We start from the raw sequence: 69,495 nt of genomic DNA on the forward strand, positions 1-69,495 counted from the left end.
GAGTATTACGTACACAGCAACAAAAATTTTTTTTAGTGGAAGTGTATCCCAAACATTGCCTGGGATATACTTATACTAAACGAGTATTTGTGGAAATTCAAGTTTATCTGGGTATCGTGTAGTTTATCTGGCAACTCTCCCCTCCCACAACTCCTGAGCCCAGCCTCAGGAGAGAAGAGGGTGCACGGACGTGCTCCTAGGGTGCATCTAGGACCCTCTGTAACCAGCAGGGGACAGGACTAGCCTTTGACGATGGGGGAGTAAGCGTGGGATCAACATCTTTCTCTCTCACTGCTTCTTTCCATGTAAGTAGTGGGTGATAAAATGTAGGCTGAGGGTCGCCATGATTTGAGGGGTCCCAATTAATTTGAGAAAGATTTCACTCTCAAACGTGGCGTTAATGGAGGCACCGGCAGGGGTGCGTAAGAGTCAGTGTCGCCTCATTCACTGTACTCTGTTTGGTACTGAAGTGGGTGGACTTCTCAGCCCAGGGTATCCTGCTGTTATTTGGACATTTAGGAGCCTGAACGTTTTGTAATATTTCAAGCTGGTGGCCCACAAGCTGAGTTCGGGACCTGGATCGGGAACTTCGCCCATGTGCGCAGACCCCGTGGGTTAAAATGTCAGTCGAAGGATGTGCTCTCGTCTTTGGCTTTCCGTCCACACAGGAGAAGGCTGGGCTACCACACCTACTTTCTAACAACGTTGTGTGAGTCCAGGAGTAAGGGGGTCCAGGGCAGAGCCCTTCAAGCAGGCTTTGGTCACCCCTTCTTCTAACTCGGGGGGAAGGTTTTCTTGCTTAAGTGGACAGCCAGGGCAGGACAGTGCCCCTGTCACACATTCAGCATGAGGCATTGGGGCAAACATTTGTCCTAGAAAGTAAGTCCTATGGGCTGGGCTTACTGTTTGCTCTGTTCACTGCTCTGTTCCCGGGCCTAACTACAGGTGCCTGGCACACAGCAGGCGTTCAGTAGGGCTCTGAGGGAGCAGGGAGTACGTGTGTCCCAACAGCCCTGTGTGTAGCCAAGAAATAGTTGCCCACATGCTTTAATAGAAGTACTTGTCCAGAGTCTATCTCCCCTGGGAGTCTGTGAGCCCCGTGGCATGAGACCCACGTTCATCAGGTTCTCGACTTCGCTCAGAATCTTCCAGAATGTCTGACCTAATATAAAACGTTCGATTCCGGAAGCTCTTCCTTTAACATCTCTGACTTGCGTGCCCCCAGGAAAATTAGTCACTTACTTCCGCAGGAGCCAATTCCACAGTTGGAGAGAGTTTTGGCAGATCTTCAAGCGTTTGAAGGTAGCTAGTACTCAATGTCTAGTTCAAAGCAACAGAAAGATATGGCGTGTGTTAGATTGCCCAGGGCATGGGGTGGGCTCTCTGGGATTCCTTCCTTTCTAATAAGAGAAGTCGTGTCCACAGGACCAATAGGCAGGGAGTGTAGGGTGGGGAGGTGCCGAGGGCCACAGGGGTCTGGCTGGGACAGGGGACTAGTGTGCCGGTGGTCTGTCAGAGGAGGGATATGGGCCAGGACAGGGCGTGTGGTCGGGTGGACCCCGGTGTGGCATCTTCCCTGCCGGCCCCCACCCTGGCCTCGCCACCCTGGGTCTTATCTAGACTCAGCTCTCAGATGATTTTCTCAGTTACACTTTGTCCGCATCCGCATCTGCTCGCTGGCCCACAGCTATTCCCCACCGTCTGCAGGACGAAGTCCACGCTTCTTATCTGGCATCTAAAGCCTCCAACCTTGGACGCCAAATACCTCTCCGGCATTACCTTCCACTGTCACCCTACGTGAACTTTCTATTACTGCAAAACTGGGTCTCTCTCTCTCTCTTTTTTTTCAGAGCATACCCTTCCCTTCCTTTCTCCTTTACCCATAGAGGGTCTCCACCCTCCCCCAGACTGTCTTACCTTCTTACCTTTTATTTGTGGTTTACCTGGTTTTCAGGATCCAACTCAAGTCTGACCTTCTTAGGGTGTGGATAGGAGTATTTCTTCCAGTGACACTTGTTGCGATGACTCCTTCCTAGATGTGACCCACCTGCAGCTACCCTCTAGGTCTTGGTACCAACTTCACTATGGGGATGAGTATTGTCACATGCGTGGCACATACGTGCAGCTAGGTTGACATCCTTTGGGTTCCCCCAGTAGATTCAGACAGATGCCTCCCTGAGACTGGAGGGGCACTTGTGGCAGTGGAGGGAGCCCCCAACCACTAAAGAGGCTGCATTGCAACTGGTTATGGCTCCCCAGTGCATCCCACAGACCACGTTTGTGCCCACCCGGCCATGTTGACCCTCGCACTTTCTTTCATCTTGCCCTTGGGCATTTGACCTCCCATGCTGCATTGGCCCATTATTGCACTGGCCATCCCCACCCCGTCCCCCTTCTTTTCACAGAGCGTGATTTGGAGCCCCTGCCCTGGCCCCAGTCTCCTCTGAAAGTGATCTCGTCCCTGACACCGGGGCCCTGACATTTCAGGACGGCCTCACTTGGCTGTAGAGCCGAGGTCAGCCACCGTGAAGGGAGAAAGCTCTTCATTCCTCCTGATGTCCTTTGTGCCTTTTCCTGGGACCCTCAGGAAAGACCCGCTGTGATGGAAGGGGTGGTGGGCATCTCCCATGGTGGGGGGATGGGCACGGCTTGAGCCGTTTTCATTTTTGACCATCCAATCACGGTCTATCCTGGGTTCCACGAGATCATAAGACATACGGCTCAAGGCTGCTCTGCACGCTGACCTTCCCTTGTAAACATTGCACCTCAATGTTCACAAAACCCAAGGTCGACTTTATTGGGATCTTTGCACACTGAGTAACTGCTCCTCATGGCAGCCCACGGTGCAGGCTGCCCATCTGCCGGCCTTCCTGATTGTTCCGGGGCAGACAAACCGCCACCCGGCCTCCCACTACGGTCACCCTGCAGCCGGGGTGACGACTTTCCCCAGGAAGAGCAAACTCTGAGTGGTCACCTCCCAAAAGAGCACCAGGAAAGGCCTGTTGAAACGTGCCTGTGGGGCCCAAGTTGTGTTCAGAGCCTGAGGCTGAGAGAGCAGGCCCGAGGCAGCCGCTGCCCTGGTTCCCCACACGTTCATGTCCACTGCCGCCTCGTGTGACACCTGGAGGGGGAGAAGGGGACAGGGACAGCATCAGCCCCGGGCGCTTTCAGGGGACAGATCCCACCTGGTGTGGTTCTAGGGAGATGGAGGTAGAGTCACCCCCTCGGGCGCCTTCCAAGGAGGCAACTGCAGCCTTCGTTTTTCTTGCTTCTTCCCTCTTCCACATCCCGGGGGCTGGCCTTGAAGGTGCTGTTTGCTCTCTGGCAGAAGACAGATGGGCTTGAGCCGGGCCGAGCATGAACCTGGCCGCAAACTCCCAACGGCAAGTTCTGGGAGCATGACAGAAGCATCTGGGCACAGGCGACACGGGCTGAGGGCCATTTTCCGCTCCGAGCTGCACGCACATTCCCTAAGCCTCGGTCGCCTCTTCTCTATAACGACTTGCTCAGCCTAAATCAGTGGTTTTTAACATGAGCTCCGGGAACCGGGTTGTCTGATGTGCCAAACCTTCTATCCTCCTCTGTGAGAAGATTCCTTTTTTTTTTTTTTTTTAACCCTCATTGTCACACAGTTTCTTCGGAAGAAAGGATTCTGAGGCTTTAAAAAAAAGTTGAAAAATTTTGGCCTTGACAATCCCTTTCACTTCTAAAAAGTTCTATGAAGGGATACACTGAAAAATAAGTTCTTTAAAAAGCCAAGTTATTTCTTTTCCTTCTTGTTCACACACATGCACGTACACACTCCCGTGCACACACACACTCCCGTGCACACACTCCCTATTGCCTTGTTTTACGTTCCTGATCTCAGCTGATCTTTCCCAAGCAAAAGACAGAATGCTTTCCTTATGAAGTTTGTGGCAAAGGGTGCCTGGGTGTCGTTAAGCCTCTGACTTCAGCTCGGGTCATAATCTCACGGTTCGTGAGTTCGAGTCCCACATCAGGTGAGTACAAGCCCAGCTTTGGGTAAGCCCTGCTTCTCTCTCGCTCCCTCTGCCCTTCCTGGGATTCTCTCTTTCTCTGCCCCTCACTCACTTCCGTCTTTTCTCTCTCTCTCTCTCTCAAAAAAAAAATTATAGCAAAGACTCAAGCGACAATTAATGACTCTCTCCTAAACCATAAAAGATAGAGCAGGGAAGGAAAATTGCATGGTTATCCCCAGTGGTTAACTCTGTCTTCCTATTAGAGAGTCATGGATCCCCACCCACGCCTTGTGACTACCAATGGCCTCCTTCTGGAAGAGAACACAGACCCACCCCACTGATGGCCATCTTGACTACGGGACTTGCTTTGGCCAGCAGCACGTGAGGGGCCTTGACACAGGCCACAGTGAAGAGAAACGCGGAGAGCGATCACACAGTTTCTCTTGCTTTTTTCCCATCACCGTGGGAATGGCATGTCCCATACAGGGACTTCTCCTTTCTCCTGCATCCTGGAAGGGAGACGCAGTGTGAAGTAAGTCTACAGGCCTGTGGTAGTAACATACCTCTGACATGTACCGTAGACAGGAAATAGGCCACTGTCACCATAATGCACTGAGATTTGGGGCTTACGGGTCTCTGCAGCAAGGCTGATGGATACATTTTTGTATTCATGCCCCACTACTCTCTCTAACTATAACAAAGACAGATGGAGTTTCAATGCCTGCCCTTGGGGAAGTATGGGGAATGAAGGCAAAGCTTTTCCCACACCTGGGAAAATTCTGGCACTGTGGATGACCCCTAGCGCGTGTCTCTTCAGGACTCGGTGTCCCTGCTCCGAAGGATAGAGAGGAGAGGTGGAAAGAGCGCTGCCCCTGAAAATAAGCCTTGTAGATGGCGATCAAGACCCAGAATAGGAAAAGAAAAGGGAAACTTGACTTTCAAACGCACACTTCAAAGGAGAAAAGACTGTCCCCTCCATCCATATTTACCACCTTACCCGGGAGATGGTTTTGTTGAGCTGCTCAGTGATTCCTGATAAGTCAGCTTCTAGGTTGAAGATGTTGGTGAGACCAATGTGGGGAAGTATTTCTTCAAGGTGGTATGTTCCAGAAATGGAAAACCTTGGCAGGTGTAAATCCAACAGGCTGGAGGGAGAATCAGACAGAGAGGAGGTGTGGTCTCATTAACTGTGCTGCTCCCGCCCGGTCTGTAGGCCGTCCCCAGCTTTGGGAGGGAGAAGCGTTTCCCAGGGTGAGGGGGAGCCAGTCCTACCATAATACTCCCTGCTGTGTGAGAACATTCCACCCCCCCACCCCCCACCCCCCTGCAGCTCCCTCCTCTTCGGACCTTTCCAGACCTCTTGTGACCTCCTCAGCCCTCCTGTGTTTGGATCTGAGAAGACTCCCAGCATGGCCATGTGTCCTCATCTCGGGCACGTTTTTGGAGGACTTTCTACATCGGGCAAGGGATTTCACAAGGCTTAACTGATCGAATGCAAATAACAGCCACGCAAGGTAAATACTGCTAACATTCTCCCGCCTCTGCATCCAATTAATCATCAGGTTCTGCTGGCCCCGCTTCAGAACTGAATCCTGAATCTGTCTGCTGGCAACCCCCTAATATAAGCCACTGTCAGCTCTTCCTGTCTGGGCCTCGGGCCATCGTGAGGATCTTACGACCGAAAGCGTGTGTAGAATGTGGGCCAATCTCTGCCCCACGACTGGCCTTTGCCATCAGATCAGCACCCTGCCCGTGGTAAAGTCACAAGTCTCCTTTGACACTAAGTCTGTCCTTCCATTCTTGGGATTCTTCTTCTCGATTATTGCTTGACTGTTGCCAGAGCAGGGCACCTGCAAGCTGGGCTAGGTAAGAACCGGCTTGGAAACCTTTGCTTCTGATGAATTCAGACCCTAAAGCTGCTGATCACGTCCTTGCCAGTTAACTGCTGGGGCAATAGGAGTGTCCAGATGCCCAGTGGAAGTACGAGGCAGTTGGAAGTCAAGGGTTGAACAGCGAAGAGCTGGGGAAGGTCGTGGGAAACAGAAAACAAGGCTGTCTCGGCCCACTCGGCGAACTGTCCGCAGGGAGCCCTGAGGGCAGGCCCAAGCCATGAAGGGGTCTGAGTCGAGTCTAACAGAGGCGTGTCTGGCTGAGAGCCCAACACACAGCAGGTGTTCGACCCACATCAATGAGGAATGAACAGGTGCCAGTGAGCCCGAGTCCCCTGGGCAAGCGAACCTTCCTCACAGCTGAACGGAGGGAGGCCTGGCAGTCTGAACTATTCGTGTCGGAAAGCCGCCCAGTGTTGCTGTGGTATCATAACTTTCTGGCGCGAGGACCAGGAACAGGGGACGTCTGAGGCTTAGAAAAATAACTTCAGCTGGTCTTGCTTCGTGAAAGTCAGAGCGAGAGGTCAAAACAGACCTTCTGGAGGGAAAATCTGTTGGTCTAGAAGATGCTATGGTATTTCCTTCTGTGCTGGGGGGAAGGGACAGGCTCACCCCAGGGGGGCTTGAGAATATGGGGCTGGAATCAGAAACCAGCCACAGTTATGTGGATTCATAGACAACAGGGCTGTTCTCTTCTCGTCCTCTCAAGGGCAGAGGTCCTTGACCTCTGTCTCTCTTACTTAGTACTTGAATCTCTGCCCAAACACAAACACCTTTTCCTACCCCTCAGTGCGGTTGGGGAGCTGAGGGGAGGCTCCTGTGGGCACAAGGGCGGCTGGTACCTAGCAAGTGATGGTGTATTAGAACTTCAAGTCGGCCATCAGGAGTTTTGGTATATGCACCCTCCCCCCACACCAGGGTGGGCTCCGTGACTGCTCCGGCCGAAAGAATATGACAGAAGAGACACTTTGGAGCCCAGATCTTCAAAGAGGAGGAATTTTCGCTGCCTGTCTTTGGGAACACCCCTTCCCGGAGACCTAAGCTGCCATATAACAACATCAGCTGCACCAAGCTGCCGTGCAGGAGCCCAAGCTAGTCTCCTGGAGATGCTGCACGGAGAGAGAGACACCTGCTCAGCCCTTATCTGAGGAGACAGCTAGCCCAGGAGACACCTGAGGCTTCAATGCTCTAGCCCCAGCCAGCATCTGACTCTAGTGCAGGAAAGCCCCAAGTGAGAACCACTCGGCCGAGCCCAGTCCACCCACCGAATTGAGAGAGAGAACAGATATTCTCTTTCCTTTTCTTTTTTAAGTTTGTCTATTTTGAGAGACAGAGAGTGAGGGTGGGGGAGGGACAGAGAGAGAGGAAAACAGAATCCCTCACTCCTGTTCATTCAGCATTACACCACCCAGGAGGTGCACTAGCAGATTGGGCACCTAAATAAAACCTACCCTGTTCATGGAGATTCTCGCAACTGTGTCACAGGTAGTGGTGTCTCTTTCTTCTACGTTTTGGTCAAACGAATTTTTAAGTAAACTAAAAAAAAGTAGGAGCTCTTTTGAGAAATATACACTGTTCCGTGGGAGTCATAAGTATTCTTCATAATTGTCCTTCATCTGATTTTTTTTTTGCCTACACTTCGCTACATTCTGGTGGTAAATCATTCGGGGAAAAGGGAGAAACCAGAGGAAGGACAGTTGGCCAGAGAAACCCTCGGGAAGGGATACGCATGATGCATGCCTGCTGAGCACTTATCGTGACCAGTCTCAGGACTTTATATGTATTAACTTGATCAATCTTCCAAGCAACCCGGTGGGGGCAGTTATTATGACCTCATTTTACATTTGAGGCGATTGGAGACCCAAAAGTCAAGAAAATTGCCCCAAACCCACATAGGTTAGTTGACGGGCAGAATAATGAGCCAAACCTAAGGGTTGGGCTTTTGCAGTTGGCATTGATCAAGGCCGGCCTGGATTCTCGAATCAAGTCTGCTGGGGTCCTTCTGCTCTGACACTTACCTGGGCAGAAGCCGTCGATCCCATTTTCTCAGGGTCTCTGGCTCCAGAGCTGCCTCCACCTGCTCCATTTTCCCTGGGTCGGGGAGGATCAGCAGGGCCAGGGCGTTTCCACTGTATTCTATCTGCAGGACGGTGCAAGCCATTTCCTGGTCATAGAGGAATCTGTGCATTTCCTTCTGGTGCATCATGGGGATGCGGAGGGAGGTCTGCTCGTCCACAAAGAAGCTTTCTTGCTTCTGGGTCTGGTAGCGATCGAAAGGATGCTTCCACTTAGCTTAGGACACAAAATCCGTAAAACTATGAGAACACACTCCAAGAGAGCAACTGTGGGCAGACACGTACTAAGCCGCACTGGTTTGGTGATTCCCTCTTGGGGTGTATATAAATATAAGGCAGAGAAGTGGCGTGGATACAGAATCAGGGGGCCAGAATTTAGGGCCGGCTCAGCCGCCAGAGTGAGCCCCCCAGAACTTAAGCTCCAATGGTCTACGATTTCGTTCCATTTCAGAGCAATGTAACTTTCAAGAAGCTGAAAGGTTCTTCTATCTATTAACCACCTTCCACGGGCAAGGCATTATCTCTTTACATCTGCATGAACATTAATATTAAACAAGTATTAGGATCTCCATGTCAGCAACGAGAAGCTGAGTCCCTGGGAATTTATAGAAGCATACCCAATTTGCAGAGCCATTAGGTGGTAGGACAGGGACTGGAGCTTGACCGGCTCCCCAGCTCATTTTCTTTGCACACACTGACTTGACCCTTCACTGCCACGCTAAACAATCTCCTACAGAGAAGGTCAAGAGCCCCCTCCCACCCCCCACCACCTCTGAACTTCCTAATACTCAGGTTGAAAAAGGAGAAAGATTTCAGTTAATAAAATGTTACGTATCATGCCAAAAAGCTCATTAAGACACAAGAAATGTGGCATCTGTGGGTCACAGCCTTGTCCACGTGTGCAGTATCCTCTCTTTCTCCTTACGGTCTCCACGCACCACAGCCTCCAGACTTGGCCTCCTGAGAGCCCTGGTCTTGGTGATGGGAAGCTGGCTCATCCTGTCCCTCTTGCCCACATCCCATCAGTGGCCAAGTATTGCCGATTCCACCTCCGAGGCTGCAACTTTATCCAAAGCGGCCACCTTCCTTACTTTGGAGCCCTTCGAGAACCTCCTGACTAGTCTCTGTTCTCCCACCCTTCCTCTCCTCCAAACCATTTTCCAGATTGTAGCCAGACTGATCGTTTTAAAACAGATGTGATCATGCCACGCCACTGCTTCAAACTTCTTGGTAATTCTGGTATCCTGCAGGTAAATCCTAGAATTCTCCACACAGTTCCTGCTTATCCTTTAATCGCAACTCTTGATACTGTCCCCCAGGCACTGCGCCCTTGTGTTCTGTGTTCTAGTCCGACTAGATTCATTTCAGTTCCTTGAAAGTGCCATAGTTTTTTCTTTTCCTTGGACCTCTGCACGCACTGGGCTTTCAACCTGAACCCTCTTTTCCCCACCTCTCTTACGGCCTCTTGGCTTGAGTAAATCCAACTCACTCTTCATGTCTGGGCTTAGATGCCTTCTCTTCCAGGAAGCCTTCCCTCACTCCCCAAGTCTGGAAAGCTGTATCTTTCAAGAGCTCCATGGCACCCATGCCGACTCAAGCAGAACTTACTGTCCCATTGAGTTGCAATGGCCTTTTTACTTATTTGCAGCTCTCCTGGGACTATGAGCTACATAACGGTAGGAAAACTCTATCTTATTCATAAAGTTCCCCAAGACACTAACAAAGTCCCTGAAACGTAGTAAGTACTTGATGTATATTTAATTCATTCATTCATTAATTTATTTATTTTTAAATTTACATCCAAGTTAGCATATAGTGCAATGATGATTTCAGGAGTAGATTCCTGAGATTCATCCCCTATGTGTCACACCCAGTGCTCACCCCACCAAGTGTCTTCCTTAATGCTCCTGGCCCGTTGAGCCCATCCCCCCACCTACAACCCCACCAGCAGCCCTCAGTTTGTTCTCTGTATTTAAACATGAGAGTCTGCTGTGTTTTGCACCCCTCTTGTTTTTATATTATTTTTATATTGTTTTTATATTATTTTCGCTTCTCTTCCTTGTGTTCATCTGTTTTGTATCCTAAATTCCACATAAGAGTGAAGTCATACGGTATTTGTCTTTCTCTGACTAATTTCGATGCATATTTGAAAACAAATTAATGAATACCGTTCCTAGAGGCCTCAAAACGAGACCTAAGTTCGACTTGAAATCATTCACTTGGCAAACATTTTAAACATACTTGACCTCTCTTTCCCTTTGACTAGGCGGCTGAGTGGTTTGGGGGCCGTGGCCTTGTGGCAGAGGCAGAGAGGCAGAGCTTTGTGAAGACCTTGACGGGCAGCCCCATCACCATCACGGTCGAACCCAGTGACACCCCTGAGAATGTCAAAGCCAAAACTCCAAGACAAGGGGGGCATCTAATTTTTGCGGGCAAACAGCTGGAGGATGGCCGTCCTCTCTCAGGCTACGATGTCCAGGAAGAGTCACCCTGTGCTCGGTGTGTCACCTGGGAGGTGGCATCGCTGGGCCTTCCCACCGCCAGCCAGCCCAGGAATGGGACTATGACAAGGTCATCTGCTGCAAGTGCCGGTCTTGCGTGGGTCCCCATGCTGTCACCTGCCACAAGCACTGTCCCCCAAGAAGAAACTCAAGTAAGTCCCCTCTCCCAGCTTTTCCTTTGTCTGCTCTAATGGAAAAATAAATAAATAAATAAATAAATAAATAAACAGCTGAGTTCAACAACAAGACTCAAAGCTTCCAGATACAAAGCAGGAATGTGTGTCTCTGATTTGGAAGTCATTTGGCTCAGGGGTTATCAGAATCAGATACAGCCCTTCAGGGGTGGTGCTTCATGCCTTCTCAGGGGAAATAAATAAAATTCAGGACCACGCTTGGGACCGATCTCTCTGCAAATAGTCAAAAGCTACGAAAGGCAATCCCTTCCCCGTCCGGGAAGACTGGATTGGAAAACTCTGTCAAGCAGCCCAGGGATGAGGTAGGATAGGTCACCACATTCCCGGGCTGAGGGGTGGATGGGAGGAGTCACCTGCTCTGGGTTCTTTGTTGTTATTACTCATCCGGGGCAGGGACTCCCCAACCTAGAAATTAAAATAGAATCAGGGAAACCAATAAGACTATACCAGAGGCAAATGTGAAATTGTCTCCCAGAGACCTTGCCACAACAGGCCATAAGAAACTCACAAAAAGATAATTTCCACTGAAGATGAGCTCAAAGCTGAAAATCTCAATCCTCTCCTGAAAGAGAAGGAGTTGGGGTAACGAACCCAAGAATTCACAGTTCAAGATCTCCAGATAACGGAATAATCCAAAAGACATTTTTAAAAGTGTGTTAAGGGGCGCCTGGGTGGCTCAGTCGGTTGAGCGTCCGACTTCGGCTCAGGTCATGATCTCGCGGTCCGTGAGTTCGAGCCCCGCGTCGGGCTCTGTGCCGACAGCTCAGAGCCTGGAGCCTGTTTCGGATTCTGTGTCTCCCTCTCTCTGACCCTCCCCCGTTTCTGCTCTGTCTCTCTCTGTCTCAAAAATAAATAAACGTTAGAAAAAAAAAATTAAAAAAAAATAAATAAAATAAAAGTGTGTTAAAAAAACGGAAGGACTAAAATTCATCAGATGGGCCACTGGGACGAAACGATAGGCAGATTTGAAAAACTAAGACCTCAAGGCGAAAACACAGTCAGTGAGATCGAGAACTCAGTGGATGGGTTTGAAATAATAAGTAGCATGGCTTTTGAGGTAATTAGTAAAAGGGAAATTGGGTGGAAGGAATCAGCTAGATGGCAGCGTGGAGAGACAGAGACGTTTTCTGGGGCAGGGGTGGGGCGGGGTGGGGCAGGAGTTATAAAAGATGAGCTTGAGGTGTCCTGCCAGAAAGCGAGGAAGTGCTCCAGAAAGGAAAAAAAATCAGCAATGATGGGGGCATATCAAGGAACCAACTGGAAAGTTCTCCTGATGATCAGTGCCAGAAAATTTTAACCAACAAAACTAAGTATTAGTGGATTACAACCCAGAATATGAAATGAATACCCTTGAGTCCATAATGATGTAAGCAAATGATTGAACAAATAAATGCGAGAGAAGAGAAAAATCTCCCATACCGAAGAATTCCAAATAATTGAGGTACGTCCTCCTTTCTCAAGGAGAGGGAACATAACTTCCCACTCCCGAAGTGTGGGATGCGCACGGTGACTTCCTCCAAAGAGCACAGTCTGGCAATTCGGAAAAGGGTAACTTCACAACAGAGAAATATGACAGGCGTGACCCTTAGCCGGATGGTCGAAGTCAACATCAACAGTGGTAAGTCACGCCGAGAGTACGTGTCCTTGGCGTGATGTGATAAGAATGGCCCTTCACCTGTGTGGCCCTCCTCTCCCTGTCCCATTACCCCAGTTTTAATCATGAGAAAAACAAGCAAGTCCCAACTTACAGACATGCTACCGAGTACCTCGCCGAAACTGGCAAGGTCATTACAAGCAAGGAAAGTCTGAGGAACCGTCACAGTCCAGAGGAGCCCCCAAGGGCGTGGCGATTCAGGGTAATGTGGATCCCGGAAGAGACACAAACATCAGGTAGAAACAAACAACAGCTGAATGGACCTGAGTTTAAAACAATGGAGTAGCTCACCTTCCTAGCATCACAATCGAGATACATGCTACTAAGTCAGGAAATAACCCGAGTAAAAGAAATGAGCCCTACAGGGAGCGAGTGTTCACATGGCAGTCACAATAGGCTAATAAGCTGTTCACACAAATTAAGATGTGGTGAGGGCACTAAAACATAAGCCCGAGGTAATATGTACAGGATGATACAATTCTGGTAAAATTTAGAACGCATGGGACAGTGGTTGCCTCTGGGAGGAAACGGGACCAGGGAAGGGTGCAAAAAAAAAAAAAAAGGGTGCAAAAAGGGTGCAGGTGAACTCTACCTGCAACATTGCATTTTTTAAAAAAATAAAATAAAAATCTGAAGCCAATGGTAAAATGTAAACATTCATTCTTGGCGGGGGGAGTATATGGTGGTTTTAAAATGCTATATACTTTTCTATGCTCGGGAGCGCCTGGGTGGCTCAGTCGGTTGAACGTCTGACTTCCGCTCGGGTCAGGATCTCGCGGTTCATGGGACCGAGCCTCGCACCGGACTCTGTGCTGACAGCTCAGAGCCCGGAGCCTGCTTCGCATTCTGTGTCTCCCTCTCTCTCTGCTCCCCCACCTCGCACTCTATCTCTCGCTCTCTCTCAAAAATAAATATTAAAAAAAATTGTCTATGCTCAAGATAGACAGTCATACAAAAAATAAAATTTTTCTAAAAGAGGAGTCATTCCTAGGAGAGCAGGATAGGGTGTATAACAAAAAATAAGTAAAAACTGAACAGAAGGAAAAGGCAAGAGCGAACGAATGTCGGTAAGTCAAGAAGTAGCCCTCTAAGACGCTTTAAATATATGGAGCCGTTGCAAGCCTTCAAGACAGGTGCCTTTCAGGGGCAAGGAGGCAGAAGGGATTCGGCCCAAGCCAGCCCTCACCTTTGAAGAAGATGTAATTCAGGACAACCATGAGCGTGTCTCGCGTGAACTCCTGGAGGCAGTCGGCCACCTGCCCGTACGTCTGCTTTCTCACGTACTCGTTAATCTGCCTCCTGGTCGTGGCGGGATCTGTGAAGTTGGCAGAAAAAGCAAACGCTCCGTACAGCTCCCGGACGGTGTCCAAAAAGTGCTGCCGAGGCTTTAGCTGCTTGTCCAGAAACAAGGAGTTGCCTACTTTCAGTTCAAGTTTGGGGCTGGGCAGGTCAAGGGTGCGGATGAGGCTCTGGAAACCCCGGTGGATGTCCGCTTCCGAGATCTCCGTGAGGTTGAAGCCAAGGCCCTCCAGGATCTGAGTCGGGGTGTCAGCCTGGGCCCCCAGAGAGAGCAGGGCCAGGGTGGTGGAGATGCTCACCGGGGAGAAGAAGATGTTGCCCGAGGCTTCTGCGGCCAGCTGCTTGTACAAGCGCAAGGCGAAGTTGGTGATGGTCGGTGTGATTTTGTGGTAGGCGGGGGCTGGCGCGGACAGCTGATCGCTGGGGGCTGGAGGCGCCCCCGGACTCTTATCTCCACGGGCAGGAAAGGGCCGACAATGGACAGAGGGCAGGATCGCTGCTCCCAGCAGCCACAGCCAAGCTGGACCCATCCTCTGAAAACAAGACAGTGAACACGCCATTCTACCGCGTCCGGAACCTCAGGGCTCCCGTGGCCTGCCCAGTGAGCCTCACGCCCAAGCTGTACCCCGCACAGGTGTCATGAGGGGCCCTGCAGAGGACGAGGTGGGAGGTGAGCCGGCGGGGCTCTGTCGCTCTCCCCTAAGTCTGAAGAGCTGCCCTAAATCTGCTTGACTATTAATATGTCTACAAGGTTTTGTTGACAAAAGGACTTGGGCTATAAAAAGAAACTTCCCTGGTTTATTCTCTCTTCCTCTCTTCCCCCACCTCTGACCTCCCTCCGCCTCCCTCCTCCTCCCTCCCTCTCCCTCCTCCTTCCTTCCTTTTTCCTTTCTTTTTCTTCTTTCAAGTGTTTCTTTGAATCACTCATCACCTTTCAAGGATTGGGGTGACTACGGAGCAGACGTTCAGGACACTGTGACAGTGAGGGACGCTGGGTCTTGCTAGCACAGAGGTGAGGCCACATCAACTTCCACCCTTGCCCGTTGGAAGGGAGAGGATGATGGGAGCCGCTCTTGGGTCAGGTCCCCAAGGAAAGGGGAGTGTTCTCTAGTGTTTGGGGTTTTCATTAGCTGGGGTGCTGATGTGGTGGTGAGTCACGGGGGCCCGGTGGATGCGGGCCACCCACGAGGGGTGGCAAAGCCACATGATGGACGGAGCCCGGGAGCACAGACCGACTCTGTCTCCATCAGACTTGCTGTCTGAAGCAGCAGCTGTCGCATGCAGCCCTGGTCACATGCAGCGGCTGTATCTTAATTGATGCAGAGGGTTAGGGAAGATGCCTGTTGACCTGGGTTGAATTGTGCACCCCCCAAATTCATAGCTCGAAGCTCTACTCCCCAGTGTCTCAGAATGCGATCTTGTTTGGCAATGGGGTAGTTGAGGTATAATTAGTTACGACGAAGTCATTAGATGGGCCCTGATCTAATATGATTGGTGTCCTTCTACAAAGGGGACACTCGGGCACAGACTCGCACACAGGGAGACGGCCCTGTGGAGACAAAGGCTGAGATCGGGGTGATGCTCCTACAGCCGAGGATGCCAGAGGTGGCCAGCAAACCCCCAGCAGCTCGGGGAGGAGCCTGGAGCGGGTTCTCCCTCCCAGCCTCGGAAGGAAGTGGTCTACTGCGACACCTTGATCTTGGACTTCCGGCCGCCATGACGGTGGGGCCATACCTGTCTGTCATTGAGACCCCCCGGGGTGTGGTGCTTTGTAGCAGCAGCCCTAGGAAATGAATACTGTCTCTCTTATACTTCAGGTTATAGAATGTGCCAGAGAAGGCTTCGAGCTACTTTCAGGATGTCAAAGTGGTGCAGGGGCAGGAGACTCCTTCCTCAGGGGATGGAACGGAGCTCCAGCTCGAGGTGACGCTGCAGCATAGACGTGGCTGATCTCTGCTCATTCTGACCCTCATCTAGTGCCCTTTCAGGGTCTCCATGCACACACCGCACATCTTCACAGAGCACATGCTGTCACATGGCCACTTGGAGCCCTCCCCTTCTCCCCCCCGGACCTCGATATCCTCAGTAAGGACAGTGTCGTCCCCCTGCTCCCTTCAGAACTGACCCTTCCGCTGACCACACGATTCTTGGTGCTCCTCTGTCTTGATAACATTTGCGTCTTTTTAAAAAAAATGTTTTAAATTTATTTTTGAGGGGGGGAGGGGCAGAGAGAGAGGGAAACACAGAATCTGAAGGAGGCTCCAGGCTCCGAGCCGTCAGCACAGAGCCCGACGCGGGGCTCGAACCCACGAACGGTGAGGTCGCGACCTGAGCCGCAGTCTGGCGCTCAACCGACTGAGTCTCCCAGGCGCCCCACATTTGTGTCTTAATCGGCACCGTTTGCGCAAACCAATGTTTTCTGGGTCCCTTACAGATGCCACGGTGGTGTGGGAGAGTTCGTATTTTTAGACGGTTTATAGCACTCGGGGCCCTAAACGCCCCAAAGGCCGGTTGTTGGGAGGGACCAGTACAGCCTGATTATCAGTGATGTTGAAACTTTGCTGGACAAAGTACTGCGGGCGATTTCCCAAGGCCGTGACCTCCCTCCCTCCCGCAAAGCTCTGGTGGGCTCCCTTAACGTCGGGTTCCATTCACGCTGGGAAGTCAAACAATTTAAAGATCAGTTTGCTCCTGGAGAAAATCAGGAATACAGCTGCCGTGGGGCACCTGGGTGGCTCAGTCAGCAAGCGTCCGACGTCAGCTCAGGTCACGATCTCTCGGCTTGTGAGTTTGAGTCCCACATTGGGTTCTGTGCTTCGCTTCTGATCCTCTGTCCCCCTCTCTCTGCCCCTCCCCCACTAGCGCGCTTTCTCCTTCTCTCTCAAAAATAAATAGACATTAAAAAAAAAAGAAATACAGCTGTAATAAAACTGGTCGGTTCTTTTTATCCCGCTGAACTCACCGTTTTCTACCCTTCTGCACCCCAAGGATCGCCAGACTTGCAGAAGGTTCTATTTCCCAAAGAGGACGAAAAGTCAGAGGGCTTGGGTTTGAATTAAGGCTCTGCAGTATCTCACTGTGGGATCTGTGGATCCCACTGTGGGAAGGAAAACTCTCTGACCGGCAGTGTCCGCATTTGCAAAATGCAAAGGACAATGCCCACCTTCTGGGGGCGGAGTCACTTAGGGATTACAAGGCATACGGTGTGTGAAACACCCGACACGTAGGAAGCGTGCAATTGAATTGTCACTGCTTTCTACAGAAGCTGGGTGTAATTATACCTAATCTATTTCTTTATTTCTCTTCCGGGAAGATCCCAGGGGAAGGCTAAGAACTCCAGTAATTAATGATAATATTCCCACTTATTGTTTATTTTGTGTGGGGATATTTTATCTGGTGTATCACAGCCTCCTCCCAGCCAGGTGTATTCTCAAATGCAGGGGGAATCCGCTATTTTTTTGGATCGTCTCAGAGACTGGAGAAGGGCGTGCTATTGGAGTTGGGTGGGAGAGAGAAAGCTCTCGAAATGCCAGAACAGTCACAGGCAGCGAAGAGTGGCCGGCCCAAGTGCCAGCGCGCGAAAGGTACTTCGCACGTGTCACTAGGTTGAATCCGTACGAGAGCCTTAAGACACAGGAATTGGTGCCTTCTTGTGCCTATGGGGACACTGGACGCAGGCTCAAGATAGGCACCTGTTAAGTGCCTGGAGGGTGGTTTGGATTCCAGACAAGGGCTCTGAAGCTCAAGCCTTTTGCTACAACCGAGTCTCTAGTAAATTTGCTGCAGCAACGTTGTCGTCTTGCTTTGGGCTGTGTTACTCTGCTTTCTTGTCTCTCCCAGGAATACTGGGAGTTCCTCTCTCAAAATTTCTGATGACCAAGCTTTCCATAAAAGGTCACTTGAAACCTGGAGTTCCGACTCAAAGCTCAGAAGCAGTACATCATCGTATTTTTCCTTTAGGGGCCTCATTTCTCCTCTCCCTGCTGCCAAAGCCAGAGGAGGGGGAGGAGGAGGGACAGAGAGGGACAGGGAGGGAGAGAGAGGGGCAGAGCCGCCCCCGCATAAGCCAGGTACTCACAGCAAAGCTCCCTGGGCTGGGGGCCCCGGGTCTTCAGCACCGCGTGGCTTCCTACCCACAGGAAATGGTGTCGGAGGGTCACAGCGTCCTGGTCAATATTTGCCAGGTCCATTCCTGGAACAGTGCAAAGACTGTGCGTGGCGAACAGGAAGGGACCTTTTTTTTTTTGAAGGCTCTGTCCTGCCTGCCTGCCCTACAAACAGTGAGTCATGATTCCGGACCCAACTCCCCTTGAGGATATCCCGATACCGGTGATGACGGCAGGGGTCGCGATGCGGTTGCTGCTGAACCATCACGGGAGTTTTGTGGGTTCCGGACAGCTTTCCAGATCACCCTCACGATAAGAATGCGAGACGCTAACGCCTCCTATTGGGGTCATCATTTCACCACATGCGTAAACCCGACCATCATGCCGCACCCCTTGAACACACACAGCGACGTACATGGGTTATTTCTCAATAAAACTGGACAGAAAAAGAATGGGAGAGAGGCACAATCATCCCTACCTAACAGATGGGGACACTGAGGTTCCGTGAGGTTAAATTACTTGCTCGTGAAGTGGGTGGTGAGGCTCCAATATCTTATTGATTCTTACCATTCTAATCCTTTACTGACACTTAAAAATTTATTTTTTAGAAAGAGGGTAGGCACAGGGGAGGGGCGGAGGGAGAGGGAGAGAGAGAATCCCAAGCAGGCTTCTTGGCCAACACAGAGCCAGACACGGGGTTCAATGTCATGAACCGTGAGATCGTGACCTGAGCTAAAATCAAGAGTTGGACACCTAACTGACTGAGCCACCCAGGCATCCTTTTACTGATGCTTTAAATAAATATTGTCCATATGTAGAAAAAGAAAAAGATAGACGGAAATTGGAAAACGGAGCAAAATCTTCTCTCCTGCTATTTTGAATCCCCATAAAAGGTACCACTGAGTCTTGTTCACCATGAATCACCCAAGATCTAGAATGAAGCCTGGAACTAAATGAGTATTTCGTGTGAGTGAAATTTTGCTGATGGCAAGTCACCTTGGGGTGACTTTTATGTTCTTCTTTGTAAATTTTGCATTCATCTAATTTCTCACAAAGAGCGAGTATCTTATTTATACAAACCCCCGCCCACAATAAAAGGTTAGAGTAGAATTATATTATCATATGCATAAAGCAAAACAAAAGCACGTCCGGGTTGGCACAGTGGCCCCAATCAACAGGCACTCTTTTTTTTTTTTTAATTTAATTTTTTAAAATTTACATCCACATTAGTTAGCATCTAGTGCAACAATGATTTCAGGAGTAGATTCCTTAGTGCCCCTTCCCCATTGAGCCCATCCCCCTTCCCACAACCCCTCCAGCCACCCTGTTTGTTCTCCATATTTAAGAGTCTCTTCTGCTTTGTCCCCCTCCCTGTTTTTATATTATTTTTGTTTCCCTTCCCTCATGTTCATCGGTTTTGTCTCTCAAAGTCCTCATATGAGTGAAGTTACATGATATTTGTCTTTCTCTGACTGACTAATTTCACTTAGCCTAATACCCTCCAGTTCCATCCACATAGTTGCAAATGGCAAGACTTCATTCTTTCTGATTGCCGAGTAATACTCCATTGTATATAGATACCACATTTTCTTTATCCATTCATCCATCGAGGGACATGTGGGCTCTTTCCATACTTTGGACTATTGTTGATAGTGTTGCTATAAACTTGGGGGTGCATGTGTCCCTTCAAAACAGCACACCTGTATCCCGTGGATAAATGCCTCGTAGTGCAATTGCTGGGTCGTGGGGTAGTTCTGTTTTTAGTTTTTGAGGACCCTCCATACTGTTTTCCAGAGCGGCTGCACCAGCTCGCATTCCCACAACAGGCACTTTAAAACACAAAGGCCCCCCAGGAGACCGAATCTGCTTCTTGGCGGGGGGCAGGGGGAGGGGGACTGGAGGCACCTCTGGCCTGTCCTGTGTGTGTCGCACAAGAAAGCCCTGGGAGGAAAGCTGTAGGTGCCCAAGGTAGGACTCGGTCAGTGCGCGCTGTTGAGATGAAGGTCAAGGACATTTGGACCAAGCACTGATGGGGTTTGCTACACCCACCGACATTTGAGACCCTCCCCCTGGGTCTAGAACAGTGCTGAGAACCCACTAGACGTTTTGTAAGGACACATTTGCAGTACAAATAAATAAGACAATTGATATATAGGGCTAGAGTTTTTTGTTTTGTTTTGTTTTCTCACCTAATAGGAATCCAATTCACGCTTGGCTTGCACATAAGTTACTCGGCCCTTTGCAGTACCTTATCGCACGCTAGGGGAAGGAGAACTAATCCTGGGAGCCTTGCATTTTGGATTCCATTCCAGACACTGGCACGCCAGAGCCCCCCTCCTGCAGCTGTGGTGGGAAGCAAAGGCGATTTTATGCGGGCAGGGTCTCCGCTGTCCCTGGCCCACAGCAAGCAGAGAGCAAGAGGGCGGGACAGTGAGAGAAATATTAGGGAACTGATTATGGACGATGACAAGTTCAAAATCTGCAGAGTGGGCCCATGAGGCTGGAAACCAGGAAGAGTAGACGTTGTAGTTCAAGTGCGACTGCTGGTGAGATTCCCTCTTGCTTGGGGGAGGTCTGTCAGTGGACCTTCAACTGATTGGATAAGACCCACCCACATCATGGAGAACATTCTGCTTTACCCAAAGTCCACCAATTTAAACACCGATCTCCTCCAAAAACACCTTCGCAGCAACATCCAGAATAACGTTTGACTACATATGTGGCCGCCCTGGCCCAGCCGAGTTGACACAAAATTAACCATCACACACGGCACGTGCTGGTGGGAAAGAGGATTGAGCCGCATCTCTTAGGGGATCCTCGCCTTCCTTCCTGGAGCGAAAACCTTTGACCTTGGTGCACAGACACCTCATCGGTACATCCCGTCTCAGAGTCCAAGAACGTGAAAGTGTGCTTTTACACACTTTCAGGGATGTTAACTCATTTCATCTTCAACTTCACCTTGGAACCATACCAGCTCATTGCCACGGGCAGGAAAAAGCCTATCCTGGCCTCCCGTGAAGGCGTCACGTGTCGTGGCACCAAGGTCTGTGAGGAGGCGCGGTTTCCTGTGACCCTGGGGCAGCCGGGCTTTGAGGAGCCGACGGAACTCACTTGGGTGCCTATTTCTTCTCTGTCCTGCCCTAGCCTTTTTCTTACGTGTGCCAGTGTAGATTTATTTTGTCTCCTGGATCACCGCCCACCCTCCTTTAGCACGGGACACCAGGGCCCTACCACCCTCCACGCACACCCTTCAGCTTACGGGGCACGAGGGCTGAACGGTGTCTGTGAGTGCCCTTCAGCACGAAGGACACGGCGCTCGCACTGTCCTCCGTGGACACCATCTACTCTGTAGGACACGAGGCCCTCGGCCTCCTCTGTGAGCATCGCCCTCCCAGCTTGGACGTGAAATATTCACAAGCGGGGATCTCCAGGCCTCCGTCCATCTGCTTACGCTGCGGACATCACTTCCTCCACATATTCTAGAACAATCTATCTTACTGCTCTTCTCTCAGGTGAGCGTCTTGCCCGAGCTACTTCTCCGGGCCTCTCCTCTCTTGGAGCTCGTGTGCTAAGTGGGATGCATATGGCAGCTCTTCCCTGGGCCATTTGGACATACTTGTTAAATGAAGGCAAGTCCAAGCCCTGAAGCGACTCCTCTGGTAACAGATGGGGTTCCCTCAGGGTCGCGTTGTCCCCGGAAAAGAAGAGACTTGTGTCCTGTCCTCGACTCCGCCACCGCTGGGCTTGCAGTGGACCTTTTGACTCTGGCCTCCCTCCCCCCTGTCCTGGCTCCAAGATCTAATGCCCCACCTCCAGGTGACTCCCACTTGGTCACGTCTTTACGTGGCTTAGCAGCCCCTGGTGCCCCGTTCTTGGCATCCAATCTCATCCCCGGCCTTGCCTTTCCAGCATGGCCTTCTGGCTCTCTGCCAGCCCAGGTCTATTTCACCCTCTGACCTAACCTTCTCTGGGTTACTGAACCGAACTAGCCCACCCAGGTGAGGTCCAGCCTTCTGGACGTCACTCTTGGGTCAGCCTCTTTGCTCAATGTCTTTGCCAGACCATGCCCATGGTCTGACCTCTGTGGTCAAATGACTTGCTGCTATCAGACCCCATGATCGTACGTCCATGGGGCAAGTCATGGCCAGCCAGGTGGTATCCAGGTCCCAGGGTCCCCTACACACACACACACACGCACACGCACACACCCCATTCTGTGCATGACTGCCTTCCTGGCTCTTTCCGCCTCATCCGTTTGACTTCTTATTCTGGGGGGTGGGGGGCAATGATAACTTTCTCATAAGGGGTCTGGACAGAGAAGTTGCTGCCGACATACTCGGGGGCCTTTGCCTTCCTAGGTGCCTTATTTCCCCGTGGAGCTGGATGGACACACAGAGGCCCACTGAGGTGTTTGTGGGTGCTGTCTGTGGCAGGACCCTGCCTCTGCACACCCAGCTTCCTGCCTGGGGCTGTCTGGCAGGGTAGATGAGGGGGCAGCGTCTGACTGCCAGCTGGGCAGGAAGCAAGACCAACGAGATGGCCACATACAGAAGAGGCCCTCTCGCACCCAGCTCACACCCCTCAGCGTCGCTTCCCTGCCCTTTCTCAGGACAGAAGACACACCCATCAAACGTCCCTAGCAGGCCCCCCACCTCTCCTTGTCCTGCCCTGTTCCAGGACAGAAGGCCAGCAAAGACGACCCATCCCAATTCCATTCTCAGACCACAGCTCTCAGGCTCAGCTTCTTTGGATTCAATAGCAGTGGATTTTACCCACTTTATTCAGAAGCAACTGGATTCCAGCTTCGCGGAGCCCGGCCCCATCTCTACTCTGCCGCGGGGTTGAAGACGTTGCCCATGAGGAGGGCTCTCTGAGTCATCCAGTCCAACACAAATAGGAAGAAGGGTCTGTTGAACTTCGCCACCAAGGGGGCTGCTGTATGTGAGTGAAGGGGGATGGCCTTATCCGCGTCCGTGACCTTTCGGGGGGCCAGCTCGCCTTCCTTGCTCACCTCCATTGTGGCCTCATGCGTCGCCCGGGGAGAAACAGGTCCCGTCTCAACTCTGGGTGTGAGCTCGCCTGGCTGGCTCAAGAGCAAGTCAGGGCCGTGTGCCGAGCTGGCCCAGCGCGGCCCAGGGCGGGGAGGCCGGCTCCCTCCATGGCTGAGGCAGGTGGGGGAAAGCTGGCGCCCATTCCAGAAGAACCACCCGAGGCTCTCCGCTGTCTGGCCCGCCCTTGAAGGCCAGATGCCTCAGGGAGGGGTTCGCACTAACTGCTGAGCTCAGTCTCCCCCAGTGTAGGCAGAGGGCTTGAGGAGTTTGGGTGTTTACATGAGAGGAAAGGGGGATTAGAGTTCAGAGGGAAGCTGGGTGGTCTCAAGGCTTAGGAAAAAAACCCTGTAGAATCACTGAGGGAGGGGCCTTTCAAAGGCTTTCGGGAAGGATCCCCGGAGAGAAAGGGCCGGAGGGGGCTAGTTTTTCCTGTCTCCGTGCAAGCACACACAGTTTTCCCTCTGTGTGGGAGCACTTGGGTCAGAACACCCAGGTCCACCCCTCTGATCTATAGGAGGCCTTGGGGGGTGAGGGATGTGTGGTGACATGGCTCCTGTACGGTGAGGGGCCTGGCATCCTTCAGACCCGGCCCCACACCCCGCACTCAGGGAGCACTGGCCCACCGGGTCTGTTTGAATGGAACACAGTAGGGAGAGCTTATACCCGCGAGAGCAGCATCCCAGCCGGGTCCGGCCCTGGGAGCTCCACGCCGCCGTGCCTTCCATGAGTGACAGCTCGCTCAGATCCTGTCCCCTCCCCCGGGGTCATTGGGAGAGTCAGGTGAGAGAAACCTGCAAAAGTGCTTTGTGATCTATCGAGTGCTGCGCGGTGGTGAGGCTTGCGATCGCCGCTTACGTCCAGGGCGGCGTGTCACGGGGTGGGGGGCCCAAGAGCAGCGGGTCAGCGGTGACCTTGGGGGAGTAATTGGCGGGCAGCGCCTCGTGCCCACAAACGCGCCACGGCGTCTGGACGTCTAACAGGTGTCTGGGGCCGGGAGAGCCGGTCCCTGCTTGCTCATCCGCACCCCGCCCCCCTACCTCGGGCCCTGGTAGCGGGAGCTGGTGTCTCTGACTCTTCCTTCCCTGCACCCCAGCTCTGTCTTCAAAACGCACACAGAGCTCCGCACCTCGGCTAGCGCTCCGGCCGATTCCCCATCAAGCCCGGTTCACCCCTCCCCTGGGTCATCAGCCACCCCTCCTCCTCACCACCGCGGGTGGTCTGGCATAAAACACACGTCAGCTCACGGCAGCCTCGGACGCCCCCCATGTGAGTCAGAGCAGACCCCGGGCCTGTGCGGGATGTGGGGACCCATGCGGCCCGCCCTGCCTGTTTTCCACACTCGCCCTCCGCCCCTCTCCTGCCCACGTGCCACGCTAGCTGCGTGGGCCTCCTTGGGGGTCCTCGAGCTGCGTGGGCCTCCTTGGGGGTCCTCGAGCTGCGTGGACCTCCTTGGGGGTCCCCCTCCTTGGGGGTCCTCGAGGGCCTCCTTGGGGGTCCCACGTGCCACGCTAGCTGCGTGGGCCTCCTTGGGGGTCCTCAAGCCCACGTCTCCCTCAGGACGCACTTGTTCCCTTTGCCTGGAACGTGCCTCCCCTCGACGTCCCCTCCAGGTCCCCTGGCCCTCTTCTTCCCTTCCTCAGGCCTTCCCAGCCCCAGGCCTTTCCTGGCTGGCCCTCCCCAAGGTGCCCACCGCACCCGGCACATTGTTCACAGTTTCTCTGCTTTCCCGTCTTCGCAGAACGTGTCACTGGTTGACATGATACGGACCTACCTGTTGGCACGCTCACTGTCTGACCCCGTCGGGAGAACGGAACATCTGCGAGGGTGAGGCTTTGTCTGGCTCACTCATAACTACATCCTCAGAGCCTGCAAATGTGCTTGATGTAATGATCTGTGAATATCTGTGTGACTGAAAAACCCCAAAAGCCAATGGACCAAGATTTATAACTGCTATTTTCTGAAAATTGTTTTTCTTTTTTCTTTTTTTTTTAATGTTTATTTATTTTTGAGAGAGAGAGAGAGAGAGAGAAGGACAGAGAGAGACAGAGACACAGAATCCGAAGTGGGGTCCAGGCTCTAAGCTGTCAGCACAGAGCCCGACATGGGGCTCGAACCCACAAGCCGTGAGATCATGACCTGAGCTGACGTCAGAAGCTCAACTGACTGAGCCACCCAGGCAAAAAATTGTTTGTCAATCAGGACGGTTGTGAATAACACAGAAACTCTAGAAATTGCTCTGCGCACCTCAAAAACAGCTGGGAAATCCTCCTGTGTGATGCCGGAGAAGTCCGCTGCTGGAGTAAACACATTTCTGATGCCCACCTTGGGAAGCAGTTTTTTTAAGTCTATCTTGGAGGAGATCTTGCACTTGGGCATAATTAAGTGCACCGGTCTGTTAAGAGCGAAACCCCCAAGGAAGCTGGAATACGTCTCTCTCCTTGTCCAGGGGAAGCATTTTGCTTGGGCTTTAAGACCTCTTCCAAGAGAAAGGGGAGAAAGGGTGGGGCACGAGTGCGTGTGTGCCGAGGGATGAGTGGTGTGGAAGCGTGGGCCGCAACCAAACACATCACTTCTTAAAATATTCCTTGCTATTCAAGCTGTGCCCTCCCCATCCCAGAGAAGACGAGGGTCAGGCCAGGGGATCCCAGCCCTGTGTCTGGGCAACCCTCCAGCTATAGGCAGGGGCGTAGTTGTTCACAGAGCAATATAGTTTAGCCTGTGCCAATGTGATGTTAAGCTTCTGGCTGGATAGTAACCCAGTTATTAGTTGGGTTCCTCTGTTGGTGTACCCCCCGCCCCCCGCCCTGTTCCAGCCATGACATGGCATGAAGTACGGCTGTGGCAGATGATGGCACGCACACTCTCTCAGGGCCCTCAACCGCAGCAGGTGCTTCCTGGGCAACGGTCTGGGCTTCCATGTGGCACGGGCCGAAAACTATCTGGAGATTTCTTCCCAGTCTACGCATTTACTGCCCGAAGACTGCCCCTGCCCCCGCCAAGCTCAGTGGGCCATTGAGAATCACGCTTTCATTATGTGATCTGTCCATATCCGCTTGGGCCATGGTGGACACCTTACCTAAGCTGGATCAACCCGGTTCTCCCTTCCAGGAATATGTAATCGGAACCGAAATAGGTTAGACTCACTCCGGAGTGGAGCATTTGCTTGGCTGGAAAGCAGCCGTGTCTGCCCATAACGATCTCCGCTGAAAATTTACCTCTTGGGATCCTTCCCCAATCATCATACCTAATTAAGATCCCCAATTCATACTGAATCCTGTCTTCTATCTCCCTACTCATTCTCTCCGTAGCTTTCAATGCAATTCGAATTTACACCTTTGTTAGTGGACTCACTGCCTCTCCCACCAGACGGAAAATCCCACAATGGCAGAGACGCGTTTGGCTAGCCATTCTGTTCCCAGCACCAGGGGGTGTCTGGTGTGGCATAGGTGCTCAGAAAACATGTGTTGGGTGAGTAAACCACGCGCTGCATGGACGAGAGCTGGTTTGCTGAGCTAGAGAGGTTAGGAGCAAGGATGAGTGGGACATCGGGGAGACGGAATTTCTAATGACGTTGCTGTCCCATGTCCAGCCCCTCATGACACCTGGCTGTGTCGGTGCCCTTGTGTGTATCTTTCCAATACGTTCCTCTTTACCCCCTTGAGCACATACGAAGTGGGTTTCTGATACATGCAGCCCGAAGAACCGTAATTAAGACAGTTTAAGGGGCGTCCGGCTGGTAACAGAAGCCAGGCCACCATTGTCCCTGCTTGGCTTGTTTCATTTTCCACAAAGATGCTTGGAAGTAAGCAGAATCTCAGTTCCCCGGAAATAAGACTTTTGCACAGAGGAAGTGAGATCTGAGCAAAATTTCAACGTGAATCTAGAATGTCCCTCCAGAGTAGCATACCTCGTGCCACTGGATTTCAGAAGCGTGGCGTTTTGAACAATCATGTGATTTAGGGCAGAGCCGGGCTTTCCCACATCTGGGAGCATGAGGACTAGGGACACATTTCCAATGTAAGGAATTTTGACCGTTGTAGCAAACATCTCCTCCAATCGGCTATAAATCACTTGTTCCGTCTTCCACATCATGTCCACCCGCACTGTGGTGTGCGCTCATCCACAAAGAAGTCCTCCTTGCACATGAGGTCGGGATGGAAAGCCATTTCCCAGATGCCTAGGGGAATCGGGAAGGAAGAAATCAAAGAGTGACCTCTTGGAGAAGGCATCAGCACCCACATGTTTGGGGGACCCCAGAGGGGATCATCTAGCGAAGGGAGCAGTCTCCTTCCAGTGATGCCTTGACCTCAGTGAACAGAATATTGAAAATTGCGGATTGATGCAAAGGAAAGAAAGGCAAACACATGAATTTTGAAAATATTCACCATAGGCTTTCTTTAAATCTGTGTTCCTCAGAAGATGTTTACCAAAACGCTGCCTGCCTCTGGACCTGTAGCACCAAGAAAGGATTTTCCTGCCAAATAATTTGGGAAACATTGAGCCCAACACCCCTTCTTTGAAAACTCCCAATGCCTCTTAGCGTGTTAAGAGTTCTAAGAAGTCCTATGACAAAAGAAATCTGTTTGAAATGGTTTAACTTATTCAAGGAGGGAAATGTTTTGCCAGAAAAACATACACCTGCGTGCACATGGCTGCCCACACACTCCTGCATGCGATCTGTTTCTACCATCAAGAGTTACTCCTTTTTACTCCAAAATATCTTAAGTATGGCAAACGATATGATTGAGAGGGTTGGGAGCAGAAACGCTTAAAAAGGCCGGACAAGACAATGAAATTAACGCAAATCAAAACGTTTCGGATCTGCTGGTCTATGGGAAATGGGATATAATTACCAAAACTACATGTGTTTCTGACTGAAATCTTTTAGGAAGTGCAAGGGCAGACGTTACACCCAAACAGGAATTCACGCACTCGATAAACCTTACCTTTGAAGAAAACGTAGTTAACGAGAAACGGGAAGGTGTGAGGGTTCAGAGAGGTGATGAATTCCTTGGGTCCTGTGTGCATTTTTTTCAGCCACAAAGTGCTTGATCTGCCTCTTGTTTTTTTTCTGCATCTCGAAAGTCAGTCATCTGGGCCTTCACATCATATTCGCCCTCTGTGTCCCACGGGGACATCGAGGTGAACTTCCTATCACCATCGATGAAGAGGATGTCCCTGTGCTTCAGATGTCCCTCCCTCTTCAGCCGGCTCAGCATCCGAACGGCACTCTGGAACCCCTGGTGGATGTCCCACACCCTGATGACTCTGAGGTCAAATCCAAGGCCCTCTAGGAGGTTAGTGCACGTTGTGGATCTCATACCCGGGGAAGTCATGGCCAAGGAGGCAGAGATACTCAGAGCGGAGAAGATGCTATTCTTTCTGGGATGCTCCACTAATGGAGTTTTGGACAATTTGTGGGCGAAGGCCTTATTGCCAGCTTCTAGCTTGTGGTGCAGAGGTGAAGTCACCCAGACTCTTGGCCCTGAGCAGCCTGCCCTACGCCCTCATTGTCCCTTCCAGCCCCCAGCAATGGCCCCCCATCTCCCACGCCATACCCCCATTGTCCCAACAGCCCCCATCCTTCACTGCCTCCTCCATCCACCTCGTATGAAGGGGGGATGGGGCGGTGAAGGGTGGAGGACACTGTGGTTGAGGAGGCCAGGGAACGGGAGGGGGCTCTGGGATGGGGAACAGTGGATGGAGGAGACCCCCGAAAAATACACACACGCGCTTATTACGCTGGATCTTCCATTGTCTTCCCTCAGGCAGGTACTACCTGAAACATGGCAAAAAAAGAGCAAGAAAACACAGTCAGGTGGAACCCACTCTGTCCCCAAGAGAAAGGTGGCTTACCTTCCAGAGGAAACTGCTGTTGCCACAAGCTCTTTGCATCTGCCTGTGCCATATTTATATGGCCGCTGGGGCAGTGGAATGGATAAACCTGAGTTAATATTAATGACCAACAGATCGTGTTCAAATACTGTCCAAAGCAAACAACAACTGAATCATTTACGTTATTTTTTTCCTTGCGCATCAGTCCCCCCTGAGCCAATGAGCAAATTAATGGTTACGGGGCCATTTGTGTTACTGGCCATGAATTTGCTCAGGCAGAGTTTTGGCAAACATCTACTTAAGGTAGAGAAGGACCCAGTGAATGACCTGGGGCCATCAGCAGAGGGTGGCTATCTTTCATCTAGGTCTTAAGAATTAATGCAGGAGTCTACACATCCTCAGGGAAGTTTGAAGAGGGAATTCTAGGTGGTGGGGTATGTATGGTGGGGGCGCCTGGGAGTAGGGGTGGGGAATCAAGGCTATGTGTGTAGGGTCATTCTGAGTGTAGAAGGAACTCACTCCCGGCGTGTTGGAGACAAACCACTTACGAATCCTCTTCTCAGTAACAACTAAAGAGCTGGATACAATCGTCAAAAGCAACCATTTCTGTGCTCTCGTGATCTACCAAAGGCCTGTGGCAAACAGAAGCATTCATTCATGAAGAGTACGGAATTTTGAGGAAGCACAGAGTGAGTCTGTGACATTTTTGTCTGGGGCTGCTTCCCCCCCCAACCCAGATCTGGTGGTGGGTGGTCAAACCACTTGATTTGGTACGTTGTCTGTTAAAGCAACGATCTCGGTGGTGAGCAGTGTGTGTGTGTGTGTGTGTGCAGGGGGTGGGATTGTTGGGGGCGGGAGTTCTGCTGGTCTGTGGTTGGGTTGGGGGCACTAAATAGGCCAGCGGAGTAGCAGGAGGTTCAACAGGGAGTCCCAAGAGCTGTGGCCACTCCTGGGGGCCTGATGAGCCCTCTTCATATCCCAGGCGGTGGGGTGGGGTGGGGGCCCTTCGTGTGCCCAACAGAGACTAGAGAAGGTGAAAGCTACACATAGCTACACATAACTCCCCGGTCCAGGGAGAAGCGAGAGAGAAGAGTAGAATGTATAATCTGGGGGCTACTTGAGGGCTGCCTGAGGTTTAAATGGGCTCACCAGCCTCCGTACAGATCCATCAGCAGGAAGTGGAAGCTTTATTGGCTCAAGGTGTTTGAACACAGTTTCTAACCAATATGTGGCTGAACGATAAGCAACACAATTACAGGGGTGACCTCTAGGAGTCAGGCTTATATATAAAATAAAGACAAGAAAAACAGAAAAAACATCAGTGGCCAGATCACAGAGTCCGTCCAGGCAAATTACTAAGTCGACAAACAAACCAAATCATCCAGGTAAATGACTAAATCTCCCCAGGTGGGAAGATTCAGAATCCAGAGTTACTATATTATCTAAAATGTCCAGTATTCAAGAAAAGAAAAATCACAACACATGCAAAGAAACAAGAAAGGGTGGCCCATACTCAGGAAAAAAAGGAGTCAATAGGACACTGCTGGTGAGGGTCTCCAGACACCGGACTTTGCAGCCAGAGACTTCACAGCAGATAAATAATAATAAAAAGAGAAATAACCCAATTTAAAAATGGGCAAAAGACTCTAATCGACATTTCACCAAAGAGGATGGCCAATAAACACACGCAACTGTGCTCAGCATCACCAGTCATTGGGGAAATACAAATTAAACCCACAGTGAGATGATATTATGTACGTGTCAGAAGGGCTGTAATAAACGAGACAGGAAATACCAAGGGTTGACAAGGATGTGGAGAAACCGGGACTCTCGCTCATTGCTGGTTGGACTGCAAAACACGACGCCAGCCACAGCATGGACGGACTCTTAGAGCGTTATAGTGGGTGAGAGCAGTCGCTCAGAGCCCTGCACACTGTCGGATTCGATTTATACGAGAGATCCAGAAAAGGCACATTTTTAGAGAGAGAAGGCTCATCAGTAGTTGCCTGGGGCTGAAAGAAGGTGCCAGGACAGACCGAAAAGGGGCTTGAGGACAGGCTTTAGTGTTGTTGCAAATGTTCTAAAGCTGGGTTGAAGTGAGGCTGAATTGACTAAAAATCATGGACTTATACACGGCCAATGGGTGGATTTTATGGTATGCACATTAGTAGCTCGATAAAGCTGTTAGAAAAGAAAAAAGATGAGCAGTGGCAACAGGCTTTGTTGGAAAGATGGTGGGCCTGGGGGTCACATGGAGCTGGAGGTGAGCACCAGTGCCCCAGCTGGCATCTAAAGGGCCACCTCGAGCAAGTCATTTCTCGGAGCGCTGGCTTCCTCATCCGTCGTGGAGGAAATAGTGCCCATGCTCAAGGAGATGATGCACGTACACAGCGGGCACCTCATCCGTGACACCCTCCTGGCTGACATGTGATGATGTTCTGTGGGGTTCGGAGTCCCCTGGTGGCCAACCTGATTGGGGAATCTCTGATGCCTGGTCCCCAGGTATCTTTTGCCCTTGTGCGCTAGAATCTCCCCGTTCCCCATGCCCCGATTTCCAGAACTGGGTCTCTGCTCTGAGTCCCGTTTGTTTGTGTGGCTGCCTGTTGGCTGGCCTCCTGTCGGGCGTCACTGTGTTTCTCCTTTTCTACAGTGCCTCCTCGCTGGTCCTGGCTTCCCACTGGCCCTTGTCTCTCTACTACCTGCCTCATGGCTCATGTCTTCTGCCTCGTCGCTGGCCCCCTGTTTGCAGGAGAGCCACCTCCATGCATTCTCCAGTCTGGTATGGAACCGGCCACTTACCCAACTCCAAAGCCTTCAGTGGCCCCTTTCTCCCAGGACCCTCATGATGTGCCTCTGCTGACGGCCAACTTCCTATCTCACCGCTCACTCCTCGGGCCTCTGCTCTCCAGCCGGGCCAAATCCTTGCCGAGAAGCAAAGAAACCAGGTTTTTTCTTAGCGCGTGCCGTTCTGCCTGCCCAGAACCCCACTTCTCCGCCTTCTCAGGCTAACACAGCTCCTACCTACTCCTCAGGATTCACTTCTGATCTCTCCCTGAGAAAGCCTTTCCTGACAGCCACCTCTCTGTCCTTCCACCCAGGCAGAGTTAGGTTCCGTGGGCTCCCATAATACCACGTTCTCGCCTCTCCCATATCACGCTGGCTTGCAAAATACATTGGTTCATTTCCTGGTGGTCTGTGAAAACTTTGTTGGAGAAATCTGTACATAATATGATTGCCTCCTTCATCCTGGCCCATAGGATGTACAAATGGGTGTACAACTGTTCCGTAAATGAACACACGAGTGTATTATATTCCCCCGGGGGACTCTGTCTTCTCCATAGAGAAGCCCTCGTTCCCTTCCAGGGCCATTCCTCTGCCAGTAGGAGGTGGGCCATTTGGGGAGCTTCTCCGTTGCTTGGGGAGCGAGCCCTCCCTAAGACCCCTTGTGGTGTTGTACAGGCACAGTGGTTATCCCCGCGCCGAATGGCACCGCGTGCGGGGCTCCCTGATCTGCAATCAGGCGTCGCACCCCCGATCTGCAGTATCTCACCTAACGCCCAAAACAAACGTGCGAGGCCGCTCCTGTTATTACTGCCCCCATTTTAGGGGGGGGCACCCACCTCTCTGACGCTCAGTGACTTCACAGTCCCCCAGCGGAGCTGGGGACTCACACCCACATCTGCCTGACACCGCAGCCGTGCTCCCAACCCAGAACCCCCTGACCAGAGATCTCCTCTCTGCGGTAAGTGGGCCCTGGACTCAGTGGGCGGTAGGCAAACTTTTACGGGTACGGGCGTGGGGCTTGAACCCACAAGGGTGAGATCATGACCTGAGCCAAAGTCAGATGCTTGACCGACTGAGCCACCCAGGCGCCCTGCTGTGTCATTTTAAAGCTGGGCCTCTGAACATATTTTGTATGGGATCGGGGGTGCTGAGGGGCCAGGGGTGTATTGGTACCAGAGATCACACACACCCCAGGGAACAAAAAGGGGGGTTGTAGATGGTTCTGAGACCTGAGTGGGACAGAGGATGTTGGCCGCACAGTGTGAGCGATGCTTCAGGGGATGGGGGGGGGGGGGGGGGGGTGGGGGTGGGGGGTGGTGGGCAACATTCTGCGGGAATGCCTGAATTTTCTTCTGGGCTCTCAGCTGGGAATTGAGCTGGAAAAGGACACCCTTTTTTGAAAGGTTTCCAATATGGGTAACAAATGAGCACAACGGCATTTACAGGTCACACTTCCTGGGCACCAACAATTTGCAAGGTATTGTCCTAAGCACTTTCTGTGTGTTTACTGCCATGACAACCCAATGACGCAGGCACCATGAGTGTTTTCAAGGAGGGTGAAGCCCAAAGAGATTCCCTAAGGCACTGAAGGTCCCGTGGTTCCACGATGGTGGGGCTGGGATTCTGGAACCTCATGAAATCCTCTTTTCTTGAGTTCTGTCTTCCTCCGCCCCTGCCCCCCCCACCCCGTCTCTGAGCTGCGTCCATCCTGCCTGTGAGGTCACCGATGCCACAGCCCCAGGAACAGCTTCCGTCTGCCTTGGCACAGGGGTGGCCACCAGTCGCCCCAGGGGCGGCGGCACCAGTTGGGATGACTACACCGTACTTCTCAGTGCTGGAGACCAAGCTGGCCCTTTTGGCCACATCAGTAGCTTCACTTCCTAGTCCTGAAATTTAGAGAAACGCCCTCCACGGTGCAGACAGCTCTTCGTGGGACCCGAAGCCTCCGCTCATTCACCCGGATGGCAGCACAGGTGGGGAGGCAATACCCACCTGGAAAACTGAGATGGCCCCGGGGGCTGCTGGGAGCTCTGCCGACCTACTAGCTATGCAGCCCTTTTAGACACTCCAGCACAGACAGGAAGGAACTGGTAATTATTTTTACTTACATTCTGGGGGCAGTTAGTCAACCTCCTGGCAGATCAGGAAGATACAGGGCAGGAAGGATACAGGATACAGGAAGGTACAGATACTTAGCGTTTGAAAGATTCTAATCAGAAACCCATACTCCATACTTCAAGATTTGGCTAGCTAGAATCAACTAGTTTGATCTAGAACACTAGATTAAGAATCAACACTAGCGAAGGGCCCCTGAGTGGCTCAGTGGTTGAGCAACGAAGCGATCAACTCTTGATTTTGGCTCAGGTCATGATCCCAGGGTGGTGAGATCGAGCCCTGAGTCCGGCTCTGCACGGGGCATGGAGTGACTGCCTCTTTCTCTCTCTCTCTGTCCCACCCACACTCGCGCTCTTGCTCCCTGGAAACAGAATCAACACTGATAAAAGCCCACGGATGACTTTTTACAAAGTGATTTTCCAATCATGAACTGGCCGGACCGTCAGAGGTGTGGGTTGGCTAGAAATATTGCATGGGTACCTCTGTCCCTGGCCTCAGGATTCTGAGCTTGTTTTTTGTTTGCCCCTTTAGATGCTTTCGTGGGGTTTTGTCACCTGGCTCTGACGAGCACGTTCTCTGAATCTGCCTTCGGAATATTGTTACTTCTGCCCTGAGGGAAGCCTTCACGCAATTCTGTAAAAATCATTCCCTGATGTTCCGAAGTTGATTTGGCATCGTTAAATCATGGGTCAGACTAACACCTGAAGCTCTTCCCCACCGCGGGGAGGCTGTGTTTTCGCCGACACACGAGAATCTGATGACGAACCCGCCAGCCGCGTCCTCAACGTCTGCGCCTCGCCTCCTGCCCAATGGGGTGTTGTCCCCACCGAACCGCTTCTCCGCACTATAGCGATAAAGGCTCGTGTCCGTCTTTCCCCTTGCTCCTTCTGCCTCCCGACCACCCCTGGGGCTCCAGCATGTGGCCCTGCGTGGTGGACGTGCCTTCTCTTCTTGGGAATTGCAGGTAATCCAGTTTCTCTTAAAGGCGGCCGTGTCTGCGCCTGCCATGTTACCATACCTTTAAAAAAGAAATTTTTTTTTTTTTTTTTTTACATTTATTTGTTTTCGAGAGGCGGAGACACAGAGCACAAGTGGGGAGGGGCAGAGAGAGAAGGAGACAGGATCCCAAGCAGGCTCCAGGCTCCGAGCACCGCGCACAGAGCCCGACGCGGGGCTCGAACTCACGAACCGTGAGATCATGTCCTGAGCCCAAGTGGGACGCTCAAGCGGCTGGGCCACCCGGGGGCCGCTGCCATTTTGCCATATTTGATGAGGGCGAGTCCTGCACACGTTTCAGAACAAATGCAAGGGGTGGGCGTCTGAAAAAACAAAAACTACAGAGAGAGCCGAGAGCTGGCAAAATCGGTTTTAAGACCGTTCTTGCCCCTGCTGGCTAATACAAGTGTGAACGGGCACAGGAAGGCTGCCAAGGCCGGCTTTCACTGTCGTGGGCCACCTGGGGGCGAGGCTGCGGGGAAGGAGGCTGGCCGCCCTCCGCCGCCCTGACTACTGGGGGCTCCGAACGGTCACAGAGCTAGAAGCTGGGCAGGGCAGATGCGTCTTTCCCCGGTTCCTCACGCCTGCCACTTCCTGCGTGCATGTGCGCGGGGTCGGTTCCTCCCCAGGTGCTCCTCAGAGGACAGCATCAGTGGCTCAGCACCGTGGTTTCGTGGGCAGAGCCCTGTGCGTGTGGCAGGGTTCGGGACAGGCAGCATGGTGGAAGCCAGTGCGGGAGTCCCCGGTAGGAAGATATTTAGAATATTCTCCACCACGAGAACTGGGCTTTGGTCCCGGTTGTCGTGCAGCCCAGGGAGGCCCTGTGGTTAATTCCGCTCTCTGTTCTCCTGTTTGTTCTCCTGTGGGAGTGTGGAGGTAGGGGGTTCCCCCGGAGCTTTTCTCCGGCTATCCGGCATAACCCCCTTCTGTCTTGTCTCTTCCTGTGTAAAAGGGCTCAGAAAAGCCAGTGTGAGGGCCCTGGCATGCTGAGGTCGTGTGAGGCACCAGTCCCCCCCCCCACCAAAAAAAAAAAAAGAGGTCTCTGGATCTGATGGGCATGGGGGTTCCCGTAGAGGCTGCAGGAGAGACCCTTGGTGACGAAAGGTGAGGTAGAAGGAGCCAGAACGGCCTGTCCGGAGGAAAGCAGGGAAGGATGGAAAGGTTGTTTCGGCCTGGAGCTGCTGTGACCCACTGCACCACATGAGGCTTTCGGGACTCAGAGTAAGAGAGCCTGGTCGTTGTCTCCAGGAGCCAGCAAGGAGGAGGCTGAACACCCCGAGGGCTCTGTCTGTGTGTGTGTGTGTGTGTGTGTGCGCGCACGCGTGTGTGACAGCGTTAGAGCCAAGAAGGCAGCCAGCCCTGACAAAGCCTGGCTGGAGAACCATGGCACCCACTCAAGAGAAGTCATCATACCCAGACACTAGCCTTCCAACTTCTTGTCTGAGACACTCAACTGGTTTAGTGGAACCCGCCCCCACGAAACCCAGACCGCTATCCTTGGCCAACAACGCTGACGTCTCTATACCTCTCCGACCTCGGTTCTACCATGCCAGTCACAAGGACCTCCTTCTGTCCCAGCATGCCTACGCATTGTTGACTCAGGCTTTGTGCTCACAGAAGCACTTCCTCTGCTCCGCTCCCCTCTTGCAATCACCCTATTCTCTGCCTTCACAGCCTCCATCGTTCTTTTTTTTATTAAAAAAATTTTTTAATATTTATTTATTTCTGAGAGAGAGAGAGAGAGAGAGAGCATGAGCAGAGGAGGGGCAGACAGAGAGGGAGACACAGAATCGGAAGCAGGCTCCAGGCTCCGAGCTGTCGGCACAGGGCCCGACGCGGGGCTCGAACCCACGGACCGCGAGATCATGACCTGAGCTAAAGTCGGATGCTTAACCGACTGAGCCACCCAGAAGCCTCCATGGTTTGTTTATTTATAGGTTTGGTTATATGTTTCGGTTGTGGACTGTCACCCCCGTCTAGGCCCAGGAGTGCAGGGACCTTGTCTGTCTGATTCACTCCTAGCGCGTATTAGGTCCTCAGTGAGTTTTTGTTGAAATGGATGAATGAATCCACCCAGCCGCTGAACTATCACGTCGTGGCACCCTGGCCACTGGGAGTTAACGGATAAACCATTATCAGATTAGGGCCCTGAGGGCATGCGGGAGCAGTGTTCTTGGCTGAATTCACGCTTTAGGTTTGTTGAGTTTATTACTTTAATTTTTCAACAAAGGTGACTGACCTGCATATTGCCATGCCCAGGGGCTCCGAGGAATGGGAATAGGCCAACCAGAAACATCCATGAAGCTAGTTACCTGGTGGGATTTGTAGAGCACTGATTGGGTCTCAAGCTTTGGTCTGAGACCCCAATCTCTGCGGATCTGATGGCTGAGCCTTATAAGCGGCATCCCAGAAGAAAATGCAGCTCTGCCAGGGTCAAATGGACCCTCAGAGCGGGAGGGGACACGTCCTAAAGTCACACCGGGAGCATCATACAACGTGGTTTATTTCCTGGACATTTTCAACCTGTACTCAGCCAGCAGGATAGTTCCACCTAGGATTTAGTTGGATTTTCAACTTTCCCTAGGAAGAGAATGGCCTCTGTGGCTTTGTTTATCAGCAGCAGCAGGAAGGACCTATTGAAGCGGATGACGGTGTAAGAGGGGGTGTCCTTTGACCGGACTATGAGCTTGGTGGCGGTGGCTGCTGCGGCCTCGGTCCCCTCCTCGCTGACATCCAGCACAGCCTTGTGGGCAACCTGCCAGGGGAAAAACAAACGTCAGTGGTCCCCGGGGGAGGGGCACCTTTACTTAACTGAGCTTTGGGGTTCTGCCTGGGAATGGTGATGCCCCCCCTTGAGGGGCTTCAAGCTTATATACGCCAGGTGCCTTGTGTTAGATTTGCGGCTGTCATTGGTACCAGTCCACTGGTCTTTAAGCGTGGAGTTGAGATTCACACCAGAAATGACCCAGGTTTGACTCCCAGTTCTGCCACTTATTGTTGCAAAAGATATTTAGATGCTGCAGGCTTCACTCTCCAAATCTCTGGAAGGGTCATCATAATGGTGTATATCCCACAAGGTCATTGGGTGAATTAAAGGAGATCACACAAAGTATGTGTGCGGGAGTGTTGCTGCATGCGTGCCCTGGAGACATAAGGAGGTGTTTTTAAGTGCTGGATCCCTTCTGGGTCTCCTAGGAAAGAGACTTACCCTGGGGCTCATGTTCTCCCAAGCTTCAGGGGGGCCTGAGGACTCCCAGAAATGACAGTCATTATTGTTCAGATGTGCCCATAAACACGTAATGGGAAAAGGACCATCATGCCCAGCGTATTCCATTGGGACCTCTCCTTCCATGACCTGGGGACGCTTCTGACCATTATGATGTATTATCAAAATACACTTTTAAGTTGGGGATCAGAAACCCATGAGCAGACAAGGACTAGACAGGGAGACCTCTTGTCAGAGCAGGGAGCCCACAGGGGACCTGGAGGGCGCACCCTCACTAAAAGGGACACTCACAGCTCAGCTCCAGCTGATGGGTGCTATGCAGGGCATTGGGCTCACTGTTGCCGTGCGGGAATTGGACTCAGAGATTTGTTTCAAGACGGTCAGAAATCTATAATTTCAGGTACAATATCCTACATGATAGAAGTTGGCTCTCTTTCTTTTTAATACTAGAGGTCACACACAACCCATCTACAGGGTAGTAATGGCCCATGGGCAGCCAATTTGACTGCAGTGTGAAGTCCCAAGCTTCAGGGGCGAGGTCGAATGCCAGGGGGCATCTGCTTATCTGCATGGGTATCGAGGGAGCAGAGTTACTTTCCCAAGACAGGACTGATTTTCACAGAACTGTGTGGTTGGACCTTAGGGACACTTGTTTGAAGAGGGATAAAAGTTGCCTGTGTATCAGAGGTATGATGGCCATAAAGCCACAGACAGGCCTGGCGGCCATGAAATTCAGTCCAACTTCTGCCCCAGAGAAGTCACTGTGCCTCTCAGGGTCTGCGTTTCCTTATCAGTGAGATGTGAGAGCTCGATTAGCCAGGTACTGGAAACTCTTCCCGCTCTCCCTGCCCGGGCAAATGTTCTCGTGGACCAACTCACTTTGGAAAGCTGCAGGAAGTCTGTCTTTGTGATTCCAGAAAAATCAGCATTATTATTAAAGGCATCCCAGATGCCCATCTTCGGGAGGATGGTTTCCAGGTCATAGGAGGCAGAAATGGAAAATTTCGGAATGAACACCTCTATCCACCTGCAGAGATGGAGAAAAGGAAAAAGTGAGGTCACGAGCCCCTTGGTCTCTATCTCTGCTTCTAGGTGGCATTTCGGGAGACTCTGTTCTTCCTCTAGGCTGATGCCGAAGCAGACAACCAACCCAGGTTGCTCTGGGGGTAAAGCCCCCTACCTAGGGGCAAGTCTGGCCCTGAAGATAAATGAGATGAAAGGGAGGGCCCTAATGAAGGAAGGTACAGAGAATACACGGGGATCCAGCGAGGGAGCCTATGGCAGAGACCAATGGGGGACACCAGGCAGTGATGGAAGTGTGTCTGCCGCCCCTGGCCCAGCACATCCCCCACCCCCAGCCCCTCCTGAGACAAACTCTGCTAACCCCTGAGAGCAGCAGAGTCCAACAGAACTTTCTGCAAGCGTGGACACAGTCTCTATTTGTGCTGTTCCACATTTTAGCCATTAGCCACGCGTGGTTATATCGAACGGCTTAAATGTGGCTAGTGCCAGGGAGGAAAACATTTTTTTGTTTTACTTATTTTAGTTAACTTAAATTTATATAACCACAGGGGGCTAGTGGCTACTGCGTGGGATAACACATCCCTCCAGGTCAACATAAGTTTTTCTTCCTCAGCAATAATTTCTCTGAACCAAGAATGAACAGCCTGAATTTACTGAGCATTTACTATGCGCCAGGCATCGTCCCAGATAATTTTAGTCATTTCCATTTTAAAGATGTCAAAACTTACTTGTAGTGCTTTGCGCAAGGTCATGTACTCGGTGAGTCACAAAAATGAAAGCACAAAAGTATTGGATGGACACTCAAGTCCTCACTGACGGGCATCATCACAACGGACAGCTCTCTCTTCCTTCTTGCTTCTCCAGCACCCGCCTGGCCATCTCCTCCCTGCTCTGTCTGCCGCTCTTTATGAACCGCCCCCTGCCCCAGCCTCCGTGCTGCCTCCTCTGTCCAGCCCTGGTTGCAGTCAGAAAAGAGAAGAAACCTCTGAAGGATCCTACAGTGTTCCTTAATTCCCAACTTCACCTCTTTGCCAGGGCTGTTTCCTTTGCCAAAAGTGCCCTGCCTCAGCCTCTATGTCCTGTCCATCCCTCCACGTCCTATCTATGCTCCTGACTCCAATGTACCATCTCTTTGAAGCCTTCTTCCGTCTCAGCTAAAAGTGATCTCTCTTTGCTCTGAAGCTCCTTAGCACTTTGCCTGCCTCCCCCTGGGCATTGATCTTTGTCTTTCTTAAATTACAGTTATCTTGACCCTGTCTTCTCTCCTCTTGGACTGTGGGCACCTGGGAATGATGCCAAGAATGCCAAGAAAATATTGCTAAGAGATTGTAGGTAAGGCTTTGATAGTCCTTTGTATCTTATGGTTAACATCCTCTTGATACTCTCCATAATGGTTACAGAACTAATAATAATCTGGGATGCCTGGGTGTCTCAGCCAGCTAAGCAAACGACTCTTGATTTCGGCTCAGGTCATGATCCCACAGTCCGTGGGTTCAAGCGCCGCGTTGGGCTCTGTCCTGGCAGTGTGGAGCCCGATGCTTTCTCTCTCTCCCTCTCTCACTGCCCCTACCCAGCTCATTCTCTCTCTCTCTCTCTCTCTCTCTCAAACTAAATAAATAAACTTAAAATAAAAAATAAAATACAAAACTTAAAAGGGAAAAGGAAAAGAAAGAAACTAATCAGCTATGTACTTTATGCATAGTAACTCGTTTTATCTTTTCAACAACTTATGGGCTCAGTAATATCATGATTCTCATTTTATAGGTGAGCATCAATGCTTTCTTTGCTTGTTTATTTTTATGGAATCAGTCCATGGAGTTTAATATTGGATTGGCTGATAGGGTGAGTTCTGCTAGCCATGACGGAACAGCTTTGCAAGGACATATTAGCTACGTGGCTGTGGGCAATTCACCTCCCTTCTCAGAGCCTCGACTTCCTTACGTGTGGGTGGGGGTGACGGTGCTCCAGTGCTCTTCACCTGTCGGGTGACTGTGAAGTTCAAGTGGGAACACACACGCACGGCACCAGTTCACCATCCAGCGTGCAGCTGCCGCTCAGTTGGCAGGAGCGATTACTCAACAGCTGCCACGCTCGGATGTACGTCCTCATCCCTTGCCCCATGCTTGGGTGTACACCATCACCTGCCCCAGGAGTCTGGAAATGGACACAGATTCCCACCTCTTCTGGAGTAAGAGGCTCCATCGCCTCAGTGTCCCGGCTGACAAGGCCTGTTCCAGCTGCCTCATCTTGCCCTGGCCAGGGAGGACAAAGAAGGCCACGGTGTTGCCACTGTAGTCCATCTGTAGTACAGAGCAGCTCAGCTCCGGATCCACCCCAAAAGCAAATTGTTCCACCTGGTGCATCATTGGGACCTTCACAGTGGCCCCCTGGCCCACCAGGAACGGAGAGCTCTTTCTTGTATCTCCAGGGTGAAAGGGCTTCTCCCACTTGGCTGGCACAGAGAGAAAAGAGAGGTCTTTGTGTCAAAGTGCTGTCAGCAAAAATGATGAAGTAAGGATCTCTGAAAACTCTGTCCTCCATAAAAGCAATGGGAAAATTGCCAACAGTGATCAGAATGGGCTTTCTTAGAACTCTAGAAATTAACCAAACTCTTTCAGCAAATTAGGGAATGGTTTGTTCAAGTGAAGCAGCTAAATCTTGGGAAGAAGGTGAACTTTGGGGTATTTTAACTTGCCCTCGTTCCATTCCCCATGTCCTAACTCTTCAGGAGACTTGAAAAACAAGAGTGTGCATTTCCAGTGAAATCCAGAAACCTGGCAGCCCCAGGAGGGAAAAAATAGGGCTGGAACCCTTTCAAAGCCTCAATCCCTAAACACTGTTATTTGACCTGTCCTGTGCTTCCCTGGGAGGCATCATTTGCAGAACTGTCTGTACTTGATCTGATTTGGAGCTCGACCAATGCAAAAAACTCTATTCCTCAGAGGAAATTAGTCAAAAGCAGTCACAGGCAGTGATAACATTTTGCAGCTGCCGGGGGCAGTAGATAACACTTGAGGCAAACAATAAACTAGTCAAAAAGGTTAACAGGACAGGCTGGGGGTAGGGGTGGGGGGTGACATCTGCAAAAACGACAAGAGTAAGGACCTCTGCATTGTCACCCTTCCCTAAAGACAATAAGGAAAACTGGCAAAAATATTCAGAATCAACTTCTTTGGAACTCTGGAAATTAATCAAAGCCTTATAGCAACCTAGGGAGTGTTCATTCAAGACAAATGGCCGAATTTCAGAAAGAACAGTCAATTTTGTGGTTATTTTAACTTGTGCCAGTCCTGTCCTCTACTCTCTAGCTCAGCAGTAGCCTTGACAAATAGCAGCCTGTGTTCCCACTACCATTGGGAGAGGGATTGACCTGGAGGTCTTTCAAAGACTCATTTTCGAAGAATTATTATCACTTGACCCGTCAGATAGTTAACTGGAAGCTCTCACTTCCAAGGTTGATTGGTGCACAGTCAGTGATTAAAGCCTTCTCCCCAGGGGGCTGGAAGTTTTTTGCTAGAAACAATTACAGACAAATGTTTTAGTTTTATGGTTGCCTGGGTGGGGATAACAGATGGGGCAAACAACAAAGTGATAAAAAAATTCTAGAAGGAAAAGCTGAGGCATAAGATGTCAGTTGGAGCTTTGGAAAGCTCCATTATATCCTGGGCATTTAGAGGCTTCATGCATGTGTAAAGCTGTGTGCGTATTTGAGAAAAAATATGAGAAGGCTGTAAGTTCTCACTTACGGCTGACCTTGAGGGTCTGCAGAAATAGAAAGTGAAGACTGGGTCAGAGTTATAAACTGCCTGGCTGAGTGTTGATGACAACCCCACCATGCACACGAGTCCTCAGCAAAGACTAGGAGATTTATTTGGCCCAAGCACTTAAGAAATCTCTGCCCAAGGGTCGCCTGGGTGGCTCCGTAGGTGGAGCGTCCGACTTCGGCTCAGGTCATGATCTCGCGGTCCGTGAGTTCGAGCCCCGCGTCGGGCTCTGTGCTGACAGCTCAGAGCCTGGAGCCTATTTCAGATTCTGTGTCTCCCTCTCTCTCTGCCCCTCCCCAGCTCATGCTCTGTCTCTCTCTTTCTGTCAAAAATAAATAAACATTAAAAAAAACAATAAAAAAAGAAATCTCTGCCCAGTCATAACTAACCACTTGACTAACCAAGAAGACACTTTGGTGGCCACACATGACAAAGTATAGACTTTAAAGAATTAGTTCGGAAAAGTCACTCAAGAAACAACTACTGCAACAAGCAAAAACAACAAATCCTTGGGATGAGGTAAATCTGATTTTCAGAGCTGCAACATTGCATTATTTTAAAAATCCAGCTTTTACAAAAAGATATGAGGCATAAAAAGAAAGTATGGGCCATGCACAAGAAAAAGCCAATCTGCTAATATGAGAAATAAAAGAAGGGACACTGAAAAAGATCTTATGGACATTAAAGGAAAATAAAGGAATACTACAAACAACTCTATGCCCACAAATTTGATAACTGAGATGAAATATTCCAATTTTCCAAACCTTAAATACGAATAAATAGACAATGTGAATAGGTCTATATCTATCAAAGAAATTGGCAATCATTAAAACCTTCCAAAATAGGAAATACCAGGTCCAGATGGATTCACTAGTGAATTCTACCAAACACTCAAGAAAGAAATTATAGGGGCATCTGGATGGCTCAATCGGTTAGGTGTCTGACTTCGGCTCAGGTCATGATCTCACAGTTCGTGAGTTCGAGCCCCACATCGGGCTCTGTGCCGACAGCTCAGAGCCTGGAGGCTTCTTCGAATTCTGTGTCTCCCTCTCTCTCTCTGCACCTCCTCTGCTCATGCTCTGTCTGTCTCTCTCTCTCTCCTTCAAAAGTAAATAAAAACATTTAAAAAAAGAAAGAAATTATACAAATTCTTTACAATCTCTTTCAGAGGATAGAAGCAGAGAAAATACTTCCTAATTTGTTCTATCAAGCCAGCATTCCTTTAATACCAAAATCAGACAAAGACATTGCAAGAAAACTACAGACCAGTATCTTTTATGAACACAGATATAAGAATCCTGCACAAAATACTAACAAATCAAATCCGATAATGTATAAAAATAATTATACGCCACAACCAAATGGGGTTTTTTCCGGGTTTGTAAGGCTGGTTCAACATTTGAAAATAAATTAATACAATCCATCATATCAAGAAGCTAAGCAAGAAAAATTAATCATATGAATAGATGAAGCAAAAGCATTCGACAAAATCCAACACCAGTCATAATAAAAATTCTCAATAAACTAGGAATAAAGGAATAACTTCTTCAATATGATAAAAAAAAAATAGCTACAAAAAGCCCACAGCTGATATAATACTTAAGGGTGAGAAACTCAAAGTTTTCCCACTAAGGTCAGGTATAATGCAAGGACGTCCCCTCTTGCCACTCCTGTCCAACATTTTACTGGAAGTTCTAGTTAATGCAATAAGATAAGAAAAAAGAAATAGAGTGTATACAGGTTGGGAAAGAAGAAATAAAACTTTGTTTGCAGATGACATGATCATCTATGTAGAAAACCCAAGAGTCAACAAACAAAAGAATCCGTGGAACTAATGAGGGAGTATAGCAAAGTTGCAGGATACAAGGTTAATATACAAAAGTCAATTGCTTTTCCATATGCCAGCAATGAATAAGTGGAGTTTGAAATTAAAAACATAATATGTTTTACATTTGCATCCAAAAAAATACTTAGGTATAAATCTAACAAAATACATGCAAGATCTATATGAAGAAAATTACAAAACTCAGATAATGAAATCAAAGAACTAAATGAATAGAAGGATATTCCATGTTCATGAATACAAAGTCTCAATATTGTTAAGATGTCAATTCTTCCCAACATGATCTATAGATTCGATGCAATCTCAATCAAAATACTAGCAAGTTATATTATAGATATTAACAAACTAATACTAAAGTTTATATCAAAAGCAAAAGACCCAGAATAGGCAATCCATTATTGAAGAAGAACAAGGTTGCAGCACTCGCACTAACCAACTTCAAGACTTACTATAAGGCTGTAGTACGCAAGACAGTGTGGTATTGGTGAAAAATACACAACTAGATCAATGGAACAAAGAGAGAGCTTACAAACAGACCCATGTAAATATAGCCAACTGATCTTTGACAAAGGAGCAAAAGCAACATAATAGAGCAAAAATGGTCTTTTCAATAAATGGTGTTGGGACCACTAGCATTTGTATGCAAAGAGAAAAAGAAGAATCTGGACACGTACTTTACATCATTCATAAAAAATTAACTCAAAATGGGCCACCTGGGTGGCTCAGTTGGTTGGGCGACCAACTTCAGTTCAGGTCATGATCTCACAACTCGTGAGTTCGAGCCCCGCATCAGGCTCTGCGCTGATACCTCAGAGCCTGGAGCCTGTTTCGGATTCTGTGTCTCCCTCTCTCTCTGCCCTTCCCCCACTCACGCTCTGCCCCTCTCTCTCAGTCAAAAATAAACATTAAAAAAAAATTAACTCAAAACGGACCACAGACCTAAACATAAAACACGTAGAAGATAATATAGGAAAAAAACTAGATGTCCCTGGGTACGGCAAAAAATGTTTAGATACAACACTAGAGGCACAATCCATGAAAGAAATCCCTGGTAAGCGAAACTTCATTAAAATTTAAAACTTCTGCTCCGTGAAAGACAATGTTAAGAGAATGAAAAGCCAAGCGACAGACTAAGAGAAAATATTTGTAACAGATGCACCTGATACGAGACTGTTATCCCAAATATACTAAGAACTCTTAAAGCTTAGCGATGAGAAAAACAGATGACTGGATTAAAAAAGTGGGCTAACCACCTCGACGGATACCTTGTCAAGGAAGAGAGGCAGGTGACAGATAAAGATGAAAAGATGCTCCATGTCATATGTCACCGGGGAAATGCAAATTGAAACAGCAATGAGATATCAACAAAACACCCATTCACGTGGCCCAGATCTGGAACACTGACAGCACCAAGTGCTGGCAAGGCTGTGGAGCAACAGGAACTCTCACACATCGCTGGCATGAATGCGAAAATGGTACAGCCACTTTGGAAGACAGTTTGGCGGTCTCTTTCCAAACCAAGCATGTTTTTGCCAAACAATCCTGCAAGCATGCTCCTTGGTATAAGGAATTGAAAACTGTGTCCCCACAAAACCCAGCACATATTATAGGATTCTGTTTATATGAAATGTCCAGAAGAGGCAAACTATAGAAACGGAAAGTGTATTCTTGTTTCTGGGGAAGAACATAAATGAAGAGTGAGTGCTCACGGAGAGGTGATGGGAATGTTGTGGAGTCACGTATGGACGTATTTGCACAACCTTGTGGGTATACTAAAAACAAGACCCACTGAACTGTACAATTTAACATAGCGAATTTCGTGCTGTGTGACTTTTTTTCAAGAAGAAAATAAGATTAAGTTAAATGAACAACGTAGATAAAGCACAGAGGACATAATAGGGGCTCACGGCATATTGATTCTTTTTCCTTCCCCTCCCTCCTTGCAGAATGGATGGAGAAATGGGTGGAAAGGTGAGCGGGTAGATAGAGGGAAAGATAAATGGGGGGTGGGGGGACGGCAGGAGGGAGAAAGGAAGGGAAGGAGAGAGAGGAGAAGCAGGGAGGGATGATACAATGGCATCCATGATAACTCAGCCCTGAGTGTCCAGCACACCAGCAGAAGCAAAAGCCCATGGTGCTGGCTGTATCATCACCCATCCGGTTAGTAGACAGACTCACACATTAGGCACATGCCCGGGACCATGGAGCAAGTAAGGGGTAGAGGTGGAATCCAAACCCAGGGCTGTCCGACTTCAAAGCCGTTGTCCGTTCTGTGGCAGCACAGTGTCTTTGCAAACTGTAAAGCTCGAGACATTTGCCCAGGGGGTGTGAATTGCAGTTAAGCTGGTCTGTCTACACATCCACCTATAAAAGTGCTCTCACCTTTGGATTTGCTGGGCTGCCCACGGAGGCCAGGGTCAGCCTCTCAGGACGCATAATCAGGCTATCCAGACACAGAGCTGAATGACCCCCCGCCACCGTAATTGATAAACTAAAGCTAGCAGAGGGAACAGGAGGTCTCATGCAGCCAGCTTGTGACACAGCTGATTCAAACTCAGGCTTCCCCTTACTTCACCGTGCTGTCTAGGGCTTGTCTAGTTTGCTTATTCAACTGGGGGTAAAAAGAAACAACATTAAAATCAAAATCAGCCTCTCCAGAGCCTTACCTTTAAAGAAAACGGGGTTCACCAGGACCATGGCCGTCAGAGGGTCAAGGTCTTGGATTAAGTCTACAACCTTCCCTTTGGTCTCCTTCTCCACATAGCTGTTGATTCTCTTCCGGGCGGTGGAGGTGCTGGAGAAATCTGTAGAAAAGACCTTCGAATCATACAGCCTCTTGGCGTCGTCCAAGAAATTTGTCTGTAGGCGCAGCTCCTTTTGGATGAAGAGGACGCTCCCCATCCTCAAGTCTAGGCCTTTGCCGGGGACACTGAGCGAGTGGAGCAGGTGCCGGAAGGCCCGGTGGATGGCGGATTCCGGCTCGTGCGTGAGGTTGAACCCCAGGCCTTGGAGGATCTGGGTCTTGGTGGCTGAGCGGGCCCCGAGGGAGAGCGTGGCCAGGGAAGCGGAGATACTCAGCGGGGAGAAGAAGACGTTCTGATCCGGGGTCTTCAAAACCAGCCTCCGGTAGAGGCGGAAGGCAAAGTTGGTGTTGCTGGAAGATACCCAGGCGGTAGCGCTGTTCCTTGTGGGGGAAGGGCAGGGGCCACTGGATGGGGGCACACAGTAGACCGGAGCACAGACGCTGACGACCAGGAAAAGTCGATAAAAGGGAGAGGCCATTTTGGGACGAAACAAGTCTGCAAGAGAGGAAAGGACCGCCGAGGGAAGGTAAGCCGAGCGTCCAGCCTGGAATCAGAGACCTTGCGACACCCCGTCCCCATTCGCGATAGAACTGGGACATGCTGGACGGTGAACAAAGCTCTCGCGTAATCTCGCTGCCTCTCGCAACCCCCCTGATGCAGATATTATTGTTGTCCTTGTCTTACAAACAAAGAAACAGGCCTCAGAGAGGTTGTGTGATTTAGGCCACGCAGCTGGGTCGTGTTCTGTCTGGGATTCAAAGCCGGGTCTTAAAGCCACAATCTCAGATCCCACGCGCTTTGCTGTTTCTGCTTCGCAGGCTTATCGTTCGGAAAGTAACACAGTGAGACCAGATGGTACAGTCCCAATCGTCGCAGCCAGACGCGCCCTCTTACCCCTGAGAGAACCCTCCAGATATTCTTGGTCCCTTTTGTGAGGACACGATCACAGCTCTCCATGGCTGCCCACCCCCTGCCCCAGGCATCTGTTGGCATGTCCCTCAAAAAGTGGACACCCCGGGGGGGCCCGGGGGGCCCAGTCGGTTAAGCGTCCGACTCCTGATCTCAGCTCAGGTCATGAGTCTCACGGTCTCACGGTCGTGAGTTCAAGTCCCGCATCGGGCTCTGCGGGGATATTGCAGCGTCTGCTTGAGATTCTGTCTCTACTTCTCTCTGACCCTCCCCCACTTGTGCTCTCTCTCTCTCTCTCTTTCTGCACTTGATCTTAGCCAAAAGGCCGAGAAGCGATCTCTCTTTCTCAAAATAAGTGAACTTAAAAAAAAAGTGGAAACCCCAGGCCGGAGGCTGTCCTGGAACCAGAGGCCTGCACAACCCCTGCTATGCCGTGTGTCCTCCCGGGGTGCCCCCCTCGCTCCCAGGGTGTTCCCCAACCCCCCATCTGTGAAGAAGGACGGCTCCGAGGAAGAAGTGAGAGGGTCTGTATAGCACCCAGAGCCGTGTCTGTCCCGCGGAGGGCATGAGGTCAAAGCTGCCCCCCACCCAACCCCCACCCCGGGTGGCTGCTGTGGTGATTTTGCCTTCCTCACTTGGAAGCAAGGTGAAGGGCAGGCTTGTCCCTGGATCTTCCTGACTGTGGGAAGGGAGGGGGTTGAGGGATGAGAAGGCCAGCCGTGCCCAGGGATGAGGTGCCACACGAGAGGCAGGGGCCTCTTGAGGCAGGTGCGGGTGGGGGCGGGGCTCTCGGGGCACCTGCTAAGGCCGAGGATCCACACCCCCATCAGCAGACATGGCCTTGCCAGAGGAGATTGGTTCCGTGTCCCAAGTCGCGGGCTGAGCAGGGGAGACCGGCCTGACCGGTAGCCCCGCCAGGCAGTCGACTAGTAAATGTCTCGGCCCCTCATGGCCCTGACCTTAGGCAAGCGGCTGCTCCTCTCTGAGCCCCAGGGAGGTGGCTTCAAAGGGGTCTGTGGCCATGGGTCTCAAGGGGGAGATCCTTATGCTCTTGAGGAAAAGCTTCACAGAAGCTTGTTCATTCGGCTCTTGACATCCAACCTCCTTTGACACTTGGCCTCTCCCCATCCCCCACTCCTGTCCCCCTCTGTCCCCCCCCCCCCACTTTTCACCTTCTCTCCCCTGCTCAATTCGCCACTTGGCTCCCAGCTGCAGTCACTCAACCACACTGCAGACAGGGGGAACTTTCTAGCCACAAAGCTCACGTGTCCCTCAGCTACTCAGATTCCTCACTGACCTTGGGAGGAAAGGCCAAGCACCTGTCGTTCGCGGTCCTTCTCTGTTGGGCTCCGACTTACCTCCCCAGCTCATCCTCAAGCACAAAGCTGTTCCAGTTCCCGGGAAAGATGGCATGGCCCTCAGCCCCGCCCCCCTGCCCCGTCCTCATCGGCCTCCTTAGCTAGCTCGACTGTCTGAGGGCTTCATTCCGTTGTAAAACCCTACCCTTCCTGTGATGCACACTCCTGGCGAGGCCCCAGACCTGGAAGAACCCACCCGTCTGCTCCTTCTTTGCCAAATGTTGGACAGACCGTGGCTCAGCAAGGCAGCTTGGTCCGCGGTGAATCCCCAGTCCCCAATTTTTATTTGCCTGGCAGGAGAGCACGGTCACCTCACCCTCCCGTGGACTAGAGGGCGCAGCTCAGTCTTTTCCGTTTCCTTATGACGGATTCCTCGCCGTCCACGAATGCACGTGTGCGTGCGCACACACACACACACACGTCAGACCGCCTCGTCTCCTGCGTCCCATGCAGGACCCTCAGAAAAGGAACCTATCTCACTCCTCCCCTCCACCCCTCTCCAAACTTCAGAGAGCATCCGTATGTCCATCCCGGGGCCCTCACACCTCTCTCTTCCGTACTTAAAACGCTCCCCCTCAACTACGTCCGTGCCATCGGCCTTTAAACACGTTCCCGGCTGGGACGAATGGCCCACCGCCATCAGCCCAGCGAAAACCTTTCTTCAGCCCCTCATTGCCTTCTAGCTGCTGCCCTGTCTCCGTCCTCCCCATCCTGGCCCGAATCCTCACGAGCTGTGATCCGGATCCCGGCCCGGATCCTTCACGGTCCTCATGGTCTTACTTCCGCTCACCCTTGGCCCACTCCAGTCTGGCCTCCGGGTCCACAGAGACGGGACCAGCCTGCAAACACGTCTGGGTTCACCTCAGCTGCCTTCCCGGTAGCATCTGACACTGGAGGCCACCCCCCTCTTCTTATCCAGTCCCTCCCCGTGGCTCTGTGACACCACGTTCCCCTGCGTTTCTCCTCTCGCTCTGTTCCTCCTCCTGAGTCACCTCTGTGCTTTCTGTCTCGAGCCCGGCCTCTGCTGTGTTCTCCACCTCCGCTGATCTCATCAGTCCCGGGGCTTCATGACTGAAAAGCAAATTGCGTATTATTTTTAATCCCCAGCCCACACCTTTCCTCCGAACTCCGTATCTCTTTTTTAAGTTTATTTATTTATTGTGTGTGTGCGTGTGTGTGTGTGTGTGTGTGTGTGAAAGGCGGGGGGAGGGGCAGAGAGAGAATCCCAAACAGGTTTCATGCTGCCAGCACAGGGCCAGACAGGGTGCCCGAACTCGCGCACTGTGAGATCACGACCCGAGCCAAAACCAAGAGTCAAACACTTAACCGACTGAGCTACCCAGGCGCCCTTAAAGTTTCTTTTAATGTTCATTTATTTATTTTGAGAGAGAGTGAGAGAGAAAGAGCACACACGAGCAGGGAAGGGGCAGAGAGAGGAGGAGAGAGAATCCCAATCCTCTGCTAGAGCAGAGCCCGACGCGGGGCTCGAACTCACAAACCGCGAGATCGTGACCTGAGCCGCAGTCGGACGCTTCAGCGACGGAGCCACTCAGACGCCCCACGGACTCTGTATTTCTAACCACCTACTTGATACTTTCTCCTGATGTCACAAATGAACCTGAAACTCAGTAAGACCCTAACTGAACTCACACGGTTTCCCAAACCCCGTCTCCCAGTAAAAGTTTCGACTGAGACTTTCTTTGAACATCTCCGTCCATGGCGCTCCCGCTCACCTAGTTATTCAAGCCCAGGGCTCATCTTTTCTGTCCTTCTTCCTCTTTCTCCACGCCGACACATCGCTTACCTCTTTTCACGTGTTCCAGTAGCCTCCCATTTTCCAGAGCGGGTACCAGTGTCCCATCCAGCCTGCACAACCTGGGATCCACCGGCCCCTCTAACTTTAGTTCAGATGTCAGAGCCCCTTGCTCGGGACTGCTGCGTCCAACCCTTTTCCCCATTTTTTTGATCCTCACAGGTGATCTTTGTTGTGCCCTGCTGCCCTCACCAAACTTTCCTTGCCCTCGCCCCCCCCCCCCCATTAATTTCTTTCTACTGTTTAGGTCCTATGTCATGTCATACCCTTAAGGAAGTTCTCTGGCACTCAGATGAGGAAAATTCCCCCCTTGAAACGTTTTTACAGTACTGTTAATTGTTTAGTGAGATACTTACCATGGCTACAATTTCACATTTCTTTGTGTGACGCAAAATTAAAGGAGTCACAGGGAACTTGCCCCTCTGGTACCTGCTGTACATCACGGTGTGGCCAGTACAAAGGGCTCAGTTAAGGGTTTGAGGAAGGAATGAATTGAAATAAATTAAGTGGGCAATTTACCTCTGAGAGGTGATACTGCTTGGAAATCAGCGAGAAAGACCCTTGCAGGGTCTTAATTAAGGTGATACTTACATGGCATCCCCATCTATGAAATTTGAGTTGACTTATATTTCTGGCCAAGACAAAGTAACTGACACTGACCTTGGACAAAAGGGGCGCCTGTGTGGCTCAGTCTGTTGAGTGTCCAACTTCGGCTCCTGTCATGAACTCGCGATTCATAGGTTCGAGCCCCATGTCAGGCTCTGTGCCGACAGCTGAGCCTGGAGCCTGCTTTGGATTCTGTCTCCCTCTCTCTCTGCCCCTCCCACGCCCCTCAAAAATAAATAAACATTACAAAATTTAAAACCATAGAAAATTAGGTAAAATACATGAAATAATCGAGACCCTAAAAAATATGTGAGACAATTCAGACATTGGACAACAGGCAGAGAAGGCAAACAAATCAGGGAAGCCCTGTGATTGTCCCAATATTCTGTCTAAAGACACTTTCCGGATACAAGGAGGGAAACTCAAGCAGAGGCTTGCTGACGGTCTCAGAGTTTAGGAAAGTGGAAGCAGCTATGGTTTGTGCAGCAAAAGTGTGCATTAGCTTCGGTCCGAAGCTAAGCACTCAGCGCTGCATGCGTAAAGTGAAATTCCACCAGGACAGTCCGAAAGCAAAAGCAAAACCCCAAAACCGCCGTGAAGATCTAAACAGAACAATTTCCAGAGTTCTCATAGCACGGGGAGGGAGGGAGGTTCCGACTGGACACAGCTGTGGCATGTCAATGAGCATCTAAGGCATTCAGCAGAGACCCTAGAAGTGTCACATCTTGATGTTAGGGGTCGATTAACTTTAGTTTAAAGCCGCTGTAGACACCTTAACACACTTGATCTGCAATGCAACATTTTATCATGAGAAGATGATAAACCATGATAAGATCCTGGACAGGATTAAACAAACAAACAAAAAAAGTCCTGCGTGTACTTGTGTTGGCTGTTTCAAAACAAGTGTCAACACGTTGTAAAGAGAGACAACAAAATCCAGACCAAAAAGATTATAAGAGAAAATCTAAATGGTTGAAAGAAAAGCTCAGTGAGCTTGAAAACACATCAACAGGAGCTGTCCAAACTTAAAAGACAGCAGGCGGGGGGAGGAAAATAACAGAGCCCCAGTGATCTGTGAAATGAAAGCAAGCGGTCGAACAGATGGGCAGCTGGAGTCCTAGGCAAGGAGGGGGTGGGAGAGAAAAAGCCTGGAAGAAATAACAGGCAGAAATATGTGTGCCCCTTACTCTACGTAAACGAAGTAAAAAAAAGACTAACTACAGTAGAATGAATACGGCCCTGTCATTTCTTCCCCCTGAGCTGTATGGTTGCACTTGACTCTCAGTCTGTCTAGGCTGCTCTCCCCTCCCTCCCTTTCTGACAAACTGCTTTGCATCCTGCCGGCTCCAGCTCCAAACTTCCCACCCCGCGGAGTCTTCCAGATCCCACGGAAAGTCAGCCCCTCCCTTCGCCCACACCTGGAGCAAACCATTGCAATTTACCTCCTCAGGTCTCTGTCTCCCCGAGTGCACAGTCTGGATCTTGTGTGGCTTCCTCCAGGGCAGGGACCATAATCGGTGAGTGACGGGGAGAGAGGGAGAACAATAAAGGGAGTATAAAGATGGGGGAGGAGGTGGGAGGGCAGTGGGAGGAATGTAGGGAACCCGAAGGGCCAGGCTCTGCTGACTGGCCCACACCCAGGGACTTTTGTAAAGGCCTACAGTTGGCGAGACAGGTTGGCATCCTGAAGGATGGAGTTTCCCAGGCTGGGTTAATTGTCAGGAGAACCTGTGTTCTCATTAAAATGCACATTCCCAGGCCCCGCCTAGAACTACTGAGTCAGACTTTCCAGGGAAAGATGAGCCAACTTAGGAGTGAGGGGCGCTGGGTGCTTCCTTCCCGCACGACTTCCGCTCAGGTCGCGCAGAGAATCTCTCTGGGGCTTCTCTGAAGCTCTCAGAGATATTCTTATCTCTGGCTCTGAACACCTCAGGTCCTGGGAAAAGCAAACCCCTGGTTCTCCCCAAATTCACAAGACCAATCCTGCTGCTGGAGAAATGACGCCTCGGACGCAGATCCCACGGGCCCATCCCAGGTCCCATCTAGATGGAGCCTTATCCCAAGTCTGTCCACCTCCTCGGGGCCTCTCGTGCCGCGCCCAGGCTGCTCTAGACTTCTGTTCCTGGCTGTCAGATCTCCTGCCTATTTCACACATCTTTATGATTCTGCCCCATTTCTGGTTTATATGGATCTTCCCATCACTTTTTAAATCTGGCTATATCTTGGTACTTTTTTCATATATTTTTTAAAGTTTATTTATTTATTTTGAGAGAGAGAAAGATGGCGCAAGTAGGGGAGGGGCAGAGAGAGAGAGAGAGAGAGAGAGAGAGAGAGACAGAATCCCAAGCAGGCTCTGCACTGGCAGCACAGAGCCCCATGCGGGGCTCGAACTCAGGAAACCACAAGATCATGACCTGAGCCGAAACCAAGAATCGGCTGCTTCACTGACTGAACCACCTGGGCGCCCCGCATATATATTTTTAACGTCGCCTATTCCTGCTGGGACCGTGGGGCACATGGGACACCTGGAGGCTGGAATTTGCCATGTCACGTCAACCAGAAGCTGCTGTTCAGAAGCTTGCCAAGAGGGCGACCACACAATGTTGTCGGGACCCAACAATACCCAGTGTGGACGTGAGCACCTGTCCCGTGGTGGGGGTGCTCCCCAGAGCCCCCTGCGCTCTCTTGCTGCAACCCTGCTCATCCCTTAGCCCGCCCAGAGTGGCCGCGTGAGCGGGGCTGAGGGTGGGGAAGGGGGTAGATCCAGACGGACCCTCAGGCCCTGAGGAGTTTTGTCTAATTGTTCCTTTGTTTTCTGTTGGTTTTGGCAAAGAGGTCACTGTTTCAACATTCCAAGAGACACAGGCTTCCTGTTCCAGGAAGGATCTTCACCCTGCCGGGACTCTTTCCCAGCCCAGTCTTGGAATCTGGGATTCCTTCATTGGCATCCCACCAAGAGAAACCAACCGAAAGGTTACCTGTGCTGGAAGGTTACCTTGAGAGACACCCACCCAGTAGCCTTCCTCCCTGGCTCTGGATGCCTTTACCAGGCATCACTAATGCGGATGGGTGCCTACTGTGTGCAAAGTAGGCTCATATGCATTACATTATGTAACCCCCTCCCCCGCTCAAATATCCTCTGAGATGAATATGATGATCCCCGCTTCACAGAGAGGAAAAACCAAGGATTGGGCACAATTAAGTGCCTTGCCTAATGTCACGAACCAAATACACGGCAGAGCTGGGATTCGAACTTCAGCCTGTCCGACTCTGGGACCTCCCGCCCACCTCCAGCCGCTTGAAGCCCCTGACAAAGTCCCTGAAATGGAAGACGGCCGCACCAGGCATCATGGCGTCCTGGGATGTATAGATGATGTATATATGTTTCTATAGATGATGCCTATCATCTTTAGAAAACCAGATATTATTTTTTCTGTTCGAACCAATTGCTTTCTTTTTAACGTACACTGATTTAAAGATCCATCTTGAGTAAAGAGTAGCACAAAAGAGATGTAGATTCAGCCGCAATATCAAGAGTGGCTTGGGACTGAAAGTAAAGGAGGAAATTGAGTGGAAATAGACAACATGTTTCCCGAAGAGAAGAGAGTCCCGGCCTCACACTCCTACTGTCGCCCCTGAGCACCGATGTGACCCAGCTGGGCCTGAATGGGAGGCAGCAGGGCCACGGGTCCCTAAGCTCTCATCCGGCTTCTCCACGCCTGGGACCATGCTTGGCACACTTAATGTTTAAGTATTTGCTGGCTAAATGAACGCATGGCAGTGAAACTTTGGAGCAGGCTCTATCGTTTCCAAGACGAATGTCAAAGTGTTGTTGGAGACAGGAGGGCTTTTGGAGATCATCCGGGGCCACCCCGTCATCGCAAAGGTGGGACACTGATGGGGCCACTTCCCTTCTTGGCTGGGGCTGTAACCCTGCTCCTATCGTCAAGTACGCTCCTGGCGGGCATCCCTGGGGCCAGAAGTCTCCGGAAGCTGATCGTGCCACAGAAGCCGTGGAGAGCAGAATCACAGAATCTACTGTCTGAGCAGTAGGCGTCCTCTTCTCAGGGAGGCCGAGCTGTCCCCCGCCAGCCCCACCGGCACCTCGACCACCCTCACCTGTCTTCTTCATTTATTAACCCTATTGTTTATCATATGCCTCTGTCTGCTAGCTTGGAACCCTTGGGGGGCGGGCAAGGAGCTTTGTATGTTTTGTCCACTGATGCATTTCAAGCCCCTAGAACGGTCCCTGCACAGGACGGACACTCAGAAAATATTTGCTGGATGGGGGGGGGGGTGGACGAAGAAAAACTGAAATGCTCAGGGGACTTGCATTTAGTCCCAGATCTGTGGCTTTCCAGCTGTGGGAACTTGGGCAAGTTACACGGTCTTCCTGAGCCTCGGTTTTCTCATCCGTAGAATGGAACCGTCGCCCAGCTTGAAGGGTTGGCAGGTCGGTTTCTTGGTGGAAAAACCGACACGATGCCAGTCCCGTGGGAGGCAGGTAGTCAGTGTTGGTTGCTTCAAAGGCGAATTTACTCATTTATCCATCCGTGGGGTCAGTCCATCCACAAACAGGTGGCCTGTGAAGGTGTTCTAGCAGAAGTAGGCGTGGATCTTTCTGGAAGCAGGAGTAACGCGCTGAAAGGAGCTGGTGGGCGTAGCAGAGAATGGGGAGCAAGAGCAGGGTGGGGTGGAGCGAGCAGGTGCAAGGAGGTGGCAATCCCCAGGGGGAGAAGCAGGCCTGGCCAGTCCCCCCGGGCGGTGGCCTTCCATCCCAGAGGAGTGGGGGGCTCTGGAGGGGGGCTGGCCGTGTCCAGAGCAAGGGGACTGCTGTGCCAGTCTTTCATTGCAGCAAACACAGACATGGCCCAGGCAATGGGGCCAAGGGACGCCCCAGTCTGCAGCCAGAGGGACACTTACAAACACATGTGTTTGCCCAAGACACCCTCCAGCTCAGCACCGGTGACAGCTCACCGTGGTTCTTGGGCTAAAGATCAGCGTTCTCCCTGTAGCCCCCGAGGCCCCAGGCTCACTCACTGCCCACCTCCTCCTGCTTTATTTTGTTGTTCTGGCCAAATTAATCTCGTTTCAGTTCCTCATCCCTGCCGCTTGCCTGCCCCAGGTCCTCTGCACCTGCTGTTTCCCCTGCTTGGCGGAGTCTGTCTGTGTTCCCACTCCAAGTTCTTCCTCTTTCTTTCCCCCACGATAGGATTTATTTCTGTCGTGCAGAGCAAAAGTATGTCTGTGAAGGTGGGACATCGTCTGAAAAGTATTTAAGATGTGCAACAGTCACTTTGACAATAAAGTTGGTCAGAGGGAAGACCAGTGAGCATTGGAGCTTGTGCTCAACTTCTATCTGGAAGCCCAGCCAGCATTTTCTAGATCGCTAACCACACTGAGGCAGTCATACCTGTGTGCGGGTTTAACTGTGGCGATTCAAGAACAGATAAGCTCCCAGCATTTGGAGCTCTCTCAGCCTTCTCGGAGCCCCCAGACCGGGTCGGACCCCCGTTACCTACCTTGGAAGGCCCCCAGGGTTGTCTTTTTTTTTCATGCTCACCGGAGCTCGTGATCAGAAATGCACGTGTGTGTGTCTGCAACTCACGGCTGTTTCTCCCGCTGGATAGTAATGTCACAGAGGCAGGGGCCAGGTCTGTTTGTAACGGCCACCGGTGCACAGGCTGTCGCCCCATAAATCGCTGCTTAATGCAGGATTGATTGCAGCCCGCGTGGGGGTGGGGGGGAAATTCAGACCCAGGAGCCACGGAGGTGAGTGCTTTATTGAGGGGCTGCTTGGAAGATGCCGGAAAGGTAGCGACGGTCTCATAGAGATATCCTAATGGACTGGGTGCTGGAGGACGAGCAGGAGCTCGTTAGGCAGGATGAGGGCATTCCCAGTAGAGGGGAATGCCAAGGCAAGGGCCCGGAGCACTGAGTTTTGGAAAAGAGCTCGTCATCTCAGCCGCTTGGGGGACGGTGGGAGGAGAGCATAACAGGGGCCACTGCTGAATGCCTGCCATGTGCCGGGCATGGATTGCATGCCACGCCTTGTAACCCTCAGAGCTCCTCAGCCCCAGGACCTAGGTATTATTGCACTTGTTTTAGTAAAGTAAATGAGGTTCAGGGGGGTTAAGTGACATGTCCAAGCCACCCAGCTACTATGTGGCTTGTCTGACTGTCCCTTGTCCCCAGTGGATAATGTCGCAGACCCGAGCCGACCACTGAGGGTTCCCGTGTGTATCTGGTGTCTTCCCACCCCCACCCCCCCAACTCCCTCAGGCTGGTGCAGGGGAAATGGTGACCGTCAACAATGTGCTCTGCAGGGATTCCCTGCTTTTTGCCCCATGTCTGTGTCACTGGCACAGGGTCTCAGCCTTCTCTGTCTCCCACCCTCTCAAAGAGGGGTGTTTACTCCGGTGCCCCCCCATCTTAGCCCTCACCACACTGTAAAGTAGCCCATTCCCTCTCCAGACGACCTCCCCCGCCAGCCCACGTGTGGGCTGCGTCTCCAGGGCCCTGGGGGTGCCCAGGACAGAAGAGAGGGTGCCTATTGGATACACCCATGCTGAAGTGGACTGGGCAGCTCTCTTAGCTGGGAGAGGAGCTCAGGAGTGGCTAGCCAGGCCCCCAAGTCCACGTGGAACCCCTCCCTGCCCTGGCCCAGAAGACAAGTGCTTGTGGCCCACGGCAAACCACAAGGCCGTAGGAAAGTCACTTTATGGCTCTGCCTCAGTTTCCACGTCTGTCCATTCTGGCCACCCCACGGGGCAGCTGTGACCAGAACACAAAAGGCACAGTAAGTGGTGAGCTGCGAGGCACGCCCAGGGGATGCCAGCTGATGCCAGCTCAGGCTTCTTCGTGGCCACACCACTCAGGACCCCCTCCCCCCAAAACATGTGGGCAGTGGGCATTTACTGCAGGAGGCAAAGGAATCAGCTGCTGGAAACGAGGGCCCCCATGCTTCTGATCTAGATAGCTCCTTGGGCATGTGGGACAGATCTTGCGGGGCCACATTTTCTAGGCAGGTGCAGGGAACCCCCTCCCCCCACCCCATTCACTCTTGAGCTGAGCTCGATAACAGGTTCAAACCCCAGGCTCTTCTCTGTGGGCTCTGGAATCAGATACACCTGGCACTGAACCCTCGTCCCTGCTATTCCAGGCTCCACCCCCCCAGCGCCGGGCCAGCTCCATCCCTACTTTACCCTCCAACTAGATGCCTGGCTGATCCTGGAGTTCCCATGGGGACACCGTGGGCGACATAACTTTGTAGATCGCATACCAAAGATCCAAGGCTAAGGGCTCACCAAGGGGAACTAACTTTTCTAACGAAGGCTGCTAGTTTCCTCAGAGCCCCAGAAGGGACTTGTCACTGCCCTCATTTCAGGAACACAGAAATAGAGGCTCAGAGGAGGTATGTGGCTTTCCCAGAGACACTCTGTTCCTAAGATGTGAACCCAAGTGTCTCTCCCTCCAAAGTCTGGATGCTCATGTCATCTCATTGCTTTCCCCAAATTATCCACCAACAGACAGCAGAACTGAGGGGGTGTTTATTAAATCACGAAGCCCCTCTGCCTCTCCGGGGAGAGAAGATCACAGCCAGCCAAGTGGGTGGTGGTGGGGGTCCGCGTCCTACACTAGAAAGGGCAGGGAGAGGGCTGAGGCACAGGAGCCCCCAACGCCAGCCGTGCTGCCTGTGTGGACGGTGGTCTTGGGAGCTCTTGATGGTGTAGGATTGGATTAGAAGGTCCTCAATCCCGATCTCAGGCAGACAAAACGTTCTCAGCCCCGAGCCATCGCTGGAAGCCCCCGTTACGCCCCAGTAGGATTAGTAATCTTTCCCATGAAGATTATAGTAGACAGGACGCTATCCTCAATAAGCACCAAAAAGGATCTGTTTAGAGTGATGGAGAGCGGCTTCTCCATGGGCAGTGTCTGTGCTCCGGAGCCCGCTGCGCCCTCCGTCCCCTTCTCATCCATCTTCAGCACTGCCTTGTGCACCGCCTGCAGAAATCAGGGGTGGGGTCAGTGTCACCAAGCTCCTCGGAGCTCCGGAGAGGGAGAGGTCGCGGCCAAGGCTGCCCAGCACGGCAGTAACCTGGCTGGTGCCAGCTGCCCCGGGGCTCCTCGTTCTTCTGCCCTCATTGCAGAAGGATATGCGCAAACAGCATAGAAAGAGTGAGGCGAGGGGAGTGCCAGCTGCAGCGGGGAGGGTGGGGTGGTTTGCTAACCCTCCGTGAATTACAGGGAAGCGTCGAGGGGTGTAAGGGCAGAAGGAGTCTATTGAACCTCAGCTAGATGGAAGGGAGGGGATCGTATCCCCACCAAGTCCTGTCCATAGTCCTCTCATCTGCCTGGAGGACAGCGAGGAAGGAGCCAGATTCTGGGGGAGCCGTTGGAGATGACTGAGACTCCAGATCTACCCCAGGACACCGACATGTGTGACCAGGTGACCCGCCCTGGGAGGGATGGATGGGCTTCCCGGAATACTGACGCATTGCATTCCACTCTACGGAATTCTACCAATTTCACTAGCGGGCGGGTAGCCATTGTTGACACATAGAATCACAGCCATCAGCACGTCTAACTGTGGAAAAGAAATGAGCCACTGAACCGAATAAAAGCCTGCCGGAAAGGGGTAGCTGGCATTGACTCTTTACGGGAGGAAGAACTTAAAAGCAAGAAAATTCTATTAACTGTCTTTCTTCCTCTGGCAAAGTGGGAAATAAATCCGAATCGGTGCCTGCTGTCAGCTGGGCTTGGCAACCAAGATCTCTCCCAGATCGGCTTGAACTTCCCATGTAGCACCAGCCAGTCTCCACCACTCGGGACGCCGTGCTCTCCAGCCTGCAAGCCTTTGGCCAAGCCGTTCCCTTTAATGGAAGATCCTCCCTACGCCTATCCCTGCTTGTTGAAATCTCCCCACCCCCAACGCCCTTTTACCTTAAAAGTAGAGTTGCCAGATAAAATATAGCATGTACATTTCAAGTTGAATTTCGGGGAAATGGTGACTTTCTTCTAGTGTAAGTATATCCCATATTCTGGACTAAAGAAACTATTTGTCATGTATCTGAAATTTGGATTTAACTGAAGGTCCTGTCTGAGATCTGCTATATCCCAGGACACCACCCCATGCGGTTCTTTCTGCCCCCAGCACAAAGGCGTTCAGACTCGTTGGAAATCACGGGGCCCTTGGCCTGCTCACGTAGAACATGTTTGCGGCTTACTCCCAACAAGCCCGTGAGGCCTTTGGGACAGACCCTGGGTCCGAGCTAGACCAGTCCTAGGCCTTGATTAATGTTCCAGGCCCTGAGCAGTCGTTCGTTGCACAGAATCGACTTCCAAAATAGCATCAGGAGCTTGGTATTTCCAACTCCAAAGACCAGAAACATGAGGCATGGGGAAGTTATGTGGTCCCCCCAGGATGACATGGCTGGTTAAGGACAGAGCTGGACTGGCACCCGGCCTGACTGGAGGGATGAGACCTGGCTCATACAGATGCTGTGACAATGGCTTTGGCCCAGGGCTGTGCGAAGGCTCCCCGTGGGAGGGGGTGGCATCCAGGCCAGGCCCGCTTACCTCACCCACTTTTAGGCTTCGATGAGGGGAGATCCGGGTGAGATCACCATGCTCCTCAAAGATTTTGGTGATACCCAGGTAGGACAGTGTCCTCTTCAGGTCATAGGTCCCGGTGATGGAGAATCTGGGCAAAGATATGTCCACGACCCTGGGGGAGATGGGAGAGACAGGTGAGCAGCAGGGTGTCCCTGCTTCCCTGGGCAGGCGCAGGGCAGGGATGAGTGGGACATTGGCCCTCTCAGCACTGAGGGTCTCAGACCTTCTCTCTGTCCCCAGAGTGAGGAGGGACTCTGACCTTGGGACCCTGGCTTCAAAACACCTCTCAACTATGTCCCTTCTCCCTATCAAACCTGTCCCAGAGCCCTCATCCACAGAAATGTTCTCAAGTTTTCACTGTTTCAGGGCCCTGTGGGCCACAGACGTTGAGGCGTCCCCACCGCGGTCTCAGCCTCGCCCAAGCCCTGAACCAGTCCTGACCCAGCGAGCCAGATGCCAGAGGCAGCAAGGTCCTGGGATCTGAAGCCGGGCAGAACTGAGTTCAAATCCATTCTGACTCTTGGAACAAATGATCTCACGTCCTTAAGCCACTTGGGCGAAATGATGATGCCAATCACAGCAAGCCTGAGGCAGGAAGCATGCTAAAGCAAATGCGTGTAGGCACTGAGCAGCTGGTGACCAACCAGCAAGTGTTTCTCGTTTCACCCATGAGTTGGTGGCTTCGCATCCTCTGCAGGTGGAATCCAGATCGGCCTCCCCACCTGGGGCTTGGGGCCAGGGGCCCTGGGGTACCCGTGGGCCCTGGGTTCCTGTCAGCCTGGCTCTAAGCTCTATTTCTTGTTGCCTATTCGCAACCTCATTCCTGCCCACGTTTCTTCTCTTCTTCTGCAGCCCCCATCATAAATGGTATCTGCCCGATCACCCCCCAGGAACAGGTCATGTTCTCTGATGACCTCTATCCTATAGAACAGAAGCAAACTCATCTCCCCTGGCCCCGAGTCACCTCTCAGCTCCCAGCCCATTTCTTTTCCTCCTTTTCATAGCAGAAATTAATCATCTCTGCCAGAGATCTCTACTTCTCCCACTATTTCTCGGCCCACTCCACCTAGACCTTTGCCATCAACATCCCACTGTCCAGGGCCACCGTTGACCTCTGCTTGCTTGACCCAGGAGACAGCTCCCAGACAGTGGGTCCCCTTTCTCCATGTGGAAGCATTCCAACCTGAGTCCAGCTCTCTCTCCTTCACCGGCCACTCCTTCTCTCCCCCTTTGCCAGCATCACCTCATTGCCCATCTGTACTGTCTGTGATGTTCCAAGCCTCACCCCTTCGGTCCTCTTATTTTCTATCTTTCCTCCCTCCAGAAGGATCTCATTCAGTGTCAGGGCTTTAAATACCAACCACAGGCCTGTGGCTCCAAGACTTACCTTCCCACTCATTCATTCACTCAACAAATTAAGTGCCTCTTGTATACAGGGGGTGGTGTTCGAGGTGCTTGGATGCATGTGTGAATGAAAGAGGCAAAGCTCGTGACCTTGAGTGTGTGCTCTAGCAGGGAAGACAGACAAGAAAACCCAAATGATGAAAAGCATCCCATAAGCATCGATGCATAGATGGGGAGCCTGTGTATAAGGAGGCAATGCATGCGATGGGAAAAAATCCAGATCAACTTGGGGGAATTAGGGATGCTGAGACACAGGGAAGATTGGAGAAACTTTGAAGGAGACAAAGGAATCAGGCAAGCTGGGTCATTTTTTTCTGAGTGAAATGGGGAGCCACAATAGGGTGCTGACCAGGGAGGCTCGACACGCTCTTGCTTAGGGCTGAAAACGGTCATTTTGTCCACTTCGTGAAGGATATGCTCCTGGTGTGGGGCGGGGGTCACAGGAGTTGGTGCCAGGAGTCCCCTGGGAAGCGGTTGCAGTCCTACCGTGATGTGGGAGGGTCAGGAACAGGAGCCAGCTAGGATGCACTGTGGAGGAACCCCTACGAGCAACCTGTGCTTGGACTTCACAAGAAGCCGCTTCTATGCGCTATGAGTATCCCCGGGCCTCTGCGAAGATCTCTGGTTGTGTTAAGCCCAAACCTCCAGGAAGGCCTTTGTTGGCCTGCAGGAAATCTCAAAGGGCCTATCTCACAAAGGGTGGAGTGTGGGCCCCTCTCCCGAAACCAGAGAGATGGCCACAGTTTTCCAGGAACCGGTGTCCTGATGGCAGTCTCAGCTCCAAGGGCTGCAGAGGGGCTTGGGCACAGGCCACATGCAGCACCAGTTGCTGGGACCAGAGCTGCGCCCCATGGAAAACTGGTAGGAATAGCCTAGAGATGGGGATGTTGAGTCCCTCCAGCCCAGCTGCAGGGTCTCTGGTCATCATAATTTGAATACTAAGAGAAATGTGACCTTATGGAGGTCATGTCTCATGAAGCCAGGACTTCTGGATAAAGTGTGGGTGGAGGGTGTGCAGCCCACTTTTCACACCCTTCCGTACCCTTCATTCCCCAAGGCACCTCTGTGAACTCAGAAATTGGAGGGCACAGGCTGGAAACTGCCAGCCTCCTTGGTGGCATCCCCAGGTTAAGAGAGATGTGCCTTCATCTTCAACCGATGGGCTGCCATCCCGGAGGTTCACCACGTAGGTAAGGGGACCAGACCTACAAGACGCCAGTCTTTCAATAAACCTGAAGTTCAGATGCTCTTCTCTTAAGAACTTTGGAACCCTGCCTCTTCAACCCGTTGGAAGGCAAAGGTCTGTGCCTTCCGTGGGGTCATGATTTGCTACGGCACATTTGATCCCTTCAAGAGTCCTTTGAGGCCGGCGTTAGTGGACCATGCCACAGAAGAGAAAACTGGGTCTCAGCTAAGGTTGGAACCCAGACACTTCCTCCCGTTTCAGGGGCCAGATGCCATTACCCACCGCGGGCCCTGGTTTTCAGCAGGGAGGATCGGGGGGTTGCTGTGCAGATCCCAAGACATAACAGCCCTCTTGGGAAGACCTACCATCTAGCCTGCTGTTCCTCCCCATTCTGATACAGTGACTTTATCTGAGGCCTTCAGAACTGGAATTTCTCTTTCATGAGCTTTCCGCTCAATTTAGAGATCCAACATGTGTTCAACAGTTGCTCCGGGGATACGCTCCTGTGCACTTCCAGCTGCCATATGCTTGTCCTGGCCCTGAAGCTCCCCAGGCACCATGCACATCTACACTGACACCAAGTCGACACTGATGCCGAGTCCCCAGCCCTTACTCTTCCCAAGAAAATCTACTATTAAGCCAGTGCCTGAGAAGAATTCTGTAGGCTCATCTTAAATCTGTTCTAATTTTATGTTTAAAAAAATTAGTTACTCACTTTAGTCCTTCAACTGTTATTAGTATAACTTATTTGGGCTGCACTTCACCCGTTTTATGATAACATTACAGTTAAAACCATGATTCTGTGTACAACAGACAACTCCCTTTGACACCTCATGTTTGTCCCTGCAGTTTCTCTCTGCCTAGGATTCCATCACTTCTTTCTCATCCGCACACACCACTGTTCAGCCTTGAAGACTTAACCCCAATGCCACCTGCTCCATAGAGCACCGCCCCCCACCACTGCCCACCATGATTTTTCTCTGTCCACTCCACTCTTATGATATAACCATCTCCCTCTAAGAACAAGTGTTTTGCTTTATTCCTAGGACTCGTTTTCTGGTCTGCTTCCTACCAAAATACAAGTTCATCACGGAGCCCAAAAATAGGACTTGGTCATGGGGTTAGAGCTCAATAGATCTGGACTAGAAGAAGTAAAAAGGAAGAAGGGAGTTGCTGAGTATGGCAGGCACCCTCTTACTTTCGTGTTGTTAGTTTTTTCCATCTGGCCAAAGTGTCCGTCTTTATGGCCTCCTCCACATTCTTCATTTTGCCCTTATCAGGAAGAATGAAGATGGCAGTGATGGTGCCCTGGTAGGGCATTTCCAGGACAGTGCAGGAGAGCTGTTCATCATAGCCGGCTTCATATATGCCCCCGCGGAACATCATGGGCACCTTCACTGACTTGTTTCCATCCAGGATGAAGTCTTTCTCTTTAGTTGCTTTTGGATCAAATTCTTGTTTCCACCTGGCTTAGGATTGAAGAAGGACAAAGTCACATGAGTTTCCTGAAAGGGAAGAGGTGACTGGACCGAGCTAACCAATGATCTCTATCCACGTGGATTCAAGGACGGGGTTCGGATACTCTGGGATATCAGGACACGTCTCCAGGAATCCTTGCCCATGTGCCATACCCTGAAATCTCCTGGTAAGGTGGCATGGGTCTGACTGTCAGTTCCCAAAGAAGCCATGATCAGGGCTGCGGGGCTGAGAGGGAACCTGTGGACTGCCTGAAGCCCAGGTGCTGCTGAGGCTGAGACAGCCCTTGGATTGTGTCCCAGTAGAGAGGCCTGGGCTATACTTAGTAGGAACTATTTGGTCTTATGTGAGTGAAAATACTCAGCTCTGTTCTAAGTCAGTCCTGGAATAGCTGCCCTCAGGTAGGACTGAGAAAACTGATGGAACAGGCTGCTTTGGGGAGCCTACTGAAGAGAAGAGAACACTCAAAGCTGGGTGTTTGGACCCCTCCATTTTGATCCTGACTACTCTTCGATACCATTTAGCATAAAGTGACACCTGGGTCTTTTCACACCCACTAATCTCAGAGCCCCCAGTATGGCACCCTGAGGGCCAAGTCCCTGAATTCAACTTCTGACTTCACTGTTCCAGAAGGATGACCTTGAACAAGTGTCTCAATTGCATTCGGCTTCAGTGTCCTTGTCTGAAGAATGAAGAGATTGATGAGTACCTTAGAGGGCTGCTGTGTGACTGAGTGGGAAAGGCAGCACAGATCAATGACCTTGTACACTGAGTATTGAGTGCATGCTAGTCATCATCAGCGTCATTGTTGCCATTGCTTTTAAAATCTAGGGGATGTAGAAACTTTGGGAAATTCCAGATTCTCCTCTCTCCCTCTGCTCTTTTCCTCTATGCCATCAGTCTCACTGTGGATTTGGGAAGAGCTGAACTTCCATATTCAGGACCATGTTTCTGATAGCCCCGCCATGATCTTGCCTGATCTGAGGGCTGTTGGCCTCTGATTCTTGCCTATGTTGGCCAACCTTTGAGTGTGCATGTGGCATGTGAGTGGCTGTGTGTGGTGGTGATTGGCTGGGTGGGTGGTAAATGAAACTTAGATTTGGGAATATTCTTTCATCTTCTTTTTCAGTCTCTCACCCTCAGATTCAGTCTCTCACCTTGTAGACTTGTCACATCTACAAAATGTGACAAGGAGACCAGGACACCCACCAAAGTGAACTTCATCGCCATCATCAACACAATTACCATCCTGGGTGTCTACTTGGAGTGCTATAAATGCACAGCCTGTGGGTCAAGAGAAGTAGATTCTAGTCCTGACTAGAATCCAGTCCTGGCTAGTCCTGCTTTGACTGGCTTTGTAACCCTAAATCAATCTCTTTCCAAGCTACACATCCCTCATCTAAGAAACAGGGAAAAGAATGTCACTCCAATCTCTACAACCAATGTTGTATTAGGATAATCAGTAATAATGAAAATGCACATATGGAGAATAATTTAGACTTCCCCAAATTAGTTTCTCATACACTTTTACTTTGGATCCCAATAAATGCCCTATGAGTTGTGAATAAAGGTACTCATTTTGCAGATAGGGAAAGTGGAGTTCTGATAATTTCATTACATATGAATTAAGGTCACAGAGCAAGCAAGTGGCCAACCCAGGTTTTTAATCTAAGTCTACTGGTCATCCTATCCTTTCCATGCCAACATGCCCCAAGCCTTACCTAGAAAGAAAATACAATTTGTAAGAAGCATCACAGTGCCGGGATCTATATTCTTGATCAGGTTGTTGATTTTCCCCTGGGTTTTCTCATTGATATAGTCATTGATCTGCCTCCGAGTATCTTCCAAGTTCTGGAAGTTGATGGGGACGGTGTCTGCATTGTACTGGTTCTTGACATTTGTCAGAAACTTCTTCTGTGGCTTCAGCTTCTTGTCGATGAACAAGGTGTTTGTGAGGTTCAGCTTCAGGTTCTGGCCCTCCTGGTTTATCCTGTGGATGAGGTAATGAAAGGCTTCATGAAGGTCTTTCTCTGGAATATCCCTGAAGTTGAAACCTTCCTTGATCTCATCCAGGGTGGAATCCTGGGCACCCAGAGATAGCATAGCAAAGGCTGAAGAGATGCTCAAGGGGGAAAAGAAGATGTTCTTGTCCGGGCTATTGGACGCCAGCTTCCTGAAAAGCTTGAAGCCGAATTCTGTGTTCCGCTTTGTGAGCTCCTGGGCTGCCCTCCTTCCCTTCCATGATTCGATCTGGCTCACTGGTACATGATTCTTCAGAGGGAGGTTGGGCTGCTGAAGACTTTCCACAGTAGGAAGGCCAGCCAAAAGTAGGCCCAGGCCCAAGATGGGGTTCATTTTCTTTGGCGATTGTCCTGTTGAGTAGCAGACTTGAGGTTAGTAGAAAAAAGAACAAAAAAATCCTACTGCCCTTATATTATTCATAAAGGCCAGATGAAAGAAGCAGCACAGTGAGGTTTATAAATTCTTTGACATCCATTTTAGCGTTTACGCTTTACAATCACTCTGGGGACTAGAAACACTTGTCCTTATTTCTTAAATGAGAGGACCGAGTGTAGAAGAAATCTCTTGGTTTTGTACTCCTCTCCCCATCCTATAATCATTGTATCTCAATTCCTTTGAGAAACTCCCTCCACTACATTGGATCATAATAAGACTACCCCACACTGTGGGCATGTGACTGGGGCTAGGCCATCAGAATACTCCATCCACTGCCACACTGATTGGTTAAGGGATGAGAATGACCAGCATCAGAAAAGTCGTTGTCTTTCCCTGAGAATGCACAATACTCTTAACTTTGGGGTGTCTGGCTTCATTATACAGTCCTGGAACTCAGTGTGGCCATGGGTTCCATATATAGAAGGAAAGAAGAGAGAGAAGGATGGAAAGAAAGAGGAGACATACTTGGTGACATCTTTGGAGTCCCTGGATCAAGCTTCACCCGAAGCTCACTCACTTCTGTTTCTCCAAGTTATAAGAGCCAGTAAATTTCCCTTTATGGGTTGGCTGGTTTGAGTTGGATTTTTTCCTTAAAACCAAACAAAAATCCTGACTAATTTGCAGAAATAAATCCCTTTGTCTAATATCGCATGGTCTGTAAGTGGTGGATACCCAGCCCAGGAGAGCCCAGATCTCTAATAAACCTCTTTCCATATCCCTTTTCCAGGAAAGAGAGGCAGTGTTATAGAGAAGAAAAGCCAAATCTGCCTGGCCCCAGGACTCCTGCTCCTTTTTGCCACTTCTCAGCACGGCATCTCCCAATAAGCCTGAGCTTTTGGGGGACAAAAGTTTCATTTTCTGCTTTTCCCCAATGTCTAGTCCTAAGGCTACAGAGAGATGCCAAAAGCATGATATTCTAAAAAGTGTGTTGACTTCTCTGGCTGGACATGCTACTGTCAATGATTTTTACACCAATTTATATTTCTTTGCTCTGTCCTTTGTTTTTACTGTGTATTTTCCTGTAACTTATATCTCTATTTATCTGCAATCCATGGGAAATAATGTGCTCCTCAACAGTCAAGACTGTTCATGGTTGTCTTAGAGTGGGTTCCCAACAAGCAGAGCCCGCAGTGAGAATTCAGGAATTCATTGCCTGTGTAGGCGGAGTCCCTCGGGAAGCGAGGCAAGCAGGACAGAGAGGGAAAGAACTGAGCACGGATGTGGCCCCATGTAATATAGAGACTTGGCCTGATCCACAGGAGAGGGCTCTGGAGCATCAACCATATGGCAGCACTGACCCTGTGAGACAAAAGGGGCTGGCTTTTGGACAACTGTCAGTGGCTATGGTCAGTCTGCCCCCCAAGATGCAGGGCCTGGGGTAGAACTTCCCAGGTCAGTTAGCTCCTACCCACCGAAGGCAATTTTCCAGAATGGGGAGGGGAGTTGTGAGCTATCAGCAACCAACCTCAGGATCCCCAGCCTAGGGGAACTGAGCCCACCTAGTGGGCTCTTTCCAGTTGAGTGACTAAGAA

The 69,495-nt window shown here is 51.0% G+C and overlaps 3 protein-coding genes across 9 annotated transcripts; all 3 read right to left on the reverse strand.

Moving 5' to 3' along the window:
• Positions 1-2,657: 2,657 nt before the first annotated feature.
• On the reverse strand, positions 2,658-17,748 carry SERPINA11 (serpin family A member 11). Its single transcript, XM_007094928.3, has 5 exons — positions 17,671-17,748; positions 13,480-14,125; positions 7,888-8,161; positions 4,978-5,125; positions 2,658-3,121 (listed from the first exon to the last, which is right to left on the reverse strand). Exons 2-5 carry the CDS (start codon positions 14,120-14,122, stop codon positions 2,918-2,920), a joined length of 1,269 nt encoding a protein of 422 aa, XP_007094990.1. The 5' UTR covers positions 14,123-14,125; positions 17,671-17,748; the 3' UTR covers positions 2,658-2,917.
• Positions 17,749-36,678: 18,930 nt separating this feature from the next.
• SERPINA9 (serpin family A member 9) lies at positions 36,679-53,318 on the reverse strand. Of its 4 annotated transcripts, none has more exons than XM_042990464.1 (5): positions 53,268-53,318; positions 47,002-47,634; positions 40,907-41,180; positions 38,585-38,732; positions 36,679-37,234 (listed from the first exon to the last, which is right to left on the reverse strand). In XM_042990464.1, exons 2-5 carry the CDS (start codon positions 47,615-47,617, stop codon positions 37,031-37,033), a joined length of 1,242 nt encoding a protein of 413 aa, XP_042846398.1. In that variant the 5' UTR covers positions 47,618-47,634; positions 53,268-53,318; the 3' UTR covers positions 36,679-37,030. The 4 variants fall into 4 exon arrangements, with proteins under 4 accessions (XP_042846398.1, XP_042846396.1, XP_042846397.1 ...); XM_042990462.1 differs by lacking the exon at positions 53,268-53,318 and adding an exon at positions 50,197-50,506; XM_042990463.1 differs by lacking the exon at positions 53,268-53,318 and adding an exon at positions 50,187-50,506.
• Positions 53,319-59,357: 6,039 nt separating this feature from the next.
• SERPINA12 (serpin family A member 12) lies at positions 59,358-68,438 on the reverse strand. Of its 4 annotated transcripts, XM_007095287.2 has the most exons (5): positions 68,429-68,438; positions 67,228-67,878; positions 65,229-65,499; positions 61,405-61,552; positions 59,358-59,829 (listed from the first exon to the last, which is right to left on the reverse strand). In XM_007095287.2, exons 1-5 carry the CDS (start codon positions 68,436-68,438, stop codon positions 59,638-59,640), a joined length of 1,272 nt encoding a protein of 423 aa, XP_007095349.2. In that variant the 3' UTR covers positions 59,358-59,637. The 4 variants fall into 4 exon arrangements, 1 of the variants encoding a protein (XP_007095349.2); XR_006218266.1 differs by lacking the exons at positions 61,405-61,552; positions 65,229-65,499; positions 67,228-67,878; positions 68,429-68,438 and adding an exon at positions 60,151-60,793 and having other exon boundaries at positions 59,739-59,829; XR_006218264.1 differs by lacking the exons at positions 61,405-61,552; positions 65,229-65,499; positions 67,228-67,878; positions 68,429-68,438 and adding an exon at positions 60,057-60,793 and having other exon boundaries at positions 59,740-59,829.
• Positions 68,439-69,495: the final 1,057 nt, after the last annotated feature.

The sequence above is a fragment of the Panthera tigris genome, chromosome B3 (genome assembly GCF_018350195.1).
Source record: "Panthera tigris isolate Pti1 chromosome B3, P.tigris_Pti1_mat1.1, whole genome shotgun sequence".
Taxonomy (NCBI): Eukaryota; Metazoa; Chordata; class Mammalia; order Carnivora; family Felidae; genus Panthera; species Panthera tigris.

Coding starts and splice junctions, on each gene's coding strand:
- SERPINA9 (XM_042990464.1), bottom strand. CDS start 47,617: ATGGCCTCTCCCTTTTATCGACTTTTCCTGGTCGTCAGCGTCTGTGCT. Junction 41,181..47,001: donor GAACCCCGTTTTCTTTAAAG/GTAAGGCTCTGG, acceptor TCTCTGTGCCAG/CCAAGTGGGAGAAGCCCTTT. Junction 37,235..38,584: donor ACTTCCTGCAGCTTTCCAAA/GTGAGTTGGTCC, acceptor TTCCCCTGGCAG/GTTGCCCACAAGGCTGTGCT.
- SERPINA11 (XM_007094928.3), bottom strand. CDS start 14,122: ATGGGTCCAGCTTGGCTGTGGCTGCTGGGAGCAGCGATCCTGCCCTCT. Junction 8,162..13,479: donor GAATTACATCTTCTTCAAAG/GTGAGGGCTGGC, acceptor TTGTGTCCTAAG/CTAAGTGGAAGCATCCTTTC. Junction 5,126..7,887: donor GATCGACGGCTTCTGCCCAG/GTAAGTGTCAGA, acceptor TTCTCCCTCCAG/CCTGTTGGATTTACACCTGC.
- SERPINA12 (XM_007095287.2), bottom strand. Junction 65,500..67,227: donor AAATTGTATTTTCTTTCTAG/GTAAGGCTTGGG, acceptor TTCAATCCTAAG/CCAGGTGGAAACAAGAATTT. Junction 61,553..65,228: donor AAAAAACTAACAACACGAAA/GTAAGAGGGTGC, acceptor CATCTCCCCCAG/GGTCGTGGACATATCTTTGC.